Here is a 72,089-nt window from a genome sequence, read left to right on the forward strand (position 1 = left end):
GATCTTATGAACTTGCAAATAGCATGTAAGATGGAATAAGTTAACACTAGCTTTGGATGAGTTTCATTGACTACTTCGTAGCTAGGAGAATGTTGTGTATTGCGTAATCGTCATGCAAAAAATGACATTCATTAAGAGCTGCATTTAGGAGTCAAAGCATAAGATGCCAAAGTGTAGACAACAAGGTTGTAGGTATGACTATTGATGTAAGACCTAGTAGTCCTAGGAAAAGTTAGTACCCAGATTATCGTGCACCAGAGAAGGATAAAGTTATCATGGACCATGTGTTGCGTAAATACAATAAACCGCATGTTTACGCGAATTGGTGGAGTTATAACTATTGTCCTCCGTTAGATTTAGTTATTACTGTAGAAGGATCATCCTTGTCGCAAGACAAGCATAATTGAATTGACTAAACCACAAGGATTCATATGGGCATGATTGAGTCGATATGATAAGTATCCCAAGTGTTAACTAGGGTTAGTGCAATAATAATTCGACCTAGCATTACACTGGTTGCCAAGACAAAACCCGCGAATCTAAAGATCTTACCCACGTTCATGAAATGTCGAATCAATTGGATTTTCATACATGAAATGATCTAAGGTTTTATCCTAAGGATCATTCGTTCAAAGTGATGAAACTCCGACGGAGTTGCTTATCTTTAGTACCATGGGCCAACATAACTAGGAATGGTTTGGAGGATACCCTAAAACCCTGTTACTCGGCTGGAGGTAAATTCCGTGACCGGAAAATGCTAAGCAATGGGTGGAATGATCCCGTGAAATTAGATGCAATACATGTGCAAAAAGCTGCAACATTGTATAGACTTGAGATTTGTCCACAAGAGAGTTTTGTCATCTCTCGAAATGAGGTTGGCAAGTTATTGAAGGAATTTAACTTACAAGAGGATGAGTAATCATCCTGTTACTCACTTTCCTTGGGGAATAATTGCCCAGGGAAAGGAAAGTTAGGTATTTGCAAAGGACCAGACAATAAACTAAAGCGACATGGTCGTTGGATCCTGCCACAACAAAACCTTAAGCATTGGTAGGGTATGACCCTAACCCAAGAATGATAGGAATCTTGCCAAGTTGCAATTGATTCCGGATCGAATGCGGATTGCATTCGGAGAAAAGGAGTCACTCCTTAACAGTTTGCCAGCTAAACGACCATTGAAATTGATTGTGCTTGTAACAGTTTAGAAAGGACTGTTTGCATTGTTTGCTCAATGAACTAAAGGATGAAAAGATATCTAAATACTTCAGGTTGAAGCTTGAAGGGAGAGGCAGCTTCAGTTACCCCCGACTGCCTGCCTGACCCTAACCAAGGGGGTTGTTAACCGCGCCGGGAACGTGGACCGAAACCCGCCGTGAGAGGTCTCTTCGTTGAGTTCTGCTTGGAGCACGAGGACGCTTGGGTGCCAGGGGGGGCTCTGGCTGTAAATCCCTCGCCTTCCGGGCCCTGCACAAGAGACTAACGTGACTCGGGATTGGATCTCGAGGCCCGCATACTAGTCTACCGGCGGAAACTTGGATTAGTGATCCCTGGTGGATTACTGGATAGCCTTCGGGCGGATTATGAATACGCCTACGGGTGGGAACTCCTTGTATTTCAAAGATAAAAGGATAAAATGATAATAAAGAAGTTGTTTGGCATTGTTTTCTTTATGTCCTGTGATAAGATTACGTGAAGGAACCGGTGCATAAAAGGGTTAATCAAAGAAGCTGTTTGTATATGTCAAACTAATGTGGTAGGTAATTACATAACTAAAACAAACCGAGGAAAGTGCGGAGGATGGACCATGGGTCCGTCCTATGGATGGGTGGTCCCGGTTAGCCGGGAACTTTTCTCAAAGTCTTCAACGAACAGAGGATGACCGTCATCACCGAAACAAGTAACGAGAACGATGACTTAGAATTAACCATTACCCGATTCACGCTGTTTTAGGGGAACGGAATGGGACTATGCCTTATGGCAGAGAGGTCGAGCCTTGCATCCCTCTCGTTTCCCATTCTCCTTGAACCAAGTGCAGCGCGAATCCGCTTTGGTCCAGGCGCTTCTGCGTAAAGTAGTTCGCTCGGGTCCGACGCTAGTTGTTGATAGCTAATGACCAAACAGGGAAACCCAAATTCAGGTCGATCCTAAGTGGGAACGGCCAGGATACTTCCGCTACGTGGCAGACTCGGGAAGACCTAGATTGCTAAGCCCGTAACATTCCATGGGAGTGCCGGGCGGAGCTTTCTAGACATCCTTCCCGATGGACTGCTAAGACGTGTCCGGAATTATTCTAGCGGACACGTTACACTCTTCTTCTTGCTTGTGTGTGCTCTTGAGAGAGGGAGTGTGAGAGTGTGAGGGAGTGAGTGTGTGGGAATCAAGAGAGTGAAGCTCTTCACTATCTTCTCTTCTCTTCTTCTCTTCTCTTCTCTCCTCTTTTCTTGCGCGCACGGCTATGGAGGATGGAGCTTGGAAATGGAGGAGGCTTGAGGATGCTTGAGCTAGCATCAAGAATCGTGGAGCTACCGAGGTGTGCGAGGGAGGAGGCTACTCACATCGGCATCAAGGTAAGCTCACTACACTCGTAGGATCGACGGCGTGTCGGCGAGGTGAGAGATAGCCATTAGAGCTTGCTTGAAAGACTTGAAGCAATAAGCGGTCCGTGGGTCTTGGCGATTGAGCGTGAGCTCCCACTACACGTGGTGTGCGAGGAGTCAAGTTTGGTAATATTTTCGAGTGGGAATATTACAAATATGTACAATGGTGTGACAATGTCATAGTAGATTAATTCCCAAAGATTGAAGTTAAGACAACTCCAAGTTCTAAGTGCAGTATAGTGCATCCTTTGGTGAATATATCTGCAGTCATGTGATCACTTGGATAATTTTTAATCATGATCGTGCCTTTCTTTACTTCATATCAAACATAATGATAATAGACTGCAATAAGTTTAGACTTGTTATGTTGAACATAGTCTTTAGCGAGACTAATAGCACTTTGGTTATCACATCAAAGTGGTGAGCTAGTCATTTGATGATAGAACCTGTCAAAGTCATACTAACTCTCAAGATGCTAAAGCTGTAACTACATATTCATCTTCTGTAGTGGAAAAAACAACACAACATTGTTTCTTGCTAGTAAAGGAAATAAGAGAACCATTGATAAAGAAACAATTTTCACTTATAGAATGCATAGATAAATGAAAGCTTGCCCAATCTGCATCTATATAACCCAAAAGTTGACGTGAATGTAGAGAATCACAGTTTTGTTGGTGCCGATAAACCATCCCAAAATCTTTAGTACCTTTCAAATAATTGAAAACTTGTGTAACTGCAGTCCAATATTTAAGGCATGGAGAACTAAGATGTTATCCAATAAAATTTGTACTAAAAAGAATGTCAAGCAGAGAATTTAAGCCAAAAATTTGAAGGCATCCAACAAGATTAGCATAAGGTTAATGTAATGTTAATGTTCCATCATTTTGCAGAAATGAGTGTCTTTGGTAGAGCCTCACAAGACAAGGAGTACTAGTAGAATGAGTAAAACCCAAACCAAACTTCTGAATAATATCTTGAATAAACTTTGTTTGATATAGGAACAAAATACCCTTTTCTTGATAGTGTTGAATCTGAATACCAAGACATGAATCTATGTCTCCAAGATCCACTATGTCAAATGCAGAAGATTGATGGGACCTGAAATGGGCCGGCACTGGCTATAGCACTACCAGACCTCATGCTCATGACACACAAACACCCGCACGGCCTCGCGGACCAGGAGCATCAATATAAGGCTGAAGGACAAATCGCCCTAAAGCTTAATTCTTGCATTTATAGTTTATAGTCCAACATTTCCCTTAAACTCCTCAAAGGGAGATCCCAAAGTACTTAGGCATAATGCCTCCTCACGCACATATAGGAGGCACTCCACCAACTAATAGTCAGAGCCCCACTGCAGCTCTCCTACATCTCAGGGATTGGCCCTTTGATGCGCTGCTAGACATATAACACATACGAGCACAAACTCCTCTCTTTTATATTTCTCGTATTTCCAAGAGATATACCATGCTTCCTCACTTCACAGTCCCTTAGGAAACCGACCCTCTACCCTATGGCAAGAGATAACCTCACACTCTCAATCATGGGTCAAAGTCCTAAGAAAACAATTGCTATGCAGTCCAGGAGGTTTTCCTTTGATACCATGAACCATGCATAGTGCATAATGTGAATGGTTTAGTGCACAACCAATAGAAAATCAACATTGTGTGTCATGTGAAACCAATCTTTTCATGATTTCCATACTAACGTTTATGTATTGAAACGAGGAGAGACACCGAGCCTTACGCTCATGCTGCCTTTTCCTTTATTTTAAAACAACGTCCTATAGCCATGATGCAACACATAAATTAGATTTAAGATTTTACTTTAACGCTCAAACTCCCCTCTCGCTCTACCGTTTAATGTTTTGCAATCGTTGATAGATGTAAGAGTCGTTTTATGTGTATTTCTTTGTAGAGAAAGCAATAAACACGAATGGAAACATAGAAACGAGGGTAAACCGAGGCTAACCTCGTGCTCTACCTTCATTATACATTTCACAAACACTTATGTAATTTTTTGGAATTTTCCTTTTATCATTTCCTAATTTTCTCCCATTTAAAACCCATTTTCCACCATTTTTTGGTATTTTTGGTCTATTGTCTTCAATAAAAAGTGACTAGAAATTGAGATTAATTGTGGGTTGTGGCCCTTAGATTTCTTGATAGCAAAATTTCAGGTTTTATTGATGTTATATCTCATGTTTCCCCTTTATTTTGCAAAAAAAACCCCATTTTGCCTCTTAAACACGTGGTTTATGGGTTTTATACCATTAATTTCAGCCATAACACTTATGATTTTCTGATTTTTTGAGCATAAACTGATCAAAGTCATAGCAAACAACAACATAATGCATAATCAGCCCATGGGAACAATATTTCATCACCCAAATAGCATAAAAACTCATTTTTCCTTCACAAAAATTGAATTACCACTTAGGCTTTGTGTCTTGGGATCTCGGTTTTGCTATGGGACTGCGTGTCAGCCCTCATTCAATGTCAAGCATCTTCAAAATCAGCATTCTTCATGTCTTCATCCACCCGGGAGCAATCCGGTCGTCTCATCCGGACAAGCTTTCCTCCATCATTCTTCATTGTCTTCTTCCACACAGGATTAGCCCCTTAAGGGAGAGAGAGGGAGGAGAGAGAAAGACTGAAATCATAGATCTCCATGGAGGCCACCATCTGATGGGCGAGACACGGCAATAGAGTCAGCATCCAGAGGGGAATGAATGCCCATGATCATTGGGGGGGGGATTGTTTGTAGGCAGGAGGATGGATCATGGAGGGATGAGGTGCAAAAATCGGCGCATTCTTGGCGCCCTCTCTCTCCACACTTGCATCTCTCTTGTGCATGAAAAGTTTCATGCTACATCTAAAATTTGGGCTCTCAAGGGTCACTTGCCCATTTGACCAAAGTTTTGTCCACCTCTTCGCATCTTGACCGTTTCCTTGGCCATTTCCCCGTCTAGACTCCGAATCGAGCTTTGAAAAATCTTGGGCGTCCGGCTTGACATCCTGCATTGGATGGCAACTCCTGACAACCCGCACCACAGTCTGAAAAATTATAAAAAATCAACAAGTATCGCTCGGGCGCCTTTAAAGCACTTTGACCCTTAAAATCGTCCTAGGTCGAGCCGCCGCCTTCGACGTTGAATATTTTTCCCTTGATATTCGTAATTTTTAGCTATTTTTAAGCGCTTTTTAGCATCAAAACTCTGCTCTCATTGGCGACCACGGGATAGGGCGACTCAGCCAGTCAAATCCCAGAGTCCATCTGCAGAAAACAACCAAAGGAAGCATCAAGCTGATACAAAATAGATACGTATTAAACACATCACAATGCTCACCCTACCCCCTGACAGAACCAAGGCATGACATCCACAAGGAGTAGGCCTAGCATAATTTGATAAAATGTCCGAAGCTAGTGACTAACCAACTACTCCAACACGGCCAAACTAAAAAGAACTATCAAAGAGGTTGCCCTAAGTGCTGGTCTGAACTACCTACCTAACTAAGGTCAACACAATTAGGAGCTCCTACTAGGCGAGAACTCCTATAGCCTGATCAAGAAGTATTTTATTGTAGCACATTTCTTCTTTTAGGATTTTTATTTTCCATACTCGGGCATGTAAAAAGGAGGGAGCTGAACATAGTGACCCAAGGAGAACAGGGCATCGGCCTCAGGTCCTGTCTCGGTACCCAAGAACCTACCAAGCCCTCGCAAGGCGACACTTAATTCTTTTCTGACGCTCACTTTTATTTTCGCTCCAACCTTCCTTGATTTCTTCTTTTCCAGCAAGAAGCCACCCCTAGGAAGACAAGGCATCGGCCCCGGGTCTGACTCGTCCCCAGGAACCTGCCAGGCCTTCGAAAGGCGATGATCAACTACTTATAAATGTTTGTTTCTTTTCATTTCTTTGATAGGGGTTAGAACCCCTTTTTACACACCTTTGTATATTTTTATTATTTTAAGATATTCAAAGTTTATTTTCCTTTATCATCATTATTTTTCTTCTGGCAGGCTTCTCTAACGGCCTCACAACTAATCAAGAACTCCTAGAACGGCTGCCTAGCTAGCAGAACAGGGTCACTAGAACTCCCTTCTAAAACAGGTCTTTCAATGCTTGGCAATGTCTTTACAAGAGGCAACGACTACTCAGACCTCCCTCAAACATACTAAACCTAAACCTAGAACTTCATGCCTTGGACACCGATCCCCAACAAGAAACGGAAAAACCCCTTAACAAGTACACAACCACATAGAGCATAAAAACCACTGTACTCATAAAGGAGAGATATCACCTAGATAGGACCACGAGAAGCCTCCATGCAACAAAAGGCTCCTTCCAAGCTCTTCTTCAAACCTATCTAGCACAAGACTAAAACAATAAACCATTAACCGTACCTGCACTAAACAGACAACTGGCCCTCTTGGCCTAATGATATAAAGCACTTCACTATAAAACTTGATCGGCCCTCGTGGCCTAACGAAATAAAACAGAATAGCACCTACACATCCCTCCTTGGAATAGCACAGATATACAATAATAAGCTCCTTTCCAAGGAGGAAAAAGAGGCTTGCAGCCCTAAATTAAATGCATAAGGTTATGACCCATCCCTCCTGCATATACAGCAAGAGGCGTACGCATAACATGTTGTCTAATCAACCTATGGGTCCAAGATAATAACGGTATATTGGTCTCGGCTACTCTTTGCATCACTCATATCAACCATCATCTTCCATATATTGCATGCTCTGATAACAGACTCCACAAGCGACCGGGTCCTGTTTCATCATTAATAACAAAATCCAAACTAGGACCATAGTTGAAGAAGAGGTCTTTCTCATAAGCGAGATTTGCCAATGAGTCCGCAAACTGATTCCAGTAACGTGGAATCAGCTGAAAAGACACTCTCTCAAACTCTTCAAGCAGGGTCATCGCAGTTCAATGATACATACAAAGAATGGGATTCCGCACTGTGTATGTCCCATCTAGCTAATTCAAGATCAACTGGGAATCCCCTTTTACTAACAACTGACGAATATCACCTTTTTTGGCAATATGCAGTCCCATAATCAAGGCTTTATACTCTGCCATATTGTTAGTGAATCCTACCCCGAGATAAGCAGCTAGCTTCATCGTAACTCTACGTCGGGGATCTCAGATTACTACTCCAACACTCCCTTTTTTATTAGGGCACCTGGATGCTCTGTCAAAACATAATGTGTACGTCCACAATGGGTTTACACAGCCTGCCATCACGAACTCCTCTATTCGTAATTATGGTAATCAAAGTTTAGCATGTTGAGAGGATGAACTAATGGCTCCATCCCACCTTCTTCATTGAACTCAATAGGAATACTTGTCAACAGTGATGGCAGAAGACTTTGATCTCCCACACAAAGGTTCCGTCTTCTTTCTCAATCACTTTGTATCATTTTCTCCACCAGATAAGTTTTCCCTGATGGTATCTCTGCTCCAGATATGGGTGCTCCAAATAAGGGATTAACCGTCCCATCAGCCATCTTTTAAGCTGTTTTGCAAGTCTCAAATCATCCCTAGCATGGACCTGCAATGCATTTCTCCATATTAGCATACTTAGAAATAATAAGGTTTAATCTTATTAAGATTAACCTTATTTTTAAACTCTACTCCCTGTAGATCAGCTAATAGGGCCATAGACCTATTTTTTCCTAACCTGAAAATCTTGTAGGGACCATCCCATTTAGGTTCGAGCTTCCCTAGAAATAGCTCCCTACGCGCATCATAATAGAGGACTAATTGCCCTTTTTTAAAGGTATATTTCTTCGCTCTAAGGTCATGCAACTGCTTCATCTGACGCTTAGCTACCTCCTGGTGTAATAAGCTCTACAACTTCAGCTCATCTCGGTGGGCTATGGTCGTGAAACGTTCAAAAAGGGAATCCTCATCTCCCAAGGAGTGATTAATTGCAAACCGTATGGTTGGCAACTCAATCTCGAGGGGTAACATACACTCTTCCCCATAAACCAATTTAAATGGAGTATGGCCGGTAGCTTGCTTGAACATTGTATTGTACGCCCATACTGCCACATACAACTTCCTGTCCCAGTCTCGTTTCTTCTCACAGACTATTTTAGACAAGATACCCACAAGCTGCTTATTAGTACTTTCAACTTGCCCATTTGCTTGCGGATTATAAGGAGTCGTTTTATTATGCTTGATTTGCCAAGAAGGCTTTTGATCACTTTATTCAAAAAATGGGTTCCACGGTCCGACACTAATTCTTTCGGTGGACCAAAACAGCAGATAACCTGCTCTAAAAGGAAACTTGCAGTCTCTTTTGCATTGTCCTGCCTCGTCCCCTGCGCTTCTAATCATTTTGTAAAATAATCAGTGGCTACTATAATATACCTCTTCTTGGTAGTAGACGACGGGGTAATAGGACCCACAAAATCAATGCCCCACTTCTCAAATGGAAGGATAGCCATGATAGGTGTAAGTGGACATTTCCTATTCTCTCTACTGTCATGCCTTTGACAGGTATCACATCTCTTCACATACTCAAAGGAATCTTGGGATATGGACGGCCACCAATATCCAACTCGTAAAGCTTTCTGCGTCGTCAACCGTCCCGCGAAGTGCCCTCCACATGCAGAGTCATGACACTCCTCCAAGATGAAAGGAACCTCATCAGGCATCACACATCGGCGATAGATATCATGAACATCTTGCCGATATAGTGTCCCTGCGATCAAGGAAAACTTCAATGCCTATTGTTTGATTTTCCTCTTTTCAGACTTTGACAAACCAGCTCCCATCTCTCCTATTGATAGATAATGCGTAATAGCAGCATACCAAGATGGAATGGAAGCTGTATCAATTTTAAACATTTTCTCAATATCACTTCCTTCAACCAAAGTCTCTTTCGGCTCCCCGAAATCCACAAGGCATTCCACAATACCCTGCAACCTCATTGGCTTACTCTTAATCTCATAATCAAACTCCTGCAAAGTGATTAACCACTTTTCCAAATGATGAGGCGGTTGTAGCTTGTTCATAAGCAATTTAAGTCCTTCTGCCTTTGTATAGAACACTACCTTTTCATAGAGGATGTAGTGCCTGAATTTCTTAGTCCCAAAGACCATCGCAAGACACAACTTCTCCATGTAGGTATAGTTAATCTCTGAAATGCCCAATTTTCGACTAGCAAAAGCTATTGGATGATACCACTTTCCTCCCAAATTTGGGCTAAACAGCAGCTAATACTATGCATGGTGGCTGCTGAAAATATATAGAACACCTCGCCTCTTTTAGGTGCTTTTAAAACAGGTGCTTTTACTAGCTCTTGTTTCACATCCTCATAAGCTACCTTACAAGGGTCACTCCATTCAAATGAACAGCTAAAGGATAATAATTTTGTTAATGGCAACGTCCTTTCTGCCAAGGCATTCATAAACCTCCGATAGTACCCTATCGACGAACAGAAAGCTATGAACCTCTTTTGGAGTGTGTGGTGGACTCATACCAACTATGACCTTGATCTTTTCAGGGTCAGTTGATATCCCTACTGAATTGACCACATGGCCTAGCAATAGCCCATAAGGTACTCCAAAGACACACTTCCTGGGTTAAGAGCGATGCAAAATTGTCTGCAATGCTCAAAGCATTTTCTTAAAATAATCAACGTCCTTTCCCTTATAGTGGCTGCCCCCAGGTCATCAATAAATAATTTCAACTCATCTAGGGAGATGTCACCAAAGGTCTTGTTTGTTGTTCGTTGCCACGATCCAGGTGCATTGCATAAACCAAAGGCCATCACATGGTACACAAAAGTACCAAAGACAGTAATAAAAGTTATTTTCAACTTGTCCTCTTCTGCAATTGCCATCTAGTTGTATCCTGCAAAGCAATCCATAAACGAATATATCTCCCTACCCGCTAATTGATCCAAGATCTGGTCAATAAACGGCAACGGGTAGTAATCTTTAACCGTCTGTTTATTCAGCATATAAGAACAGCCCCTTAAGGGAGAGAGAGGGAGAAGAGAGAAAGACTGAAATCACAGATCTCCATTGAGGCCACCATTTGACGGGTGAGACACAGCGATAAGAGTCAGCATCCAGAGGGGAATGAATGCCCATGATCATTGGGGGGGGTTGTTTGCAGGCAGGAGGATGGATCATGGAGGGATGAGGTGCAAAAATCGGCGCATTCTTGGCGCCCTCTCTCTCCACGCTTGCATCTCTCTTGTGCATGAAAAGTTTCATGCTACATCTAAAATTTGGGCTCCCAAGGGTCACTTGCCCATTTGACCAAAGTTTTGTCCACCTCTTTGCATCTTGATCGTTTCCTTGGCCATTTCCCCGTCTGGACTCCGAATCGAGCTCTGAAAAATCCTGGGCATCTGGCTTGACATCCCACATTGGCTGGCAACTCCTCACAACCCGCACCATAGTCTGAAAAATTATCAAACATCAACAAGTGTCGCTCAAGCGCCTTTAAAGCACTTTGATGCTTAAAATCGTCCTAGGTCGAGCCGCCGCCTTCGACGTTGAATATTTTTCCCTTGATATTCGTAATTTTTAGCTATTTTTAAGCACTTCTCGGCATCAAAACTCCGCTCTCAAAGATAAAACCTTCCTTACTTGTTAAAGAAAGTTGGGATTGTTAGAAACAATTATAGTATCATCCATATATAGAGCAAGAATAACAAAATTATTATTGCAGTGCTTGACATATAAGTTAGGATCTGAAGAAGAAGAGATAAAACCTTATTTTGTAAGGAAGAGATCAATCTTTTGATACCAAGCTCATGAAGATTGTTTAAGACCATAGAGTGCCCGATGAAGTCTAGAAGAAAGATTTTCCTTATGTTTGACTATGAATCCCTTTGGTTACTCCATGTATATCTCTTTCTTTAAATGACCATTAAGAAAAGCAATTCTCACATCCATTTGATGAACCTCCAAATCAAACTCAACAACAAAAAACTAACAAGACCGAAATACTGGTAATACAAACAATAGGTGAGAAAGTTTCTTGATAATCCACCCCTCAATTTGTGAGAAACCATTGGCAACTACTCGTGCTTCGAAAAGAATATGCCAGTACTTTATAACTATGAGGCATTCCTTTACGAACTCACTTCCACATTTGGAGATGTCAATACTCCTTGAGTAGCAAAAAAAAGCTTTGGAAGCCATATCAAGATAGTTGCCCTACCTCTGCTTATGTATCCAAATCTAGGCAATTAATGTGTGATCTCACTTGGCATGAGGAGTATTTTATGAGTCAATTTAAATGGGGTCTTTGAGGTGACATTAATGCAAAATTACTCAATGATTACATTATGCAAGCCATCCAGTATGATAATAGATTGTTCAAGAGAAAGGAAGATGTAATGTACCCACCTTGATCTCTTGATAGATAACATTTTAGTAGTAACCCATAGTTTACATCCCAGTCGTCGCCATTTGTACTCAAACCAGAATGATCAGATTTTTTTCAGCTGGTTAACCCTAGGTCTACCTGCAAGGGAAGTGTCCTGTTGTTACCCATACACAGGACCAACCTGAAGGTTCCTAATTGATCTAACAATCACCTGTCAACAACTAGCTCACATTCGGAGGTATCCTTTGATAGGCTTCTTGTCCCGAAGGAGCCACTTCCATTACCCTTGGTTCATGGAGTACAACGCTTTTTCAAGTAGAAGACTAAGGATTTATGGAATCCCTCACAATGCTCTGGCACAACTGCCATACCTTTCCTCTAAGATAATCTACAGTCTAGGTTCTGAGACCAAAACTTAAGTTAGCGACTCGACCCTTCATAGATTTTCTTCCTAGTGTTTGTTTTTGGGGAAACCTCTCAGCTAACGGTGACCACCCTACCATAGGACTCGATTCGTTGGGAATCTATCCACTCACTTCCCTCTATGAAAGTTCTTAGTTATCTATTTACCTACCACATGATGTGAAACATATAAAAAGAACTTCATTAATTAAAATCCCTTTTTGCACAGTTTTTCATTTACATAATTTACTCACGGATATACAATTAGAATAAAACAAGTTCTTTGATTATATTCCATAATGTGTGTTCTCCCACCCATAAAGGAGAAAAATTACAATATCATGTGATGCCTCATCCGGCGCATCTACACGTCGCGTGCTACCTCATCCAGCGCATCTGCACATCACCAAGATCAAATCCACCTATAGCTAGCGTTCATAGGTGTCCCAAGTAGAACTTGAGCCCATACAAGGGACCAAGTAGTTCCTAGGTGCGAATAAGTATTTAGTAGCCAGAGCCCCCTTGGCACCTTTCCATCTCCTACTTAATACGATCCCTACTGGGAGACCTCTCGCCATCAGAGCCAGCAGTCCATGCTTCTCTGGCAGTAAAAACATCCCCTCTTGGTATGGGGATTTGGCACATATCCGTGGGGGACGTATAGGGCTCCTCAATTCATATATATTCCAATTCTTAATTCAATCAGGATCTAATCTAGAAGATCACAAACAGATTGATGTCTAGAAGCAATTATGACTTCAATCAATTATGCATCTTTCAAGTTATGCTTAATTCTAGTAGCAATCGACACTTGAGTTTCACATAATGAAATCTTTCCCTTGGAATTTAACCAGGGACACTAAATTTTGGGGTCTCTAACTTCCCAGATCTTGTAACCAAGTTTCTTGGCCTTAAGTCAGTATTTCTCAAGAGACTTATCTTATTTCTATTGAATCTGGATAGAACTTTATTTTAGAAAAACCTGTGATGTCACGGTTGGTAAAGGGTTGTTATCAACACCCGTGACTCCATTTGTGACTCTCGTGCCCGCAACTCGAATTGTTTCTTCCATGTTAGTAGGGTCATTCGTGACTTCTATCTTTGAATTCTTTTTCTTCGGGACCATGATAGAATAGAGATGAGAGTACAGGTATGATAGAATAGGATAGAGTTCTTCAGTGTCTTCTTTTCTTGGATCAGAGTAGAAGAGAATGAGAGACCTTCAGCGTATCCATTTCCTTGGGTTGAACGGGATGATGTCTCTTCGTCTTGTGGAACAATCTCTCCTTCTTGATCAACGTCTCATCCTCATCAAGATTGCAGGTTGTCACTCCTCCTTCTCGATTAGTGCCTCATCTCGTCAAGATTGCTCTTGTCCTTCCTCATCTCGTGGGAGCCATGGAAGAAGTCTAATGGGTTCGAGAAGTACTTTTGCGTAGGGCTGGCGAGAGAGAGAGAGAGAGAGAGAGAGAGAGAGAGAGAGAGAGAGAGAGAGAGAGAGAGAGAGAGAGAGAGAGAGAGAGAGAGAGAGAGAGAGAGAGGGAGAGAGAGGCTTGGTTCTTTACAACAGAGCTTCGTTGCGTTGTTACGCAAGCGGTGATCGAGAGCAAGCCTAACTCACAACTCGATAACAAGACGTTAAGGAGTGTCGGTTGGGGTGATTCACTTTGTGGAATGCTCAACACAACTTGAAAAATTCAAATATTCGATAATACACCACAAGCCACATATAAAAATAAGACAAAACACAGTGCCTTTTGAAGCTCAAAACAACTAAAAACCCAAATGTGGGTAGACCATCACACAACCACAACACAACGAAAATACCAACTCGAAAATAAACCAAGTGAAATATATTCTCGTACCTTAACAACCTTGAGCCGATGCTCGGCGCTTTGACACCCAAAAGTTCCAACTTCCAAATTGGCATGACAAGAGCTTTTCTAGCATGTGACCCTCCTCTCTCCTCTCTCATAAAATACAATTGTAATCAAGGGGGAAGGCCCTTAACTCTCCATTCACATCTCCTTATATAGTTTTCTATCCACACTCACACACATTAGGCTTTTTGCTTTCAACTTTTGGCTTTTGCTTTTCTATTGCTTTTCACTATTTTGGTTTTTTCTTGTCCTATGCCTATTTGCAACTTCTTTGGATCATAACTTCGTCATTTGAACTCCGAATATAGTTGTTCAAGTATTCAAAAAAATCAAACATATCTGGTCAACAAGCCAACATCGGCAGAATTATGAAAATCCATCAAAAATGGGTAAAAATATTGATTTTCGTAAATCGCATCATTTTTCTCCATCTTTTATCTTGGACAACTTATTCCCTTCCTTGGCCTATTGTTCTTATAATTGCACACACTTTCAGCACACATGTTCTCTTTTTCTTCAAGAAATACTCGTTGACGATGTAAAACATACGACATTTTTCCTTTGATCCTTGAGTCTTCAAAATAAATATTCGCTGGATATGAACCTGTTTCTTTTATGCAGTGTGCCCTAACAGAAATATGCTTTGGAATAGAACTCCGTGTACAACCATACATGATTTGAGAAAATATACAATTGATCTATGATATGCAATCAATCAATCCATGCTACACATAAAATAATGTATGCATTGAAGAATCGTGCCTAGCCTGTCTAGATGTGATCGTGCATCATGCAAAATGCAAACATAGTTCCTTGATTATTTAAAATCCTTATCCTCACCTCTCAACGCTCTTCAAAAAGATATAATATACTCCACTCCTCCCATCCAATTCTCACAATCTCTTAAGAAAATGATAGTCCTCAAGATGTTAACCAGATATGAACAACCCTTCTCACAATTTGTGGTGTCCTTCACGACCCTCTAACTCACCCAACCTCCTTACATACTCAATGAGAGGTTCCTAACTTTGTGATGAGCATTCCAAATATCATGTGTGCAAGAAATGTGCGTGCTCAATGACAGGTGCTCTCTCATGTGCGCGTGCATCTAAAACTTACTACATATAGCTATAGTGGACCTCATGCCGTGCTAGTGCTCAATGATGATGCAAAACGTATTTCATCCCAATCCATGGCATGGAAATATTTGATAAGAACAGGAGACAACCCTCGAGTGCAGTCCATCAACAAGTGTAACATGAAGTGCTCGTGAACCCATTATCCGCGTGATATGCAAGAGTCTTGACAAGAATACATACCTAGCTCCACAATATTCAGTAGCTATTGACAAACACGAGCTTCATCTTGTTCAAAAAAATACCAAGCTCGACCAAGGCTATCAAGTTTCACACTCAACAAATCAAACAAATTGACAGAAACAAATCCTATGCTAGTCAAACACAAAAAAACCAATTACAAAACAACAAAACAAACTGTCACACAAACAACTAAGCTAGCAAAAATCAAACCTAACTACAATTTGACTAGGGGTTTTTAGTTTTCACAAAAACGCTTGACATATTTAGCCCTTCCCCTAATCTGCAAACATTCATGTGTAGCAGTTGTTTTCATAAAAAGATGCAACATTTATGAGCCAATCAAAAAACAAATCCAATGATCTATCCACAATCTTCTCAACAAACACAAATGGCACATTTCTCTCAAACAACTCCTTTACAGGTAGACAAAACTCATCCATGAAATTCTCATCAAAATCCTTGAGACCATCCTCTCCATCTAAGGAAAATACATCATCCCCCAAATTCTTCAGATCCCTCAAGTCATAATCACACTCAAAAATGTTCAAATCCCACAAATCCCAACCATAATCCAAAATCTTCATATCCCACCCATCCTCCTTAGGAAAAACCATGTTATTTTTAGAGTATCTAAATAAAAATTTGACCCTTTCTTTGTTGCCAATGTCAAATTCATCCATCAATTCATCTACAACTTCTCCTAAAGATACTATGTAAGGATCTCCCAACTCAGTCTCCAAATCAAACACAACATCAAAAGGAGTCAACTCCGGACTCATAACACCACAAAAACTAACAACATCCACAAATGGGGTCACTCCAAGACACCCAGCCACATTACTCAACTCATCAAAAATACAAGACTCCATCGAGTCTTTCACACACAAAGAGTGGTAAACACCTTCCACAGTATCCTTACAAGAAACCTCACAAAAAACTGAAGAAACCTTTACCTCTACATCATCACGAATAACATCTTCACTATACAATAATTTTGGGTCTAAAACCTCAACCAAAGACTCCTTAACTACCAAATCCCCTACTAACTTCTCAAAAACCTCTTCCAACTCTATTTCCTTGGTTTTAAATCTCTCTTTCTTCAAATTCTCAATCCTTTTTAAAGCCTTACTTAAATTCTCTCTTGCATCCTCATCAACGTCACTCTCAAGATCCTCAAAACCCCAATCAAAATCATTACAAACAACATCAAAACCTTCAGGAGAACTAAAAGAAACTAAAAGACTATCAGATGAAGTTTTCTCTTCGACATTGTTGCCTAAAACAACCAAACAATCATCATCACAACTATCAAGGAGTAAGAGATTAGGTCTACTCAAAACCACATCATCAACATCACAACCATATAAAAAATCTCTTGACTCTCATCCTCACTCAAAGAACATAAAAACTCTTGGTCTTTAAAACAATCAGATCTCTTCTTTTCTTCCTTACAACTCAAATCCATCTCTAGCTCATCTCTAGAGTCGTCAAGCTCCAAAGTATCATAAGACCATCCCTCTTCTCTAGTTAAATCACTAATCATTGAACTAGACGTATCAGTGGTCAATGGGTATGAATTCACACTCCTAGACTCTTCACTGCAAGTATTTTTCTCCTCAACCACCCTAGGAAGTTTCTCCTCACATACTTCAATTGATTTCTCACAAGTCAACTCATCTCTTCTAAATAGAGAATATAGTATACCTCTCTCAGGATAGGCATAACTGACTCTCTTCTCCTCAAAAACTTTTCTCTCAACTAGCCTTGAACTCAACATTTCCCTTGGTTCATCAAACCCTAACTCTTTTTTTCTTTTGGTCTTCCTCTCTTGATATTGAGCTATCTTCATCGCTTCCTCAAAAGTCTTAGGGTTCTTTAACTCTAATATCATTCTCAAATCTTCTAATTTCAACCCATTTACAAAATACATTATTTTCAACATAATTGGGGCTATCTCACCTTCTAACAATGTTAGACTCCATCGATTCCACAATCTCTCAAACTCCCTAGCAAAGTCCTCAACACACTGATCATCTTTTTGAACACAAGTTTCTATTTTTGCCCATATCTCACATTGACTTTCTCTTTTTTTAAACCTAGATAGAAAAGCATCTTTAATGGTCTCATAGTCCAAATTTTGTCTCTTAAATTTCAAGCTTCTCTCAAAGTCAAGCAACCAATTCCGTGCTTCTCCCTGCAATTGACATCTAAAAATCTGGAGTTTATCCTTAGGGTCAGTCACTCTCTCTATCAAACAACAAAGCTTTATTTTTTCTAAAAATCTTTCGGGATCTTCAGTATGATTACCATGAAACTCAGGAAAATCATTAGCCATTTTCATCAATCATAAGAAATCAAAACAAACTCACATTCAAAAGAACAACAATGTCAATTTCGGCACTCCTCAGTTGGGGCTCCAAAAAAGAGATGTTACGTGAGTGGTGATCGAGAGCAAGCCTCACTCACAACCTGATAACGAGACGTTAAGGAGTGCCGGTTGGGGTTATTGACTTTGTCGAATGCTCAACACAACTTGAAAAATTTAAATATTCGATAACACACCACAAGTCACATATAAAAATAAGACAAAACACAATGCCTCTTGAATCTCAAAACAATTAAAAACCCAAATGTGGGTAGAGCATCACACAACCACAACACAACAAAAATACCAACAATTCGAAAATAAACCAAGTGAAATATATTCTCATACCTTAACAACCTTGAGCTGATGCTCGACACTTTGACACCCAAAAGCTCCAACTTCCAAATTGGCATGACAAGAGCTCACTCTAGCATGTGACTCTCCTCTCTCCTCCCGCATAAAATACAATTGTAATCAAGGGGGAAGGCCCTTAACTCTCCATTCACATCTCCTTATATAGTTTTCTATCCACACTCACACATATTATGGTGCGGAGATCAGATGTCGTACGCTCGCGTAGTGAATGCCAGAAGGTCCCCAAGAACAAAAGAACTCTACTTTTTGCACAAAACTCAAGGTAAAAAGCATGAACGACATGAACAAGAGACCAATTGGGTGCAATCTCCCCCCATGCCTTGTGTGAGCGCTCCACAAAGCATGTATTTTATGTATTAATCATCTTCAAGCTCAAATAATAGCCCAAATTACAAAATAGCAAGCTTTTAGCTTTTGAGTTTGCTTTAGCACAAAATAGGAATAAAGCTAATGAGCAGTGCCCAAAGGGTCTGGCATGCCCAATACAATGTCCAAGTACAAATAACATAATCGTGCGCCCATGCGCATACAAAATAATAAATAAATATCCAACGCCTCAATAAATAGGCGCAACAAAATATAGGCACCATGCCTAAGGTATGCGCCCATCAAAATATAAATGATAAATCGAATACTCGCTATCCTCCAATGCTTTTCTCCGCCACTGCTGTTATCTCTACACATCAATTGAAGCATTCACAATCGTTAGTAAAATAATACAATTAAACCGACAAAAGTGAATACCTAGCAGTCTTCAGCTACATAAATAAATCAACTGGTTAGAAATCAATCCTAACCTTAATTTATTACGAGTGCGCACTCTAAACTCATAAACGTTTATTAATTTAATATGCATTTTGCGGAATCACCCGCTATGGAATCACCCATGTACACACTAAATTAATGAAACGCTCGAAAAAGATAGGTGTCCCCATCAACTTCTCGCACAAAGAATCCACTTTGTGTATGAGCCCCGGTCATCAAAGTTTACGGAATCCACCGTAAAACCTCACGGAATCCACCATGGCACGAAATCCACCGTGAAATATGCCTCATGGCATCATACCCCTGGGGTGGGATAGCAATTGACCTCAATTGCTATTAGCTCAATGTGGAGCTAATAGAGTGGGGAAAGCATTTAAGTCTCTAACATACATCCATTGGGCTTCCTCTACAAGATTCTTAAATTTGACTGGATATCTAGAATATCTTCGGCCAATTCTAGTGGTCATAAAGTCAGTATCTATGATAGCTTCAGGTTCAAGTGTTTCAGTCTCTTCCTCTAACAAAGGTGGGTTTTCATAAACAGGGTGTAGAGGTAATTGACCTCTAAAGGGTCTTAATAAACTAATATGAAATGTGTTGTGAATTTTCCAGTGAGGTGGTAATTCTAACTTGAATGCATTGTCATTAATTTTGTGAATGATCTTAAATGGTCCATAGAATCTAGGTGCTAATTTCACAAGTGGGTATCTATCTACACTTTGTAATCTACGTTTTTCTATTCTCAACCAAACATAGTCATAAACTTTGAAATTCATTGCTTGTCTTTTCTTATTTGCTTGCTTGGTATATGATTGCTGGGCTTTGGCAATCATGTCTTTAACCTCATCAAAAATAGTATTGTGCATACTAGCAATATCATTAGCACTCTGAATTCTATTTGATAAAGATGCAACAGGTATAGATAATCTATAACCATAAATCACTTCAAACGGTGCTTTCTTTGTAGATGTGTGTGGTGTATTGTTGTATGCAAACTGTAATAAATGCAAATGTGTATCCCATGTCTGTGGTTTAGAAATAGTATAAGCACGTAAAAGATCTAGAATAGTATTGTTAGTGGCTTCTGTTTGTCCATTAGTTTCAGGATGAAATGCAGATGAGAAATCAATTTTTGTGCCTAGGTTAGCAAACAAAGTAATCCAAAAGTTGTTACAGAACCTAGAATCACGATCAGAAATAATAACTTTTGGTAATCCATGGTTAGTGAAAACAGTTTTCAAAAACAATTGTGCTGCTTGTGATGCTGTTAAAGTTTTCTTACATGGAATGAAATATGCTTGTTTACTAAACCTATCTACTACTGTCCAGATCATATCATGGTTAGATTTAGTATTAGGTAAACCAGTAATAAAATCCATATAAATTTGTTCCCATGGTCTTGACGGAATAGATAAAGGCATAAGTAATCCATACTCTTTACCATGATGTCTCTTAACTCTCTGACAAATCAAACATTCAGAAACAAAGTTAGATACATCAGTGTCCATATGCGGCCAATAAAAATCTTCAGTTAATGTACGTAAAGTAGATATGATACCTCTATGACCTTGATATGGAGGACAATGAATCTCATTCAAAATAAAAGATCTGAATGGAACTTTAACACATAATCTCTTTTCATAAAATATGAATCCATCATTATAAGATAGTGAATCAATAGGAATCAAGTTATTTTGAACTAATTTATTCCAATCAGCATGAAAAGTAATGTGTTGATGATAAGTATCTTTCTTAGCAATCAAAGAATCAAATGATATTACAGAAATATTATGAATGGCAGTTCTTCTACTTAATGCATCAGCCACTACATTTTCTTTACCGGGTTGATATTGAATGATAGGATGAAAACTCTGAATAAAGGCTGCCCATTTGATATGCCGGTCAGATATTTGAGGTTGGCTAAGTAAATGTCTAATACTTTGTTGATCGGTCTTAATCATAAATTTAGAACCCATTAAATAATGTTTCCACTATCTTAAGGCTTGTACCATAGCTAATAATTCTTTGTCATATGTGGAATATTTAAGTTCTAAGGGTTTCAGCTTACAACTAGAATAGGCTATAGGATGATTGTCTTGCATAAGTATGGCTCCTATTCCAGATCTGCTAGCATCGGTCACTACTAAAAATAATGGTTTATTAAAATCAGGCAATTGTAATATAGGAGCATGGGTTAATGCATGTTTCAATAAGTCAAAGGATTTCTATTGATTATCGGACCAATGATAAATAATACATTTCTTCAAAAGTTTAGTTAGAGGCAAAGCAAGTAATGAAAAATTACGCATGAACTTCCTGTAGAAACTAGCAAGACCTAGGAAAGATCATAACTCATGCACATTTTTAGGTATAGGCCAATTCAATATTGCTTCTATTTTCTTAGGGTCAACCTTAATTCCATCAGACGATACAATATGACCTAAATACTCAATTTCTATTTTAAAGAACTCGCTCTTTTTCGGATTTGCATATAGTTGATTATCTTTTAATAACTCGAAAACCAATGACAAATGCTCATAATGTTCTTTCTCATTTTGACTAAACACCAAAATATCATCAAAGAATACAATAACACAATACTGATATTTCAAAAATATACGGTTCATCATTCTACTAAATGTAGCAGGTGCATTAGTCAATCCAAAAGGCATCACTAAATATTCATAATGACCAAACTGTGTCCTAAATGCAGTCTTGAATATGTCAGACTTATCTAGTCTCACTTGATGATAACCAGATTTAAGGTCTATTTTACTAAATATGGTAGAATTTTGCAGTTTATCCATAAGGTCATCGACTCTACGAATTGGATACCTATTCTTTACAGTGATCTTATTTAAAGCTTGATAGTCAATGCACATACGATAGGTATTATTCTTTTTCTTTACTAACAGAACAGGTGCACCAAATGGAGAACTACTAGGTCTAATCAATCCTCTATTTAGTAATTCCTTAACTTGATTTTGAAATTCTTTTTGCTCTATCTAGTTATGCCTATATGGTGCTTTACAAGGTGGTTGGGTACCAGGAATCAAATCTATTTTATGGTCTTCTGGACGTGAAGGAGGTAAACCAGGTAGTAGATCTTCGGCAAAACAGTCTTTAAAGTGTGCAAGAAATTCTTTATGCCTAGGATGCATATGGTTTTCTTTAACTTGTAGTTCATTCACCCAAATGAGATAAGATTTACTACTTTTGCGTAATGCACATTTAGCTTGAGTATGTGAAAGCAGTGGAAAAGCATTAGATGCATGCATACCATACAATGTAATATGTTTTCCTTGAAATTTAATATTAATTGAATGTGTGGAATAATCTATATCAGGGTTATGCTGATGACGCCAAGGCATACCTAGAATAATATCACTGGACTGTAATGGTACAACTAGAAAATTTCTTCTTTCAGTGTATTGACCAATTTGAATTTCTAAGTCATGCACTTCCTGTGTACCATTATACCTAGTGCCTAAGAATGCTACTTTGATGCGATAATGCGTAGGTACAGTCTGTAACTTCAATTCTTTTACTAGCTTTGCAGAAATAAAATCATGAGTACTACCATCATCATGCAAAATAATCTTTTCCTTTCCATGCACTAAACATTTTATTATCAATAAAGAATGTGGAGTTGGCATACCTGGTAAAGTATCCGAAGGAGTAGTAATGTCGTCTTCATCTTCCGTGAAATCAGGCATTTCTTCATGTTCGTCATCTTCCATTGCTCTAAGGTAGTTGATATGGACAGGTGGCTTCTTCGAATGGCAATTTACTACTAGATGTCCAGGCTGGTGGCATTTATAACATACTATAGGTTTGGCTTTGGTTACATTGTTTGCAATAGTGGGAAGTCTAGGGACATTAGAATTTGGCTGTGGAATAGGCTTGGGGTTGTGATTGGTATTGGATGGTAAAGCAGGTGGTTTTGCCCAATTTTTACGGAAAGATGATGAAGGAAAATGACCTTGATTAAATCTTCTAAAATTTGAGTTGAATTGCTTAGATCCATAGTTACCATTAGCTTGGAATTGCTGTGGACACTTGTCTCTTCCTCGCAGCTTGTCTTCAGTGTCATGAGCTAATGAAATTGCGTCTTCAAGAGTTGCACGCTTGAACATATTAACTTCAGCGTAGTAATGCCCAAGTAATCCAGACATATACTTGCGCTTGTGTGTCGCTTCAGATATGTCTTCAAGCATGCGAAACTGGAGTAATGCATTCCAAAAACATTCGGTGTACTGAAGAATAGGCTCACGATCTCGTTTTGCTGAAGAAGGTCCCACTACTTTATGGCTTTTTCATGAAATTGTGGAGAAAGGAAATTCTGCATAAACGTCTTCTTGAAATTCTCCCAGGTAGTGGGACAATTTATACTTTTACGAACCACGGTCCACCAAAGAGATGCTTTATCCACTAAATGTTAGTGACACACTTGATTTTATCTTTTTCTGCATATGTTTCCTCATGGAAGTAGTCATCAAATTAACTAATGAATGCAAGAATAGTTTTTTCCTCTCGAGTGCCATTGAAAGTACGGAATTTGAAATTTTTTTTACTTATCTTTGTTTCCTTGCGGATGGATTGAGCTTTGAGAGATGCGTTGATGGTACATCGGATAAGGTCTTCAGATTGAGGTTCCTCTTTGTCGGTAGTTGATCTTTGTAAATTAGCCAATTGAACTTGCAATGCTTGCCTAGCTCGTCGTTCTTCATTCAACTGCATCATAATTAAGTCCAGCTTTTGCTCCATCATAGATTCAGGTAGGTCGCCTTCAGCCATTAAATCATCCATATGTGGTTCCGTCATCCTGCAAAACTCAAAAGACCTCTCACTCTCAAAATCAAGTTAGCGGGATGAGCGTAGCTCAAGATCGGGTATACAAGGCTTATATGTTTTTGTGTGTGGCTTTCACAATCTTCGTCTTTGGCTATTGTGGGATTTGTAATCTTTGTTAAAATCTGTGTTTTATCCTTTTGCATGTGCTGAAAATACTTCAGCAAACTTGCATATGCGAAGAGTACCTTCCAATGAACAACTTTGCAGTTCGGAGTTTCTACGCAGGAACATCCCTTCTATGAGTTTTGAACAGAAGTTAGTTTTGACTTCAGATGACTTGTCTGACTTGCAGAGTTGCAGACTTATGTGACTTGCAGAGTACCAAGACTTGCAAAACTTGATTGATTTATCTGACTTGCAGAACTTGAACTTGGAGAAGTTTGAAGACTTGAATAGTTGAGTGACCTTAGATGACTTAGAGGATTAAGAAGCTTTATGGTTCTTAATCAGTCGTCGTTTTTTAGGACATGAATATGTCCTCGGCGCAAATTTCGGCAATCAAAATGTCCTCTCCTCCCCGTGATCAATCGTTTTGAAGCTTTAGTGAAGCTTCTAATTAAACTAAGCTTTGAAACTTGAAGATTTAAGCTTTTAAGCTTGGCAAGAAATATGGCTTATATATGTTTCTTGACGACTTGAAGACGAGGATGTAGGAGTGGTCCTCCGTTATGCTGCAAGCTGGTCCTTCACGATCTGATGATGGAAACAGAGGTTCTTGATCGCCAGGAATCCACCCGTATCGACCGTTCGCGATGAGATTAACCGTAGAGCTTGATCGTTCCAGGAGCTCTGCCTTCGCACAAAATGGGTAGCGATTGGAAGCTCTTGATCTTAGCTTCGCTTTGATACCACTGATGTGCAGATCGGATGCTATACGCTCGCGTAGTGAATGCCGGAAGGGTTAGTATGGATTTTGGTCTATGATGCTATTTGTTTGGATTTTGACTATTGGTTTTCTCATCGAACAAAAGAACTCTACTTTTTGCACAAAACTCAAGGTAAAAAGCATGAACGACATGAACAAGAGACCAATTGGGTGCAATCTCCCCCCATGCCTTGTGTGAGCGCTCCACAAAGCATGTATTTTATGTATTAATCATCTTCAAGCTCAAATAATGGCCCAAATTACAAAATAGCAAGCTTTTATCTTTTGAGTTTGCTTTAGCACAAAATAGGAATAAAGCTAATGGGCGGTGCCCAAAGGGTTTGGCATGCCCAATACAATGTCCAAGTACAAATAACATAATCGTGTGCCCATGCGCATACAAAATCATAAATAAATATCCAACACCTCAATAAATAGGCGCGATAAAATATAGGCGCTATGCCTAAGATATGCGTCCAAAAAAATATAAATGATAAATCGAATACTCGCTATCCTGCAATGCGCTTCTCCGCCACTGCTGCTATCTCTACACATCAACTGAAGCATTCACAATCGTTAGTAAAATAATACAATTAAACCGACAAAAGTGAATACCTATCAGTCTTCAGCTACATAAATAAATCAACTGGTTAGAAATCAATCCTAACCTTAATTTATTATGAGTGTGCACTCTAAAATCATAAAAGTTTATTAATTTAATATGCATTTTGCGGAATCACCCGCTATGGAATCACCCATGTACACACTAAATTAATGAAACGCCCGAAAAGGACAAGCATCCCCATCAACTTCTCGCACAAAGAATCCACTTTGTGTATGAGCCCCAGTCATCAAAGTTTATGGAGTCCACCATAAAACCTCACGGAATCCACCGTGGCATGGAATTCACCGTGAAATATGCCTCCTGGCATCACATTAGGCTTTTTGCTTTCAACTTTTGGTCTTTGCTTTTCTATTGCTTTTAACTATTTTTGTTTTTTCCTGTCATATGCCTGTTTGCAACTTGTTTGAATCATAAATTCGTAATTTGAACTCCGAATATAGTTGTTCGGGTACTCAAAACAATCTGAACATTTCTGATCGACAAGCCAACGCGAGCAGAATTATGAAAATCCATCAAAAATGGGTAAAAATATCGATTTTCATAAATCGCATCATTTTTCTCCATCTTTTATCTTGGACGACTTATTCCCTTCCTTGGCCTATTATTCTTATAATTGCACACACTTTCAGCACACATATCCTCTTTTTCTTCAAGAAATACTCGCTGACGATGTAAAATGTACGATCTTTTTCCTTTGATCCTTGAGTCTTCAAAATAAATAATCGATGGATATGAACCTGTTTCTTTTATGAAATGTGCCCTAACAAAAATATGCTTTGGAATAGAACTTCGTGCACAACCATACATGATTTGAGAAAATATGCAATTGATCTATGATATGCAGTCAATCAATCTATCCTACACACAAAATAATGTATGCATTGAAGAATCGTGCATAGCCTATCTAGATGTGATCATGCATCATGCAAAATGCAAACATAGTTTCTTGATTATTTAAAATCCTTATCTATAATATATTAAATATAAAAAACGAAATCTTTTCCGCCCCACGGCGGCGTATGGTGCTGGCGTGTGTGAGGGAGGATGGAGGAGCCAGCAAGCTCCTCGCTGGAGCTTGCTTGGCTCCCTCGCCATGCAGCCTGACAGGTAAGGGGGGGAGGATTCCCTCCCCTCCCCCTATATAATTGAGGGTAAGAATCGAGGAGGGAGAGGCCGTTGTGCGCTACCGGCTGAAGAAGTAAGCTAAGCCTCTACTATCGCTGCCATTGACGAGGGGAGGAGGGACGAATTTGATACTACTGCCATCGACATGCTGTGAAAGGAGAGGGTTAGGATAAGGGTATAGTGCAGAGGGTCGCCATTGAATGAGAGGGGGAGGGAATCTTGAGACTAATGTGAAGGGGTGCCGTCACCCAGTGCACCAAGCTTGAGGGAAAGGTTGGACGTGAAAGAGAGGAGCCGCCTCCACCACAGCCAGTACCGCAGCCCTCAGTCGTCGCAGGCCCTCGTCGCCTCCCAGGACACGCTAGTTTGCAGACGCCATCACCACGCCAAATCCTTCCCCCCTGCCACATAGAAGCCGTGGAAGCTTCTAAATAGAAGCTTCTAAGGGGGGGCTAATCAAGCCCCCTTTCACCCCCCTTATAACCCTTTTAACCTTTTCACCCCCCCTCATAACTCTTTCTTTTTTTCACAACCTCCTAAGTTTTTTTTTTATCCCATGTGTCCCCATTACTTCTTTCTTTTCCCCCCCCTGGACCCCAAATCCAAACCATCATCATGGGTGTGGATGTTGTCCTGTGAGGAAAAGATAAGGAAGGAAAGTAGAGAGGAGTGAAGAAGAAAAGAGTGGAGTGAAAGAAGTAGAGGGGGAAAAAAGATAAAAGAAGAGTAAGAAAGGAGTAAAAGAGGAAGAGTAGAGAAGGAATAGAGGGAGATAGAAGGGTAAAAAGGGAGGGAAAAAGAGGAGTGAAGGAGGAGGAGTAGGGAAGGGGAAGGAAAAAAATAAAGTAGAGGAAGTGCAAGGGAAGAGAATAATTTCCTTCTATACTTTTGCCCCAAGCCAAAGTTCTCCCAAAGGTTCATGTGGCTGCAAAGCCACATTAACCCATAATCTCTTTGCCAAGTATATACCCTATAGGTTCTTCTTAGGTTTTATAAATCTTTCCGCTCTCCGAAGAAGCTAGGAACCTAAAAGTCTTGTTATTCCTTCTCGTGATCCACCATTCAAATGGCACCTTGCCTTGAAAGAGAGTCGATGGAAATCCGGAAGAAAGAGTAAAAGCTACCTTCACATTCGAACTGCGATGGCGCCTAAGAAAATCCAAGGTGTAGCTGCGGGAGGGTCATCTACCGGTATCCATGTGGATATCTCACCCCAAAACCAGGTTTTTCTTCTTGGCTTTAATTCGATTTTAAGTCAATCATGCAAAGAGAAATTGTTAGGAATAGGATATATTTGTCCGAGTTATTTGTAATGAAGGAGTTTAGCTTATTTGAATGAATGATAATGTATAGAACTTAGTTTCCTTCGAATAGCATCATGCATTATAAATTACGAACAAGATTATCTATTTACTATAGTAGTATATTTCAGTTAAATCCTGAAGGTATAGAAATTGTATCTTGCACCATTAGTCCTATTCCTTTTTGCAATGAATCATTGTAAATGATTAAATTCATGAAAGGTTCTTTTCGTTGCTCAAATTACTAGGAAGTCATCATTGCTAATTGCACATCTTAGCAAGGGAAATGATTGTTAATTGGCATGAGTTCGTCTGCAAGGAAAAAAGGAAGATTAAATTGAATTGTACGGACTGAAAAATCAATTAACAAAACTGTGATGAGGTGATCAATATTACCTTCCAAAAGATAACCAAACCAATCTAAACTTAGAAATACCATGCCCGCAAAAATATGCCTTGGAAATGATTTAAAGACCAAAGAAACATTCATACCTTAAGCACTTGACTACTTTCCTTATTGTAGGGTCAATAAATTCGTAAAGATAAAGAACTAGGGTTTGTCCCTAAGGTTCTTAAAAAGAAACCCTAGGTTCGACATACGTCAGCTTAAAGAAACCTAAACGGATTATTTCAACGTAGGACGTGCGCAGCAAGTTTGAAGTCATGTAGTCTTGTGACTGGTTCACAAGACAAAAGGGTAAATAACCTTAACAAGGATGGTAGATCCTTACGCAAGTTATCTTGCAAAAGGACTTATTCGTGAATATCCTTCTAAATAAGGAAAGCTATAAACCCGAAACTAAATTATCTAATGAGCTTTAGGGTTGACCAAGTTGGGTAAATAAGGTACGCCCTAATTCGGACTATAAAGGATCTCGCCAAGTTACAAGACACCTTGGGAACGAGTGCTGATACACTCAAAAGGAAAGAATAATTCCTTAGCAGTTTGCTAAACAACACGGTTTTTTACTGGAAATGTTTGTGTTTGCTAGAGATTTTAGGGCACTATTTGAATTATGAATTACAAATCAAATGAATACATATACTTCAGGTTAAAGGCTTGAAGGGAGAGGCAGTTTCAGTTACCCCTGACTGCTTGCCTAACCCTAACCAAGGGGGTTGTTGACCGTACCGGGAACGTGGACCAAACCCACTGAGAGGTCTCTCCGTTGAGCTCTACTTGGAGCAGGAGGACGCTTGGGTGCCAGGGGGCTCTGGCCGTAAATCCCTCACCTTCCGGGTCTTGCGCAAGAGGCTAACGTGACTCGGGATTGGATCTCGAGGCCCGCATACTAGTTTACGCGCAAAAGCTTGGAATAGTGATCCCTGCGGATTACTGGATAGCCTTCGGGCAGATTATGGACAAGCCTACGGGAAGAACTCATTGTATTTCAAAGATAAAATGATGAAATGTTAATAAAGAACTTTCTTGATATTGTTTTTCTATGTCATGTGATAATATTATGTGAAGGAACTAGTGCTTAATTGGTTTAATTAAAGAAGTTGATTGTTATATGTCAAATCAATGTGTTAGATAATTACATAACTAAAAACAAACCGAGGAAAGTGCGGAGGATGGGCCATGGATCCGTCCTATGGTGGGGTGGTCCCGGTTAGCAAGGAGTTTTTCTCAAAAATCTCAACGAACAGCGAGATGATCATCAAAATGAATAACGAAAGCGATGACCTAGAGTTATGTCTTACCCGATTTACGATGTTTTAGGGGAACAGAATGGGACTATGCCTTATTCGCAGAGAGGTTGAGTGTTGCATTCCTCTCGTTTCCCATTCTCCTTGAACCAAGTGCAGTGTGAATCCGCTTCGGACCTGGCGTTTCTGCGTAAAGTAGTTCGCTCGGGTTCGACGCTAGTTGCTGTTAGTTAATGACCAATCAGGAAAACCCTAATTTCGATCGATCCTAAGTGGAAATGGCCAGGATACTTCTGCTACGTGGCAAATGCGGGAAGATCTAGATCGCAAATTCCGTAACATTCCATGGGAGTGTCGGGTAGAGCTTTCTAGACATCCTTTCTGATGGACTGCTAAGACGTGTCCTGGATGACACTGAGAGGACACATTACAGTTGGGATCAGAGCCGACCAATAACGGAATTGCTTTTATAAAATATCAATTAAAAGAAGCAAAGAAATTGTTGCTGTCCAAAAGATTTCCTTACCTTCAATGTTGTCTTGCAAAATTATGAAGCGTGGAACAAGTTTTTGGTATTTCAGGTCATGTTTATGACTGCAATGCATTCTCTACTTTATAGACAAAGAATTGGGATGATGAACATCCTGGAGCAGATTTATAATCCATCACCTTTATACATAGAACGAAGATGGACGGGGTCTTCAGGAATATACTATATAGCCGCCCACCGGTTTGCTAACCTAAAGAGGATCAGGTGGTTGGAAGACTTGAAGGTCGTGAAGCTGTTCATTTTTGTGGAAGCTCATGTAAATTCAACTCTACATATCCGAGGTCGGAGGGTTGAGATGAACTCATATGTATATGAGGAAGTAACCCGTGTAATCCCAGCTGACAGGATTAAAGTGTTAGGCCGCCATGAGAAGTATGGATTCCAACGGAAAGGGTATCCTGAACTTCCAATGAATTATCGATTCCTAAAGATCCATGACCCAAAACCGTACTATTACACAGTTCCAGTAGACAAATGCAATACAACGTTGTTCTCCCCAAACTGAATGTAACGATTGACTTATCATTACATGAAACATTGTATTCAAAAAAGGCTATGCCCATGTAAATACAAATAAAGACTTCTTTTTATCAATATCTGGCTGTGCATAAGAGTTGTTAAAAAGTTAAGTAGCTATATTGTTTACGAGATAGCTGAAATAAAAATGAAAGATAAGCTAACATCGATTATCATTTAATAACGTTAAGAAAACCTTTATCCAGGAACAACCCCAGGTACAGGTTCCAAATTCGCCTCCTACATCAAGTACTGCCGTGATCCAGGAGAAGAGGTTCCTCCTCAAGCACATAAAGCCACCCGAGTTTGACGGGAGAGGCAGGTTTGTCTAGGCTAATGCTGAAATTTGGATTGAATCCATGGAGGATTACTTCGAAGTAGCCGGTACTGCACCTACCAATCAGGATATGCTCACTAAGTTAAAGCTCACCGACGAAGCCAAACTTTGGTGGAAGCAATGGTGCAGGGATCAAGGGATCGCAGAGGGATCCGTTACCTGGGAGAAGCTGAAGAAAGCCATGCAGGGCAGATACTTACCACTTGTATATCGCACGTAGAAAATGAACGAGTTCTACGAGCTAAAATATCTAGGACTCACTCTTGATGCATACTACTCTAAATTCGTCTCACTTTAAAGTATGTGCCATAGATGGACATGACGCAGCAGGTGTCCAAATTTTGTGCGGGCTTAAATCCACCAGTAAATATCCGTCTTGAATCTATGCATCCATCAGATCTTCAGGATGCACTCATTCGAGCGGCGCCTATAATTCAGGAGGTGCAAGCTAGACCAAGGGGTAACAAAACTTGGTCTTATAGTGACCCGAACAGAGGAGCATTTAGACCTCAAATGAAGAGAGTTCAAGGTCATAATCATGGACAAAGAAAGAAAGCATGAACAAATAATGTCAACAACTTTGTTCCTACTCAAAGTAATGGCCGAAACCTCCGTTGTTTCCACTGCAACGAACCCGGTCACTTCAAGAGGCAATGTCCCAAGCTCAGCGGAGGACATCACCAAACGCCTTTCCAAGGAGCAGGCCATGGTCAAGGAGCCACTACCCGTGGAAGAGGAAGAACCACCTGCATTGCCAATAGGCAAAGATGCAAAGAAGAAGAAGAGGAAAATCCAACTATGGAAGCAGAATTCGAAAGAGTGATAGTCCATGCCGCTTTACACAAGAAAGGGCCGAATCGCCAGTTCTCGGTGATTCAAACACCGTCGGACTATCAAGGTAAAGATTTCAAAACCTTGATTGATTGTGGCAGTACACATTCCTTTATCTCACCAGCATGTGCAAAAAGATTAGGAATAGCCACGGTAGAAGCACCTACCTGACTTGTGGAATTGGCAAATGGTCGTGAGGTAACTTGTACCAGGCAAACTGCTAAGGTGGAATTCTTTCAGGGAGGAAAGAAGACTTCAGTCAAATTTAGAGTCATGAATTTAGGTATCCATGAGTGTCTACTCGGGATGGATTGGCTTAAGCCCAACGATGCCCACATTCACTGTGGAAAGGGTCAAGTTTCCTTTCGAAACTCTGAAAGGGAATTTGTCACAACTCAAGGTGAGGCAGGAGTGCCAAGAATCCAATTGGCCAAAGTATCTCGAATCATAAAAGGAGTCAGAAAAGGATTACCCGTTTACCTAATCAAACTCAACAAGTTAGATCAAAAGCAAGAGCCTCATGAAGGACCTTCTTGGCTAAAGAAATACGCTGACGTATTGCCTGAAGAATTGATTGAACTTCCACCTCAAAGAGAAGTAGATCATGAGATTAGGTTAGTACATGGAGCTGCGCCAATTGCAAAGAGACCTTATAGAATGTCCATACCAGAAGCAATAGAGTTGAAGGAAGCAACTGTTAGATCATGGCTACATCCGGCCTAGCAATTCATTGTGGGGAGCTCCAGTACTATTCCAGAAAAAGAAAGATGGGACACTTCGACTATGTATTGATTACCGAGGGTTGAATCAATCAATAGTCAAGAACAAGTATCCTATTCCTAGAATAGATGAGCTTCTTGATCGTCTTTAGGGTGCAAAGATCTTCTCCAAGATTGATCTCAGGTCAGGTTACTATCAGATAAGGATCAAGGAAGAAGATATCCCAAAGACAGCTTTCAATACAAGATATGGGCACTTTGAGTTCCTGGTTATGTCATTCGGGCTTACGAATGCACCTGCTATCTTCAATAGATTAATGCAGGATATCTTTAGACCATATCTTGATGATTTCATGCTTGTCTTCGATGACACTTTAGTCTATTCTAAACAGGAAGAAGATCATGAACCTCAACTTCGGATTGTCCTTGAGACAATGAGGTCACATAAGCTGTATGCAAAAATGAAGAAGTGTGCATTCTTCAAGCGTCAGATTGAATATTTGGGATTCATAGTATCATCAGAAGGAATATCAGTAGACCCAGCCAAGGTCAGAGATGTGCTTGAATGGCCAACACCAGTATCTGTCAAAGAAATACGCAGCTTTCTTGGATTGACAGGATGGTATAGGGTCTTCATAAAAAACTATGCTTTGATTGCAACACCTCTGATGGATTTACTAAAGAAGCAGACTTCCATTACATGGTCGACTTTGGAACAAAATAGCTTCGACAAATTGAAGCAAAGTTTGGTATGAGCACCTATTCTAAAACTTCTAGACCTCCATAAAGAGTTCGAGGTAGTAACAGATGCTAGCATTCTTGCCTTGGGATGTGTACTTATGCAGGAAGGTCATCCAGTAGCATACTCTTCAAGGAAATTGAAGAGTCATGAAAAGAATTATGCCACGTATGATCTAGAATTACTAGCTGTCATCCATGCTCTAAAGCTTTGGAGACACTACATGTTGGGTAACAAGTTTACTCTAGTAACCGATCATAAGAGTCTCAAATGGATTTTTACCCAGAACGAGCTCAACATGAGGCAACATCGGTGGATTGAAGTGTTGGAGGAATATGATTTTGAAATCAAGTATCGACCAGGGAAAGAGAATGTAGTTGCCGATGCACTTAGTCGCAAGGCATTCCTAAATTCCCTAATCTTGTAGAATCCATCAATGGCCAGATCTCTGGCTACAAAAGTATCTATGCCAAACAACCCTATACTTGAACTAGCTAGAGAGGAAGCATGCCATGATTTGGCCTACCAAACAATGCTAAAGGAAATATCTACCAAGGAGCAGAATCAAAAGTTGCAAGCTAAGTATCGGGAATTTTCCATTGATAATGGACTTGTCTACTACAGAACAAGGTTGTGTATACCAGCAAGCCAGTCACTTAAGCAGAAGATAATATGGGAAGCTCATGATTCCCCTTTCGCAGGACATCCTGGCTATGCTAAGACTCTTAATGTAGTTAGGAAGAGCTACCATTGGGAGAGGCTCAAAGGTGACGTTCTCAAATCTATCACTGAGTGTTTGTCTTGCCAACGTATCAAAGCCGAACATGTCATGATGCTAGGGAAACTGCAACCGCTTGACATTCCCCAAATGAAATGGGAATTCATCAGTATGGATTTTGTTGTGGGCTTACCCCAAGTCCAAGGAGGATACAATTCCATTATGGTTGTGGTTGACATGCTTACCAAGGTTGCACACTTGATTCCAGTAAAGACAAACTATAAAGCCTCCGACATTGCAAGATTGTTTATCAAAGAGATATTCAAGCTACATGGTTTACCCAGAAGAATCATCAGTCACATCGAGATTCTCTCTTCACATCACACTTGTGGAGAGCTATCTTTGAAGCTATTGGGACTCAACTCTGTTTTAGCATCGCCTACCATCCCCAAACGGATGGCCAAACAGAGCGACTAAATCAAGTCATCGAGGATATGCTTAGGGCATACTGCTCTCGAGAACCTAGGAAGTGGATTCAATACTTGCCTTTGGTAGAGTTTGCCTACAATGCTTCTTACCAGCAGAGTATTAAGATGACTCCTTTCCAAGCATTGTATGGTCATGATTGTCGAAGTCCTCTAAACTTTTGTGATCCAACTCTAAGGGTTGAAGCATCAAGGCAGATGTTGGAAGACATGGATGACCAAATAAAGTCAATAAGACAAGACATACAAGCGGCCAAGAATAGACAAAAGGCATACGCAGATTTGAAACACCAAGAAAGAGTCTTGGAAGAATGAGACATGGTCTTCATTCGTGTATGCCCTAAAAAGAGTTCTCTATCCCTAGGAGAGTGCAAGAAGCTAAGTCCAAGGTATTGTGGGCCATACAAAATCCTCAAATGCCTAGGACCCAATGCTTATAGATTGCAACTCCCTGAGAACCTAAAGGTTCACAATGTATTCCATATCAGCCTATTGAAAAAATATATACCCAACCCTAACCATGTACTCGATGACCAACAAATTGTAATGCCTAGTCAAGGAGTCCTTGAACTAAGGCCGGATAGGATCTTAGATGTTAGGGAGAGACAGTTAAGATCTAGAACCTTGAGAGAATGCCTCGTCCAGTGGAAAGATTATCCCAAAGAGGATGCCACCTGGGTAGATGAAGGCGCTCTCAACCATCAATATCCCCAGTTTATCTCGAGATGAGGACATCTCGATTCTTCTAAGGGGGAGAGAATGTAATATATTAAATATAAAAAACGAAATTTTCTCCACCCCACGGCGGCGTATGGTGCTGGAGTGTGTGAGGGAGGATGGAGGAGCCAGCAAGCTCCTCATTGGAGCTTCCTTGGCTCCCTCGCCATGCAGCCTGACAAGTAAGGGGGGAGGATTCCCTCCCCTCCCTCTATATAATTGAGGGTAAGAATCGAGGAGGGAGAGGCCGTTGTGCGCTACCGGCTGAAGAAGTAAGCTAAACCTCTGCTATCGCTGCCATTGACGAGGGGAGGAGGGATGAATTTGATACTACTACCGTCGACATGCTATGAAAGGAGAGGGTTTGGCTAAGGGTATAGTGCAGAGGGTCGCCATTGAATGAGAGGGGGAGGGAATCCTGAGACCGCCGTGAAGGGGTGCCATCACCCAGTGTGCCAAGCTTGAGGGAAAGGTTGGACGTGAAAGGGAGGAACCGCCTCCACCACAGCCAGTACCGCAGCCTTCAGTCTCGCAGACCCTCATCGCCTCCTAGGACACGCCAGTTCGCAGACGCCATCACCACGCCAAATCCTTCCCCCCTGCCACATAGAAGTCGTGGAAGCTTCTAAATAGAAGCTTCTAAGGGGGGGCTAATCAAGCCCCCTTTCACCCCCCTTATAACCCTTATAACCTTTTCACCCCCCCCCCCTCATAACTCTTTTTTTTTTTCACAACCTCCTAAGTTTTTTATCCCCCATGTCCCCATTACTTCTTTCTTTTCCCCCCCCCTGGACCCCAAATCCAAACCATCATCATGGGCCCGGATGTTGTCTTTTGAGGAAAAGATAAGGAAGGAAAGTAGAGAGGAGTGACGAAGAAAAGAGTAGTGTGAAAGAAGTAGAGGGAGGAAAAAGATAAAAGAAGAGTAAGAAAGGAGTAAAAGAGGAAGAGTAGAGAAGGAATAGAGGGAGATAGAAGGGTAAAAAGGGAGGGAAAAAGAGGAGTGAAGGAGGAGGAGCAGGGAAGGGGAAGGAAAAAAATAAAGTAGAGAAAGTGCAAGGGAAGAGAATAATTTCCTTCTATACTTTTGCCCCAAGCCAAAGTTCTCCCTAAGGTTCATGTGGCTGCAAAGCCACATTCACCCATAATCTCTTTGCCAAGTATATACCCTATACGTTCTTCTTAGGTTTTATAAATCTTTCCTCTCTCCGAAGAAGCTAAGAACCTAAAAGTCTTGTTATTCCTTCTCGTGATCAACCATTCAAACGGCACCTTGCCTCAAAAGAGAGTCGGTGGAAATCCGGAAGAAAGAGTAAAAGCTACCTTCACATTCGAACTGCGATGCCGCCTAAGAAAGTCCAAGGTGTAGCTGCGGGAGGGTTATCTCCCGGTATCCATGTGGATATCTCACCCCAAAACCAGGTTTTTCTTCTTGGCTTTAATTCGATTTTAAGTCAATCATGCAAAGAGAAATTGTTAGGGATAGGATATATTTGTCCGAGTTATTTGTAATGAAGGAGTTTAGCTTATTTGAATGAATGATAATGTATAGAACTTAGTTTCCTTCAAATAGCATCATGCATTATAAATTATGAGCAAGATTATCTATTTACTATAGTAGCATATTTCAGTTAAATCCTGAAGGTATAGAAATTGTATCTTGCACCATTAGTCCTATTCCTTTTTGCAACGAATCATTGTAAATGATTAAATTCATGAAAGGTTCTTTTCGTTGCTCAAATTACTAGGAAGTCATCATTGCTAATTTCACATCTTAGCAAGGGAAATTATTGTTAATTGGCATGAGTTCGTCTGCAAGGAAAAAAGGAAGATTAAATTGAATTGTACGGACTGAAAAATCAATTAACAAAACTGTGATGAGGTGATCAATATTACCTTCCAAAAGATAATCAAACCAATCTAAACTTAGAAATACCATGCCCGCAAAAATATGCCTTGGAAATGATTTAAAGACCAAAGAAACATTCATACCTTAAGCACTTGACTACTTTCCTTATTGTAGGGTCAATAAATTTGTAAAGATAAAGAACTAGGGTTTGTCCCTGAGGTTCTTAAAAAGAAACCCTAGGTTTGACATACGTCAGCTTAAAGAAACCTAAACGGATTATTTCAACGTAGGACGTGCGCAGCAAGTTTGAAGTCATGTAGTCTTGTGACTGGTTCACAAGACAAAAGGGTAAATAACCTCAACAAGGATGGTAGATCCTTTTGCAAGTTATCTTGCAAAAGGATGTATTCGTGAATATCCTACTAAATAAGGAAAGTTATAAACCCGAAACTAAAGTATCTAATGAACTTTAGGGTTGACCAAGTTGGGTTAATAAGGTACGCCCTAATCCGGACTATAAAGGATCTCGCCAAGTTACAAGACACCTTGGGAACGAGTGCTAATACACGCAAAAGGAAAGAATAATTCCTTAGCAGTTTGCCAAACAACACGGTTGTTTACTGGAAATGTTTGTGTTTGCTAGAGATTTTAGGGCACTATTTGAATTATGAATTACAAATTAAATGAATACCTATACTTCAGGTTAAAGGCCTGAAGGGAGAGGCAGTTTTAGTTACCCCCGACTGGCTGCCTTACCCTAACCAAGGGGGTTGTTGACCGCACCGGGAACGTGGACCGAACCCGCCGCGAGAGGTCTCTTCGTTGAGCTCTACTTGGACCAGCAGGACGCTTGGGTGCCAGGGGGGGCTCTAGCCATAAATCCCTCGCCTTCCGGTCCTGCGCAAGAGGCTAACGTGACTCGGGATTGGATCTCGAGGCTCGCATACTAGTTTATGGGCGGAAGCTTGGAATAGTGATCCCTACGGTTTACTAGATAGCCTTCGAGCGGATTATGGACAAGCCTACGGGCGGAACTCATTGTATTTCAAAGATAAAATGATGAAATGTTAATAAAGAACTTGCTTGATATTGTTTTTCTATGTCACGTGATAAGATTACGTGAAGGAACCAGTGCTTAATTGGTTTAATTAAAGAAGATGATTGTTATATGTCAAATCAATATGTTAGATAATTACATAACTAAAAACAAACTGAGGAAAGTACGGAGGATGGGCCATGGGTTCGTCCTACGGTGGGGTGGTCCCGGTTAGCTGGGAACTTTTCTCAAAAATCTCAAAGAACTGCGGGATGATCATCAAAATGAATAACGAAAGCGATGACCTAGAGTTATGTCTTACCCGATTTACGCTGTTTTAGGGGAACGGAATGGGACTATGCCTTATGGCAGAGAGGTTGAGCTTTGCATCCCTCTCGTTTCCCATTCTCCTTGAACCAAGTGCAGTGTGAATCCTCTTCGGACCTGGCGTTTCTGCGTAAAGTAGTTGGCTCGGGTTCGACGCTAGTTGCTGTTAGTTAATGACCAATTAGGAAAACCCTAATTCCGATCGATCCTAAGTGGGAATGGCCAAGATACTTCCGCTACGTGGCAGACGCGGGAAGACCTAGATCGCAAATTCTGTAACATTCTATGGGAGTGTCGGGCGGAGCTTTCAAGACATCCTTTCCGATGGACTGCTAAGACGTGTCTTGGATGACACTAAGAGGACACGTTACATTATCCTCACCTCTCAACGCTCTTCAAGAAGATATGATACACTCCACTCCTCCCATCCAATTCTCACAATCTCTTAAGAAAATGATGGTCCTCAAGATGTTGACCAGATATGAACAACCCTTCTCATAATTGGTAGCGTCCTTCAAGACCCTCTAACTCACCCAACCTCCTTACACACTCAACTAGAGGTTCCTAACTTTGTGATGAGCATCCTAAATATCGTGTGTGTAAGAAATGTGCGTGCTCAATGACACGTGCTCTCTCATGTGCGCGTGTATCTAAAACTAACTACATATAGCTGCAGTGGACCTCATGCCCTGCTAGTGCTCAATGATGGTGCAAAACGCACTTCATCCCAACCCATGGCATGGAAATATTTGATAAGAACAGGAGACGACCCTCGACTGCAGTGTATCAACAAGTGCAACGTGAAGTGCTTGTGAACCCATTATCCCCGTGATGTGCAAGAGTCTCAACAAGAATACATACCTAGCTCCACAATGTTCAGTAGCTATTGACAAACACAAGCTTCATCCTATTTAAAAAAATACCAAGCTCGACGAAGGCTATCAAGTTTCACACTCAACAAATCAAACAAATTGACAGAAACAAATCCTATGCTAGTCAAACACAAGAAATCCAATTACTAAACAACAAAACAAACTGTCACGCAAACAACTAAGCTAGCAAAATCAAACCTAACTACAATTTGACTAGGGGTTTTCAGTTTTCACAAAAATGCTTGACAGCGTCAATAGTAGTAGAGATACTTCTACATGGATCATTGTGTGTCTATGTGTGATGCCCTACCCCTATTTATATAGTAGTGAGAGGAGGGAGGGAGGTTAAGAGAGGGCACCTGCTTTTTGGAGTTTTTGATGACATCATCAAAGACAAATATTTTGTTTTTTCTACTCTACAACTTGTTTGGATCATAACTTTGTCGTATGAACTCCAAATATAGACATTCGAGTACTTAAAATGATCAGAACTCACTTGATGGACAAGATCTCGCAAATAGAATTGCGAAAATTCATCAAAAATACGCAAAAATGATGATTTTTGTAAATCGTGTTATTTTTATCCATTTTTTGTCTTGGACGACTTATTTCCTTCAAAATCTAAAGTTAGAATTAAGTCATCTAAACATGATATTAGAGATTTTAGACTATTCTAGTAAACTAGTCCTACTTCGTGTAAATTGTGTAGAGATTCTACAGTTTTTGTTTTTCATGTGTGGACATGCAACACCACGTATAAACTAAGTAATGGGGACATTACATCCTTCCCTCCTTAGAGAAATTGAGATGTCCTAGTCTCGATTGAGACTGAGGGTATTCTTTCATAAGGGTTATCTCAACGACCCAAGTGGCATCCTCTTTATGATAATCCTTCCATTGGATAAGATATTCTCTAAGGGTCCTATTCCTAAGGATTCTTCTTTTTTACATCCAAGATTCTGTCAAGTTGAAGTTCAAGTAAACCTCGGCTTGGCATTACAACTTGTTAATCATCAATAATATGATTATGATTAGGTACATAGGGTTTCATGAACTTTTAGCATTTCAAGAAGTTGTAGCTTATAATCATTAGGTCCAAGAGCCTTTATGAATTTGTAAAGTCCATAGTATCTTGGGCTTAGCTTCTTGAATTTTCCCAAGGATAAATAACTCCTCTTTGGGTGTACACGGATAAAAACCTTGTCCCCTTCTTGGAAGATTCACTCTTTTCTCCCTAGGTCAGCATCGGCTTTTTGCCAATCCTTGGCAGCTTGTATATCTTTCTTGATGGTTTTGACTTGTTCTTCAATCTCTTCAAGCATATTTTTAGAAGCTTCAACCTTCAAGGTAGGATCGGAGAAGTTTAGTGGGGTTAGGCATTCTTGCCCATATAGAGCTTGAAATGGATCATTTAAATGCTCTGATGATAGGATGCATTGTAAGCAAATTCCGCCAAAGGTAGATGTTATATCCACCATCTAGGTTATTTACAACAATATGCCCTAAGTATGTCTTCAATGACTTGATTTACACGCTCTATCTGCCCATCAATTTGAGAGTGATAAGTTGTACTAAAATAAAGTTGTGTACTGAGAGCCTCAAATAATCCCTTTAAAAAATATGAAGTGAATAGAGAATCATGATCGTCGATAATTCTCTTTGGTAGTCCATGAAGTCTAAAGATTTCTTTGACAAATAACCTCACAATATCTTAGGTTTTAGTATCTTCTTCTTAAGATCTTGACTTGAACAAATGCATAGACAATCTCTTCATCAACAAAGAAGTTAAGACACTTTGTCTTAAGCTTAGAATTTTGTTCTTTATTCTGAATTTCCTTCAGCATTTGTTGATATTTGTTGATATTTTGAATTTCGTTCTCCTTGGCTAGCTGGATGATAGGATTGGTAGGCATTGATATCATTGTAGTTAGTGTTTGAGCTCTAAGAGGTTCTTCTGAGATAAGTGCATTGAGAAATGATTTGCGACTTAAAGTATCTGCAATTACATTCTCTTTGCACGGTCTATATTTGATCTCAAAATCATACTCTTACAAGACTTCCATCCCCTAACATTGCCTCACATTTAGATCTGGTTGAGTGAAGATCCATTTAGGACTTTTATGGTTGGTTACTAGTGAACATTTCTTCCCAAGTAGATAATGTCTCCATAACTTAAGAGCGTGGATAATTGCAAGTAATTCCAAGTCATGAGTAGCATAATTTCTCTCACGAGTCTTCAATTTTTTGGAGGAATATGCTATTGGATGTCCTTCCTGCATGAGTCACATCCCAGAGCAAGAGAGCTCGCATCAGTCACCACTTCGAATTCTTTGCTAAGATCGGGTAGTTTGAGGATCGAGGCTATGACTAAACTTAGCTGAACTTAGCTAGAGCCTATTAAAGCTAGACTATTCAACTTGGGTCTATTTAATGGAAACCTCCTTCTTGAGTAGATCGGTGAGGGGTGTAGTAAGCAAGGCATAATTCTTGAAAAAGAACCAATACCAGCTCATTAAGACCAAAAAGCTACGAACTTTGCTTACAGTGATTGGAGGCGGCCAGTCTTGTACATCCTTGACCTTGGCTGGATCTATTGAAATTTCCTCTTTTGAAACTATAAACCCTAAATACTTGATTTGGTTCTTGAAGAATTCACACTTATTCTTATTAGCATACAGCTTGTGAGACCACATTGTCTCAAGAAGTGTTTGGAGTTGTAACTCATGACTTCCTTCATCCTTGTAATATGTTAAGATGTTGTGAAAGAATACAAGGATGAAATCATAAAGATAAGGTCTAAATATATCTTGTATTAATATGTTGACGGTAGTAGGGGTGTTGGTTAGTCCAAATGACATTACGATAAAATCATAATGACTGTATCTTATGCTAAAAGCGGTTTTTGGGATATCTTCTTGCTTGATTCTGATCCGGTAATACCCTGATCTGAGATTAACCTTGGAGAAAATCTTTTCTCCTTGTAGTTGATCAAGTAGTTCGTCAAACCTTGGAATCGGATACTTATTTTTTATTGTTACCTAATTTAGCCCTCGATAATCAATGCAGAGATAGAGAGTCCCATCCTTATTTTTCTGAAATAATACTAGAGCTCCCCAGCGTGAGTTACTGGGTCTAATGTATTCTTGATCTAAGAGCTGTTTGAGTTGTTCCTTTAGCTCTATCGCTTCCGGGATGGACATTCGATATGGTCATTTTGCAATTGGTGCAGCTCTTGGTACTACCTTGATTTTGTGGTCGACTTCTCTTTGTGGTGGAAGTTTAGTTAATTCTTCAAGAAAAAAGTCAGCATATTCCTTAAGCCATGACGGTTCATTTTCAGCTTCTTTATCATATTCAGTCTTATTTAATTTGACTAGGTATACAAGTGAGCCTTTTCTTAAACCTTTAGCAATTCGAGAAGCTTTTGCTAATTGAATCTTTGATTTTCCTACTTCTCCTTGTGTGATTACTTGTTGTCCTATAAGATTCAAGAATGTGACTTGGCCCTTTTCACAATGAATATGAGAATCATTGGGAATTAACCAATCCATTCCTAATAGACACTCATAGGTTCCTAGATTCATCACTCTGAATTTCATGTTGGTTTGATTTCCACCCAGACTAAACTCCACCTTACTTGTTTGTTGTGTTGAGGAAACTTCTTTTCCATAAGCTAACTCAACTATCAGCCCGGGTGCATGCATTGTCTCTATGCCTAGTTTTTTAGCACACCTTGGTGATATGAATGAATGTGTGCTTCCACAATCAATCAAAATTTTAAAGGGTTTATCGTTATAGGTTGATGGTGTTTGAATCACTGAAAATTATCAATTTGGTCCCTTGTTGTTGAGAGAGGCGTGAATTATCACTCTCTCCATATTGCTTTCCAAGGTGGGAACTTCATCATCTTCTACTTCCTTGAGGGTTATGCTGGCAACTCTTCCTCTAGTTGTGGTTGTCCAGCTCTGGTTGTTACGGAACTTACTTTGGCATTCATTCTGTTTGAGTTTTGGGCATCACCTTTGGATGTGGCCAGGTTTGTTACAATAATAGCACCTGAAAGTATCCTTATTATTTATGTTTTGAAACTTATTATTTCAAGGCTTATCATTTCTTAGTTTGGACTAGAGTTCCTGTATGATCAGTCTTGCTCTTATCAATGCATCTTGGAGGTCGGATGGACATGTAATCTACTGTTATTGTAAATTTACATAATTTACTCATGAACCTTTGGATGTGGCCACAGTCGTTACAATAATGGCTAGGTTTGTTACAATAACAGCACCTTTGGATGTGGCCAGTTATATTTCTGTTTTGAAACTTATTATTCCAAAGCTTATCGTTTATTAGTTTGGACTAGAGTTCGTATACCATCAGTCTTGCTCTTATCAATGCATCTTGGAGGTCGAATGGATACATTGTTTCAAGTCATGTGTTTAGGGGATCATCCAATCTGTGGCCAAACTTGGATACTTGCTACACAATGTCCATAGAAAGTGCATACTTGAGAAGTGTTACAAACTTCGAGTAATAGGCTTCCAGTGTCATTCCAAGTTGCTTTAAACCAAAGAATTCATTTATCTTTTATGTGCGGTATGCTGGCCGAAGATACCGGCCTCACACTGCATCCTTTAATATGTCCCAACTAACAGACACTTCAGAGATTCCTTGGTCTTTCCACTAAATTTGGGCTTCCCTTGTTAGCTTTAACTTGCCGATCATTGCTTGATTAGCTGGGGTAATTCTAGTAGCAATGAAATAATCTTTCATGGACTCAATCCATACTTCTGCTTCAACCTCAACATTTTTGCCTTGGCCAAGAAAAAAAACAACTCATATCTTAGGCTATAATACCAATTTTTTAAATATTTCTTTTTACTCTGATACTACTTGTAATGTACCCACCTTGATCTCTTGATGGATAGCATTTTAGTATTCGCGCAGAGTTTACATCTCGCTCGTCGCCATCCGTACTCTAACCAAAATGATTGGATTTTTTCTGGCTGGTTAACCCTAGGTCTACCCACAAGGGAAGCATCCTACCATTGCCCATGGAGGACTGACTTGAAGGTTTCTAATTGATATAATAGTCACCTATCAACAACTAGCTCGCATCCCGAGGTGTCCTTCGAGAGGCTTCTTGTCCCGAAGGAGTGACTGCCATTACCCTTGGTTCATGGAGTACAACGCTTTTTTCCAGTAGCAAACTAAGGATTTATGGAATCCCTCCCAGTGCTCTGGCACAATCGCCATACCTTTCCCTTTAGATAATTTACAGTTCACGTTTTGAGACCAAACCTTAAGTAAGTCAGTGAATCGGACCTTCTTAGAGTTTCTTCCCGGTGTTTGTTTTTGGGAAAACCTCTCGGCTAACCGAGACCACCTTGCCATAGGACTAGATTCTTCGGGGTTCCATCCACCCACTTCCCTCTATGGAATTTCTTAGTTATCTATTTACCTACCACATTACGTGAAACATATAAAAATAGTTTCATTAATTAAAATACCTTTTTGCACAGTTGTTCATTTACGCAATTTACTCACGGACATACAATCAGACTAAAACAAGTTCATTGATTATATTCCATAATGTGTATTCTCCCGCCCATATAAGAGAAAAATTACAATTTCACGTGGTGCCTCATCTAACACATCTGCATGTCATGTGCTGCCTCATCCGGCGCATCTGCACATCACCAATATCAAATCCACCTATAGCTAGCATTCATAGGTGTCCCAAGTAGAACTGGAGCCCATACAAGGGACCAAGTAGTTTCTAGGTGCAAAAAAGGATTTACCAGCTAGAGCTCCCCTGGCACCTTTCCACCTCCTACTTAATATGATCCATGTTGGGAGACCTCTCGCCATTGGAGCCAGCGGTTTGTGCTTCCACGGTGGTAAAAACATCTCCTCTTTGTATAGGGATTCGGCACCTATCCTTGGGGGAGGTATAGGCCTCCTCAATTCTTATCTCTTCCGACTCTTAATTCAATCAAGATCTAATCTAGAAGATCACAAACAAATTGATGTCTACAAGCAATTATGACTTTAATCAATCATGCAACTTTCAAGTGATGATTAATTCTAGTAGCAATCAACACTTGAGTTTCACATAATGAAATCTTTCCCTTGGAATTTAACGAGGGACATCTAAATTTTGGGGTCTCTAACTTCCTAGTTCTTGTAACCAAGTTTCTTGGCCTTAAGTCAGTATTTCTCAAGAGACTTATCTTATTTTTTTGAATTTAGATAGAACTTTATTTTAGAAAAACTTGTGATGTCGCGCTTGGTAAAGGGTTGTTATCAATGCCCATGACTCCATTTGTGACTCCCATGCCCGCAAGTCCAACTGTTGCTTCCATGTTAGTAGGGTCATTCACGACTTTTGCCTTTGAATTCTTTTTCTTCAAAGCCATGATAGAAGAGAGATGAGAGTAGGGGTATGATAGAATAGGATAGAGTTCTTCAATGTCTTCTCTTCTCCGATCAGAGTAGAAGAGGATGAGAGACCTTCAGTGTATCCCTTTCCTTGGGTTGAATGGGATGATGTCTCTTCTTCTTGTGGAACAATCTCTCCTCCTTCTTGATCAACATCTCGTCATTGTCAAGATTGCAGGTTGTCACTCCTCCTTCTGGATCAGCGCCTTGTCTCGTCAAGATTGCTCTTGTCCTTCCTCGTCTCGTGGGAGCTATGAAAGAAACCTGATGGGTTCGGGCAGCGCTTCCGTATAGGTCTAGAGAGACAGGGAAAGAGAGAGAGAGAGAGGCTTGGCTGATTACAGTAGAGCTTCGTCGCGTCAATAGCAGTAGAGATACTTCTACATGAGTCGTTGTGTGTCTTTGTGTGATGCTCTACCCTGTTTATATAATAGTGAGAGGAGGGAGGGAGGTTAAGAGAGGGCGTCTGCTTTTTGGAATTTTTTATGACATCACCGATGACAAAGATTTTATTTTTTTCTACCCTACAACTTGTTTGGATCATAACTTTGTTGTATGAACTCCAAATATAACAATCGCAACTCACTTGGTGGATAAGCATACATGGACAGAATTGTGAAAATTCATCAAAAATATGTAAAAATGAGGATTTTTGTAAATTGCATTATTTTTATCCATCTTTTGTCTTGAACAACTTATTCCCTTCAAAATCTAAAATTAGAATTAAGTCATCTAAACATGATATTAGAGATTTCAGACTATTCTAGTAAACCAAACCTGTTTCCTGTAAATCCTGTAGAGATTCTATAGTTTGTTTTTTTCCATGTGTGGACGTGTAACACCACGTATAAACTAAGTAATGGGGACATTACAGAAGAAAAGAAAGAAGAATTAAGGTCTCAGTAATGGAACCCAACCCCGATCATAGACCCAATCAGAGAAAAAGACAAGACTAAATCAATGCAAATAGATAATACCGAATTCCAGCCCTTGACCCTCGAGCAAAAAAATGAGAAGTCTGGTTGTGAATGAGACCGTACAACCAAACCTTCATAAGAAAGGTCTCTTGATTAAAGCCACACCCATGGAAACTTTTCTTGTCACAGTCCAGATGATCTTGCAAGAAAGATCCTTCCCTTTGAAGCCATGGTCAACTCTCGAACCTTCCTATATTTCATTAACGATGGCTTTGTAAGTAGATACTAGATTCCAGCACTCTAGAATATCAATCTTGCAATAGCTGAAGCCATTGGAAGACCTCTAATATCTCAATATATTACTAAGGAAATCGAACCACTCATGGTAACCCTTGCTAATGACAAATCTCGTGTATGCTTTAATGTCATACCTAGTTCCACAAACTCAATCATCACCAGGATGCCTTGGCTAAAGAAACACAATGGAGAAACTAACTGGGTTAAGCAAAAGATTACATATCGTGAAAATCAAGGAAAGTGGGTATATGTAGGATCCAAAGCCTTTATGCACACAACAAGGCAAGAACCAATCTACATGATATATCATATATCAGCTCAAGAATCTAGTAAGGGTGAGTCAGTCAAGCTACCAAGCCAGTATGAAGAATTCCAAGATGACTTTGAAAAAAGGAATGTAGATCTGTTGCCCAAGCAAAAACATATGATTGTGCTATAGAACTCCATGAGGGGGACTCAACAACCTTTTGAACCCATCTATAAGCTATCCCTAGATGAACTAGTTGAACTACACAAGAACTTGATGAGAACTTAGCCAAGGGATTCATTAGGCACTTGAAGTCTCTTACTAGAGCCCCAATTCTATTCATGAAGAAGAAAAATGGGTCACTTCAAATGTGTGTATTATTGAGGACTCAACAAGGTAGCAGTCAAAAATCAATAACCTTTGCCTTTGATACCAGAGCTCTTGAAATACCTTGGAAAAGCCAAGATCTTCACAAAGATTGATCTACAAGGGGCTTACAATCTTGTACGAATCAGAGAAGGAGATGAATGGAAGACATGCCTCCACACAAGATATGGGCACTTTGAGTATGTTGTTATGCCCTTTGGTCTCACCAGTGCTTCTGCACTATTTGAACATATGATGAATGATATCTTCCCAAAGCATCTAGATGATTTTTTAGTTATATACTTGAATGATATCTTGATATTCTCAAAAGATCCAAAGGAGAATGAGCACCATATAAAATTAGTTTTGGAAAATCTTAGAGAAAAATGACTATATCAAAAACTTGAGAAGTATTTTTTCCATCAGACAGAAGTGGAATTCTAAGGGTACAATGTCTCTTGGAGAGGAATCTTCATGGATCCCAAGAAGATCAAGACTATTCTTGATCGCGATAGACACCCACATTTGTCCACGATGTCCAATGTTTCCTTAGCTTTGCCAACCTCTATAGGATATTTAGCAAGGATTACTCAAGGATAGTCACACCACTCACCAAACTCACAGGAAACTCAAAGTCTCACGGATCCCAAAATTTGAGAAGGCCTTCCGAACCATGAAGATACCTTTCACCAATGTCCCAATCCTACTCCACCCAGATCCTACCAAGTCCTTTTTCTTGGAGACTGATGCATCAGACTATGCCTTAGGAGCCATCTTGGCCCACCATGGAGATGATGGTCATATTCTTTTAGTAACATTCCATCCAATGAAGTTCCCCCCTCTAGAGATAAACTATGAGATCCATGACAAAGAACTTGCCATTGAATATGCCTTTGATTCTTGATGTCGTCACCTAGGGTGTGCAACCCATAAAGTTATTGTCTATGCAGATCACAAAAATCTAGAATATTTTATGAAAACTTGCATCTTCAATTGAAAACAATCCTACAAGTAACTTCTTATCTAGGTTTGAATTTATCATCACCTATCACCCAACACACCAACAATGCCAATTAGGTGCTTTATCAAGAAGATTCTACTTGGCACTTAAGAAGGGAGAATAATCTTTTTATAAAAAATGAGCAATACTATTCAAGTGAGAGCACCTCTAGCTAGCAACTAACTCTGGTTGTCACCAAGGCAACTCTACCTTGATCCAGTTAATCCATGAGGCCTTGTCACATGGCCAACAATGTCAAGAGAAGAATCAAGAGGGAAAAGGAAATGAAGTTTGCGACTCTCAGAAAACTAATGGATTATTATACTATAAGGATCTACTTTACATCCACCCAAGAAAGTTGAGACTCTAGGTACTCCAACAAGGCCATGACACCAAAATGCACGACACTTTGGAGTTAATAAGACCTTAGAGTTTATTTCAAGAGATTTCTAGTGGTCGTAGATGTGGAAAGAAGTTAAGGAACATATAAAATCATGTGATACCTGCAACATGGCCAAGGTACCTCGTCACAAATCACATGGCCTCTTGCAACCCTTGCCCATTCTAATTTGACCCTAGTTTTCTCTTTCCATGGATTTTGTAATAGATCTTCCCAAATCAGAAAAATATGTCTCTATTCTTATTGTGGTGTATAGGTTTACAAAAATGGCACATTTCATCCCTACCACCAAAACCATCATAGATGTAGCTATTGCTAGACTCTTTCTTAGATACATTTTCAAATTATGTGGACTCCCAGATGACATCATTAGCGATCAAGGTCCCCAATTCATATCTAGTTTTTGGAAGAGTCTTTGCAACCTCCTTGGAGTCCAATTTAAGTTATCCACAACCAATCATCCACAGAGTGATGATCAAATAGAACGGTTAAATCAAGTCTTGGAAGTGTTGAGAATAGCAAATGATACTTGCCCATAGAGGCTAGATCTATGCCCTAAAGTGGCTAGAAGATAGACAAATGATATATGCTCTAGCAAGATATGTTCAGAATCCCATTTGCATAGTGAGAAGAGTGGTACTATCCAAAAAGCTATAAAGGCATGTATTTGGTTGACACTCATTACAAGAGAATGGTACTGTTAGTTTGAGTCATTGTCACTGTCATTGTCCATCTTACACAAGAATGTTTTTATGAGTCCAAGCTTCCATCTTGGAACCTAATTTACTTGTGTAACAGTTAGTCTATCTAAGTCTATGCCATCATGAGTTGTGTATTCATCTTCCATCCTCCATAGCTCCTGCCATGCTCTAGATCCGTGTTTGTCAACATGGTATTAGAGCTCAATTGAGCTCTCTTTTCACTTCTCTTAGCTCCTCTTCATCTAAATCCAGCTTAGTTTGAGTGTATGACCCCCATTGTTCACTTAAATCTCACAACTACCTTGTAGCAACCATAGCCAAGACTGTACCTACCTCCATTAGAGCTCTTAGATCTCCCTCTACAAGCCATATCTCCACAAAATTCCTTCTAGACATATCTTCCTCAACTTCCTATGATCCTCTTTAGCACTTCATTAGATAACATCGCTCCTCCTTGGTTTCGGCATTGATTAAATTTGTCACACTACCCTAAACTATGACTACTGGTTCTCCGTACACTTGTACTCCCTGCAGGCAACACAATCTTTGCTATCACCATAGTAGTTTGGTAGCCCCCCAAGTGGGCTAACCTCATCCAAGAGGGTTTCCCAAAATTCTTCCTCTGATGCTCACATAGAGCAAAACCGTAACTGTCATTTCTATGGGAAGCCATAGCCAAAGCTTCAAAGCTTGACATGTTCACTATCTCTTCTCACTAAAGCCTCTAACACTTAGATTGGATCAGTTTCCAGCAAGTTAAACCTAAGGAAGAATATTTGGGGCAAGCCTCTGAATTCAAGTAGTCCTTCTGAATATCAAGAAGACCACCTGAAATTAGGTAATATCAAGTCTGATATCAAGCTGGTATCTCTTGATATTATTTTGCATGTGTCTCTTGACACATTGAAGTATAACTCTTTTTGTTCGATATTCTCAGTTATTTGAAGATGATTTTCGTCATGAAAATGACCAAAATCAAGTCTTTTATGAAGATGCTTCTCATCAAAAGTGACACAATCATTGTTCCTCACTTCAACTGTAACGTGTCCCCTAGTATCATCCAGGACACGTCTTAGCAGTCCATCGGAAATGATGTCTAGAAAGCTCCGCCCGGCACTCCCATGGAATGTTACGGGTTTTGCGATCTAGTTCTTCCCGCGTCTGCCATGTAGCGGAAGTATCCTGGCCATTCCCACTTAGGATCGACCGGAATTAGGGTTTTCCTAATGGGTCATTACCTAACAGCAACTAGCGTCAGACCCGAGCGAAATACTTTACGCAGAAACGCCAGGTCCGAAGCGGATTCACGCTGCACTTGGTTCAAGGAGAATGGGAAACGAGAGGGATGCAAAGCTCAACCTCTCTGCCAAAAGGCATAGTCCCATTCCGTTCCCCTAAAACAGCGTAAATCGGGTAAGACGTAACTTTAGGTCGTTGTTCTCGTTATTCGTTTTGATGATGATGATCATTCCGCTGTTCTTCGAGGTTTTTGAGAAAAGTTCCTGGCTAACCGGGACCACCCAACCGTAGGACGGACCCATGGTCCATCCTCCGCACTTTCCTCGATTTGTTTTAGTTATGTAATTATCTAACACATTAATTTGACATATAACAATCAGCTTCTTTAATTAACCCTGTTAAGCGCTGGTTTCTTCACGTAATCTTATCATGTGACATAGAAAAACAACATCAATCAAGTTCTTTTAACATTTCTTCATTTTATCTTTGAAATACAAGGAGTTCCGCCCATAGGCTTGTCCATAATCTGCCCGAAGGCTATTTAGTAATCTCCAGGGATCACTATTCCAAGCTTTCGCCCGTCAACTAGTATGTGGGCCTCGAGATCCAATCCCGAGTCACGTTAGCCTCTTGTGCATGACCCGGGAGGCAAGGGATTTACGGCCAGAGCCCCCCTGGCACCCAAGCGTCCTCCTGCTCCAAGTAGAACTCAACGGAGAGACCTCTTGCGACGAGTTCGGTCCACGTTCCCGGTGCGGTCAACAACCCCCTTGGTTAGGGTCAGGCAGGCAGTCAGGGGTAACTGAAGCTGCCTCTCCCTTCAGGCCTTTAACCTGAAGTATAGGTACTCATTTAATTTGTAATTTATATTTCAAACAGAGCTCTAAAATCTCTAGCAAGCACAAACATTTCCGTTAATCAACTGAGTTGTTTGGCAAACTGCTAAGGAAGTGTTCTTTCCTTTTTGAGTGTATCCGCACTCGTTCCCAAGGTGTCTTGTAACTTGGCAAGATCTCTTACACTCCGGTGTAGGGCATACCCAATTTGGTTAATCCCTAAAGAGCCTTAGATATGCTAGTTTCTGGTTTACAACTCTCTTTATTTAGAAGGATATCCAAAAATACGTCTTTTTGCAAGATAACTTGCGTAGGGATCTGCCGTCCTTGATAAGGGTTTTTACCCTTTTTCCCTTGTGAATCAATCACAAGACTAAATGATTTCATACATGTCGCGCAAGTCTGCGATGGAATAATCTATTTAGATTCTTTAAGCTGACGTATGTCAAGCCTAGGGTTTCTTCTTTTAAGAACCTTAGGGACAAACCCTAGTTTCTTATCTTTATGAATTTATTGTCCCTACGGTAAGGAAAGCAATCAAGTGTTTGGGGTATGAATGTTTCTATGTTTAGATTGGTTCAGTTATCTTTTGGAAGGTAATATTAATCGTCTTGTCACGGTTTTACTATCCTTGTGAAAATTTACTCTCCCAACCAATACAGTTTAATTTGGCATATAGCCTAATGCCAAGGTGATACAAAGAGCGACAATACTCGAAAAAAAAAAAGAAAAAGCCTAGCTATGAAATTGGTGTATACACACTTTATTAGTCCCCAAGTCCTCAAATAGCAAGGGAAAAGTATTAATAGAGTGTCATCCAGCAATTCCCCATTACATTTTCTTTCCAAACTCATGCCAAATAACAACAATTGCCTTGCTAAGATGTGCAACTAGCAAAGATAACTCCCTAGTAATTTTGAGCATCGAAAGAAACCTTTCATGAATTTAGCCATTTACCATGATTCGTTGCGAAAGGAATAAGACTAATGGTGCAAGATATAATTTCTACACCTTAGGAATATATTACTACAGTAAATGGTTAAGCTTGCTCATAATTTTATAATGCTTGATGCAATTTGAAGAAAGCTAAGTTGTATACATTGTCATTCATAAGTTAAACTCTTTCGTTACAAATAACTCGAACAAATATATTCTATCCTTAACAATTTTTCTTTGCATGATCGACTTAAAACCGAATTAATGCCAAGAAGAAAAACCTGGCTTTGAGGTGAGATATCCACATGGATACCGGGGGATGACCCTCCCACAGCTACACCTTGGACTTTCTTCGGTGGCATCGTAGTTCGAATGTGAGATAGCCTTTTCCTCTTTCTTCTGGAATTCCATCGTCTTCTCCTTCTTTCCTTTTCTTTTGTCTTTTTCCCACTCTTCCTCCTTCACTCCTTCTTTTCACTCCCTTTACTTTCCCACCCTATCTTTTATCTCACAGCTATTTTTCCCTTACGGGATACCATCCGAGTCCATGATGATGGTTAGGTTCGGGGGGAAAATAATAATGGGGATACGGGGGGATTAGGAAGAAAGCTTAGGGGGTTGTGGAAAAATGAGAGTTATGGGGGGTTTGAAGAAGGGTGAAAAGGGTTATAAGGGGGTGAAAAAGGGTTTAGGGGAATAAAACACGGGGTTTAGGTTCCCAAAGTCTAAAGGAGGGCTTAAGGGAAAAAGGGAAAAAAATAACCTAGGGGGTGTGTGGTTCCAAAAACCATGGGGAGGGCTAAGGGAATTTTTGAAACCCGGGGGGGGGGAACAAGGGTCTTATGGGGATTATAAAGGCTTAAAGACCTCTTAAGGCCTTCTAAGGATAATTTGGGGGGGAAACAAGGGGCTTAGGGGGGGATTAAACCCGAGAGGGGGAGGGAAACAAAGGGGGTTTTTAAAAAAAACATAAGGGGGGTGAAAGGGGGCTAAGAAGGTTCTTTAGAAGCTTCCCCCCACGAAGCTTCTAAAGCTTCCACATGGGAGGGGGAGGGAAGCTTATTAGGCAGACTACGGTGGCGTGTTGACAGAATGGGCAGATTGCGATGTGATGGAGGCCAAATGGTGATGCCTGCGGCACTGGAGGATAATTCGCGGTGTCTCGAGACGGTGTATGCATGGCAGACAGACTGAAGTGGCTCACGGCCCTCTCCTAGCGGCGCCCCACTTCCTGCTCCACAGCTCAGCGACGATGGCCTCAGGATGCACAGGTGGGAAAGAAAATCACATCATCCTTATTGCAGGGCGGATGAGCATGTGGTGATCTCTCTCCTACACAGCGACAGCAGACGGTGTTTTTTTTTTTCCCCCTCCGATCTCAAGCGGCCCCCTTGTTTAAATAATGGAGGGGAGGGGGATCTTCCCTCCTTGCGTGTCGACACGCATGTCCCCCCCCCCCTGCCTCATAAGGCTCCACCAAGGAGCTTAAATGGCTCCTTCTATTCCCCTCCCCCTCCAGCTCGTCAGTCCGCTGGAGGGATAAGGGGGGGAATTTTTTTAAAAAAAAATTTCTCCCATTTTATTTCTTCCGCGGAATATTACATTCTCTCCCCCTTGGAGGAATCGAGATGTCTTCATCTCGAGATAAACTGGGGATATTGATGGTTGAGAGAGCTTTCATCTATCCAAGTGGCATCCTCTTCGGGATAGTCTTTCCACTGGACAAGGCATTCTTTCAAGGTTCTAGATCTTAACTGTCTTTCCCTAACATCTAAGATCCTTTTCGGCCTTAGTTCAAGGACTCCTTGACTAGGCATTACAATTTGTTGGTCATCAAGTATATGATTAGGATTGGGTACATATTTTTTTAATAGGCTGATATGGAATACATTGTAAACCTTTAGGTTCTTATGGAGTTGCAATCTATAAGCATTGGGTCCTAGGCATTTGAGGATTTTATATGGCCCACAATACCTTGGACTTAGCTTCTTGCATTCTCCTAGGGATAGAGAACTCTTTTTAGCACGTACCCGAATGAAGACCATGTCTCCTTCTTCGAAGACTCTTTCTTGACGTTTCAAATCTGCATATGCCTTTTGTCTATCCTTGGCCACTTGTATGTCTTGTCTTATTGACCTTATCTGATCATCCATGTCCTCCAACATTTGTCTTGAAGCTTCAACTCTTAGGGTTGGATCAGAAAAGTTTAGGGGACTTCGACAATCATGACCATATAATGCCTGGAAAGGAGTCATTTGAATGCTCTGCTGGTAAGAAGCATTGTAGGCAAATTCAACAAATGGCAAGTATTGAATCCACCTCTTCGACTCTCGACAGCAGTATGCCCTAAGCATATCCTCAATGATTTGATTTACTCGCTCTGTTTGGCCATCCATTTGGGGATGGTAGGCGGTGCTAAAACAGAGTTGAGTCCCAATAGCTTCAAAGATAGCTCTCCAGAAGTGTGATGTGAAGAGAGAATCTTGATCACTAATGATTCTTCTAGGTAACCCATGTAGCTTGAATATCTCCTTGATAAACAATCTTGCAATGTCAGAGGCTTTATAGTTTGTCTTTACTGGAATCAGGTGTGCAACCTTGGTAAGCATGTCAACCACAACCATAATGGAATTGTATCCTCCTTGGACTTGAGGTAAGCCCACAACAAAATCCATACTGATGAATTCCCATTTCATTTGGGGAATGTCAAGCGGTTGCAGTTTCCCTGGCATCATGACATGTTCGGCCTTGATACGTTGGCAAGACAAACACTCAGTGACATACTTGAGAACGTCACCTTTAAGCCTCTCCCAATGGTAGCTTTTCCTAACTGCATTAAGAGTTTTAGCATAGCCAGGATGTCTTGCGAAAGGAGAATCATGAGCTTCCCATAATTTCTTCTACTTAAGTGACTGGCTTGCTGGTATACATAGCCTTGTTCTGTAGTAGACAAGTCCATTATCAATGGAAAATTCCTGATACTTAGCTTGCAACTTCTGATTTTGCTCCTTGGTAGATATCTCCTTTATCATTGTTTGGTAGGCCAAATCATGGCATGCTTCCTCTCTAGCTAGTTCAAGTATAGGGTTGTTTGGCATAGATACCTTTGTAGCCAGAGATCTGGCCATTGATGGATTTTGCAAGATTAGGGAATTTAGGAATGCCTTGCGACTGAGTGCATCGGCAACTACATTCTCTTTCCCTGGTCGGTACTTGATTTCAAAATCATATTCCTCCAATACTTCAATCCACCGAGGTTGCCTCATGTTGAGCTCGTTCTGGGTAAAATTCCATTTGAGACTCTTATGATCGGTTACTAGAGTAAACTTGTTACCCAATAGGTAGTGTCTCCAAAGCTTTAGAGCATGGATGACAGCTAGTAATTCCAGATCATGCGTAGAATAATTCTTTTCATGACTCTTCAATTTCCTTGAAGAGTATGCTACTGGATGACCTTCCTGCATAAGTACACATCCCAAGGCAAGAATGCTAGCATCAGTTACTACCTCAAACTCCTTATTGAGGTCAGGAAGTTTTAGAATAGGTGCTGATACCAAACTTTGCTTCAGTTTGTCGAAGCTATTTTGTTCGAAAGTTGACCATGTAATAGAAGTCTGCTTCTTTAGTAGATTTGTAAGGGGTGCTGCAATCAAAGCATAGTTTTTGATAAAGACCCTATACCATCCTATCAATCCAAGAAAGCTACGTATTTCTTTGATGGATATTGGTATTGGCCATTCAAAAACATCTCTTACTTTGGCTGGGTCTACTGATATTCCCTCTGATGATACTATGAATCCCAGATATTCAATCTGACGCTTGAAGAATGCACACTTCTTCATTTTTGCATACAGCTTATGAGACCTCATTGTCTCAAGGACAATCCGAAGTTGAGGTTCATGATCTTCTTCCTGTTTAGAATAGACTAAAGTATCATCGAAGAAGACAATCACGAAATCATCAAGATATGGTCTAAAAATATCATGCATTAATCTATTGAAGGTGGCAGGTGCATTGGTAAGCCCGAATGACATAACCAGGAACTCGAAGTGCCCATATCTTGTATTGAAGGCCGTCTTTGGAATATCTTCCTCCTTGATCCTTATCTGATAATAATGTGACCTGAGATCAATCTTGGAGAAGATCTTTGCACCTTGAAGACGATCAAGAAGCTCATCAATTCTAGGAATAGGATACTTGTTCTTGACTGTTGATTGATTCAACCCTCGGTAATCAATACATAGTCGAAGTGTCCCATCTTTCTTTTTCTGGAATAGTACTGGAGCTCCCCACGGTGAGTTGCTAGGCCGGATGTAACCCTGATCCAATAGTTGCTTGAGCTGTTCCTTCAACTCAATTGCTTCTGGTATGGACATTCTATAAGGTCTCTTTGCAATTGGTGCAGCTCCAGGCACTAGCCTAATCTCATGATCTACTTCTCTTGGAGGTGGAAGTTCAATCAATTCCTCAGGGAATACGTCAGCGTATTCCTTTAGCCAAGAAGGTTCTTCATGAGACTCTTGCTTTTGATCTAACTTGTTGAGTTTGATCAGGTAAACGGGTAATCCTTTTCTGACTCCTTTGATAATCCAAGATACTTTGGCTAATTGGATTCTTGGCACTCCCGCCTCACCTTGAGTTGTGACAAGTTCGCTTTCAGAGTTTCGAAAGGAAACTTGATCCTTTCCACAGTGGATGTGGGCGTCATCAGGCTTAAGCCAATCCATCCCGAGTAGACACTCATGGATACCTAAATTCATGACTTTGAATTTGACTGAGGTTTTCTTTCCTCCCAGAAAGAATTCCACCTTAGCAGTTTTCCTGGTACAAGTTACCTCACGACCGTTTGCCAATTCCACAAGTAGGGTAGGTGCTTCTACTGTGGCTATTCCTAATCTTTTTGCACATGTTGGTGAGATAAAGGAATGTGTACTGCCACAATCAATCAAGGTTTTGAAACCTTTACCTTGATAGTTTGACGGCATCTGAATCACCGAGAACTGGCGATTCGACCCTTTCTTGTGTAAAGCGGCATGGACTGTCGCTCTTTCAAATTCTGCTTCCATAGTCGGATCTTTCTCATCTTCTTCTTCGCATCTTTGCCTATTGGCAATGCAAGCAGTTCTTCCTCTTCCACGGGTGGCAGCTCCTTGACCGCGGCCTACACCTTGGAAAGGCGTTTGACGATGTCCCCCGCTGAGCTTTGGACATTGCCTCTTGAAGTGACCGGGTTCATTGCAGTGGAAACATCGGAGGTTTCGACCATTACTTTGAGTAGGAACAAAGTTGTTGACGTTATTTGTCCTTGCTTTCTTCCTTTGTCCCTGATTGTGACCTTGAACTCTCTTCACTTGAGGTTTGAATGCTCCTCTGTTCGGGTCACTATAGGACTAAGTTTTATTACCTCTTGGTCTAGCTTGCACCTCCTGAATTATAGGTGCCGCTCGAATGAGTGCATCCTGAAGATTTGATGGACGCATAGATTCGAGACGGGTATTTACGGGTGGATTTAAGCCCGCGCAAAATTTGGACACCTGCTGCGTCATGTCCATCTATGGCGCATACTTTAAAAGTGAGACGAATTTAGAGTAGTATACGTCAAGAGTGAGTCCTAGCTATTTTAGCTCGTAGAACTCATTCATTTTCTGTGTACGATATGCAGGTGGCAAATATCTTCCTTGCACGGCTTTCTTCAACTTCTCCTAGGTAACGGACCCCTCTGAAGTCCCTTTATCCCTACACCATTGCTTCCACCAAAGTCTGGCTTCGCCGGTGAGTTTTAACTTGGCGAGCATGGCATGATTGGTAGGTGCAGTACCAGCTGCTTCAAAGTAATCCTCCATGGATTCAATCCAAATTTCAATATCAGCCTGGATGAATCTGCCTCTCCCGTCAAACTTGGGTGGCTTTATCTGCTTGAGGAGGAACTTCTTCTCTTGGGTCACAGCAGTACTTGATGTAGGGGGCGAATTTGGAACCTGTACCTGGGGTTGTGCCTGGATAAAAGTTTTCTTAACGTTATTATATGATAATTGGCGTTAGCTTATCTTTAGTTCAGCTATCTCGTAAATAATGAAGCTACTTAACTTTTTAACAACTCTGATGCACAGCCAGATATTGACAAAAGAAGTCTTTATTTATATTTACATGGTCGTAGCCTTATACAAAGTCTCGTGTGATGATAATCCAATCATTACATTCAGTTTGGGGAGAACAACGTTGTATTGCATTTGTCTACAGGAACTGTGTAATAGTAGGGTTTTTGGTCATGGATCTTTAGGAATCGATAATTCATTGGAAGTTCAGGATACCCTTTTCGTTGGAATCCATACCTCTCATGGCGGCCCAACACTTTAATCCTGTCGGCTGGGATAACACGGGTTACTTCCTCATATACATATGAGTTCATTTCAACCTTCCGACCTTGAATATGTAAAGTCGAATTTACGTGAGCTTCCACAAAAATGAACAGCTTCACGACTTTCAAGTCTTCCAACCACTTGATCCTCTTTAGGTTGGTCTGTAGATAAGCAAACCGGTGGGTGGCTATATAGTAGATTCCTGAAGACCCCATCCATCTTCGTTCTATGTATAAAGGTGATGGATTATAAATTTGCTCCAGGATGTTCATCATCCCAATTCTTTGTCTATAAAGGGGAGAATGCATTGCAGTCATAAACATGACCCGAAACACCAAAAACTTGTTCCACGCTTCATAGTTCTGCAAGACAGCATTGAAGATGAGGAAATGTTTGGATAGCAACCATTTCTTTACTTCATTTTTTTAAGATCTCATAAAACAATTCCGTTGTTGGTCGGCTGTGATACCAACTGTAACGTGTCCCTAGTATCATCCAGGACACGTCTTAGCAGTCCATCAGAAAGGATGTCTAGAAAGCTCCGCCCGGCACTCCCATGGAATGTTACGGGTTTTGCGATCTAGTTGCGATCTAGTTCTTCATGTGTCTGCCACGTAGCGGAAGTATCCTGGCCGTTCCCACTTAGGATCGACCGGAATTAGGGTTTTTCTAATGGGTCATTAGCTAACAGCAACTAGCGTCAGACCCGAGCGAAGTACTTTACGCAGAAACGCCAGGTCCGAAGCGGATTCACGCTGCACTTGGTTCAAGGAGAATGGGAAACGAGAGGGATGCAAAGCACAACCTCTCTGCCAAAAGGGATAGTCCCATTCCATTCCCCTAAAACAGCGTAAGTCGGGTAAGACATAACTTTAGGTCATTAATCTCGTTATTCGTTTTGATGATGATGATCATTCCGCTGTTCTTCGAGGTTTTTGAGAAAAGTTCCTGGCTAACCGGGACCACCCAACCGTAGGACGTACCCATGGTCCATCCTCCGCACTTTCCTCGGTTTGTTTTAGTTATGTAATTATCTAACACATTAATTTGACATATAACAATCAGCTTCTTTAATTAACCCTGTTAAGCGCTGGTTCCTTCACGTAATCTTATCATGTGACATAGAAAAACAACATCAAGCAAGTTCTTTTAACATTTCTTCATTTTATCTTTGAAATACAAGGAGTTCCGCCCGTAGGCTTGTCCATAATCTGCCCGAAGGCTATTCAGTAATCTCCAAGGATCACTATTCCAAGCTTTCACCCGTCAACTAGTATGCGGGCCTCGAGATCCAATCCCGAGTCACGTTAGCCTCTTGTGCAGGACTCGGAAGGCGAGGGATTTACGGCCAGAGCCCCCCTGGCACCCAAGCATCCTCCTACTCCAAGTAGAACTCAACGGAGAGACCTCTCGCGGCGGGTTCGGTCCACGTTCTCGGCGCGGTCAACAACCCCCTTGGTTAGGGTCAGGCAGGCAGTCGGGGGTAACTAAAGCTGCCTCTCCCTTCAAGCCTTTAACTTGAAGTATAGGTACTCATTTAATTTGTAATTTATATTTCAAACAGAGCTCTAAAATCTCTAGCAAGCACAAGCATTTCTGTTAATCAACTGAGTTGTTTGGCAAACTGCTAAGGAATTGTTCTTTCCTTTTTGAGTGTATCAGCACTCGTTCCCAAGGTGTCTTGTAACTTGGCAAGATCTCTTACACTCCGGTGTAGAGCATACCCAATTTGGTTAATCCCTAATGTGCCTTAGATATGCTAGTTTCTGGTTTACAACTCTCTTTATTTAGAAGGATATCCAAAAATACGTCTTTTTGCAAGATAACTTGCGTAGGGATCTGCCGTCCTTGATGAGGGTTTTTACCCTTTTCTCTTGTGAATCAATCACAAGACTAAATGATTTCATACATGTCCCGCAAGTCCTGCGATGGAATAATCTGTTTAGATTCTTTAAGCTGACGTATGTCAGGCCTAGGGTTTCTTCTTTTAAGAACCTTAGGGACAAACCCTAGTTTCTTATCTTTATGAATTTATTGTCCCTACGATAAGGAAAGTAATCAAGTGTTTAGGGTATGAATGTTTCTATGTTTAGATTGGTTCAGTTATCTTTTGGAAGGTAATATTAATCGTCTTGTCATGGTTTTACTATCCTTGTGACAATTTACTCTCCCAACCAATACAGTTTAATTTGGCATATAGCCTAATGCCAAGGTGATACAAAGAGCGACAATACTCCTTGGAAGAAAAAAAAAAAATCCTAGCTGTGAAATTGGTGTATACACACTTTATTAGTACCCAAGTCCTCAAATAGCAAGAGAAAAGTATTAATAGAGTGTCATCCAGCAATTCCCCATTACATTATCTTTCCAAATGAGTTCGTATATCTAATTTTTATACTTGTTAATTCCTAACATTTAACTTCCATTTTCTTTAAAGATGAACTCATGCCAAATAACAACAATTGCCTTGCTAAGATGTGCAACTAGCAAAGATAACTCCCTAGTAATTTTGAGCATCGAAAGAAACCTTTCATGAATTTAGCCATTTACCATGATTCGTTGCGAAAGGAATAAGACTAATGGTGCAAGATATAATTTCTACACCTTAGGAATATATTACTACAGTAAATGGTTAAGCTTGCTCGTAATTTTATAATGCTTGATGCAATTTGAAGAAAGCTAAGTTGTATACATTGTCATTCATAAGTTAAACTCTTTCGTTACAAATAACTCGAACAAATATATCCTATCCTTAACAATTTTTCTTTGCATGATCGACTTAAAACCGAATTAATGCCAAGAAGAAAAACCTGGCTTTGAGGTGAGATATCCACATGGATACCGGGGGATGACCCTCCCACAGCTACACCTTGGACTTTCTTCGGTGGCATCGTAGTTCGAATGTGAGATAGCCTTTTCCTCTTTCTTCTGGAATTCCACTGTCTTCTCCTTCTTTCCCTTTCTTTTGTCTTTTTCCCACTCTTCCTCCTTCACTCCTTCTTTTCAATCCCTTTACTTTCCCTCCCTATCTTTTATCTCACGGCTATTTTTCCCTTACGGGATACCATCCGAGTCCATGATGATGGTTAGGTTCGAGGGGAAAATAATAATGGGGATACAGGGGGATTAGGAAGAAATCTTAGGGAGTTGTGGGAAAATGAGAGTTCTGGGGGGTTTGAAGAAGGGTTAAAAGGGTTATAAGGGGGTGAAAAAGGGTTTAGGGGAATAAAACACGGGGTTTAGGTTCCCAAAGTCTAAAGGAGGGCTTAAGGGAAAAAGGGAAAAAAATAACCTAGGGGGTGTGTGGTTCCAAAAACCATGGGGAGGGCTAAGGGAATTTTTGAAACCCGGGGGGGTGGAAAACAAGGGCCTTATGGGGATTAGAAAGGCTTAAAGACCTCTTAAGTCCTTCTAAGGATAATTTGGGGGGGAAACAAGGGGCTTAGGGGGGGATTAAACCCGGGAGGGGGAGGGAAACAAAGGGGGTTTTAAAAAAAAACATAAGGGGGGTGAAAGGGGGCTAAGAAGGTTCTTTAGAAGCTTCCCCCCAGGAAGCTTCTAAAGCTTCCACGTGGGAGGGGGGGAAGCTTATTAGGCAGACTACGGTGGCATGTTGACGGAATGGGCAGATTGCGATGTGATGGAGGCCAAATGGCGATGCCTGCGGCACTGGAGGATAATTCGCGGTGTCTCGAGACGGTGTATGCATGGCAGACAGACTGAAGTGGCTCACGGCCCTCTCCCAGCGGCGCCCCACTTCCTGCTCCACAGCTCAACGACGTTGGCCTCAGGATGCATAGGTGGGAAAGGTAATCACATCATCCTTATTGCAGGGCGGATGAGCATGTGGCGACCTCTCTCCTACACAGTGACAGCAGACGGTGTTTTTTTTTCCCCCTCCGATCTCAGGCGGCCCCCTTGTTTAAATAATGGAGGGGAGGGGGATCTTCCCTCCTTGCGTGTCGACACGCATGTCCCCCCCTTGCCTCATAAGGCTCCACCAAGGAGCTTAAATGGCTCCTTCTATTCCCCTCCCCCTCCAGCTCGTCAGTCGGATGGAGGGATAAGGGGGGGAATAAATTTATCTTTTTTCTCCCATTTTATTTCTTCCGTGGAATATTACATCAAGTACATGCAAGACTTGGTTGACCCACTTGTAGGAAGACATGGAGCTGTCTACATAAAAGAGCAATCAATGATCTTATTTCAAGACCTTAAAGACATTTCTGCTGCCTAAAAAATGATGATACCTTTGCTTGAGGGGAACAAGAAGAGGAATGTGAAAGTTAAAGAAGCTGCAAGTAAGGTGAAGAGTGACAAAGCAAGCAAAATAAAGGACAAGATGTTGTATGATCTCAAAAGAAAATCCAATGTAATGTTAAGCCATGAGTGAAAGACATATGAAATTCCAAAATTTATGTATCCCAAGATTTATGTCATGGTTCAACAAGCCATGTCAAGTCACAGCAATGTACTTATTTATACCCATCTCAAACTCACTGAGAAAGAAGACCAAAAGGACCTCACAAAGAAGAATAGAGCAGAAGATAATGAAGAAAAAGTCAAAGATGAAGAGCATGAAAACCAAGAAGACCAAGAAGATCAAGAAAAACAAAGGAGGCCAAAGGTGCATCAAGAAGACAAAGAAATTTCCATTGCTAACAACAAAGAAGTTTTCCCAGAATGGATCTTTATTTTCCATAGTGGATCTTGTTTTCCCATAGTGGATCTTTATTTCCCATAGTGGATCGTGTTTCCAATAGTGGATGGAAAAACCCTTACCAAAATGTAATGTTTCAAGCCTTAACTTGACTAGGTTGCCAAATAGCTAATCTCCTAGCCCATGTAGGAAGGCAAAAGCCAGAAAGGGCAGAGAATCATCATTTAAGGGGGGGCGTTGAGAATAGAAAATGATGCTTGCCCATAGAGGCTAGATGTATTCCCTGAAGAGGCTAGAAGATAGACGAATGATGTATGCTCTAGGAAGAGATGTCCAAAATCCGATATGCACAATGAGGAGAGTGGTACTATTCAAAACACTATAAGGGCATGTACTTGGTTGACACTCATTATAGGAGAATGGTAATGTTAGTTTGAGTCATTGTCAGTGGCATTGTCCATCTTACACAAGAATGTGTTTACGAGTCCAATCTTCCATCTTGGAACCTAATTCACTTGTGTAGCAATTAGTCTATCTAAGTCTATGTCATCATGAGTTGTGTATTTATCTTCCATCCTCCATAGCTCTTGCCATGCTCTAGATCCATGTTTGTCAATAAAATCGATATCTCCATTGCACCATAAACTACTATTAGAATGATTGGTTTGAGATTTTGTCATTTGCAAAATTTTCTTATAAAAATAGTATCCAAGAATCTATCAAACAAACTCCTTTCTTTGCAAATTATGGATACTATCTAAGGATGGACGTACATTTCTCTAATCAAGTAAAGAACCCTACCACCTGAAATAAATCTCAACACCTTGCAGATATACACCAAGAATGCAAGTAACAAATCCAAAAGATTCAAAATCAGTAGAAGCACTATGCGAACCAACATGGTCTCTAACATCTAGTATACAAAGTTGATGATAATGTATGGTTACTCAGGTATAACCTCTAGATAACAAGGCTCTCCACCAAGCTAGACCACTAGAGATTTGGACCCTTCACTATCATAGCCCAGATCAACCCAATTGCTTATCGACTCCAACTCCCCAACACCATAAAGATCCAACTAGTCTTGTAGGTTTACTTGCTTGAGCAATAACATATCTCACCTCTGAGGGGGGAGAGATCTAACCTCCTGTCACTTGTCCAAATTAAAGATTATGAAGAATTTGAGGTCAAGCATGTCGTCTTAGACTTGAGGATCTCCCAAGATGGATTGGAATAACTTCTTCACTGGAAAGGATATGACATCAATGATCACACTTGGGAGCCTATACAATATGTCCAAAGAGCACATCTCAAAGCTAAATAACTTTACAAGAGAAATAAAAAAAATATTGGACCAAACCACCAAGCATCTCCTCATGGAACTCGTCACTAGAGGAGCTAATGTCACAAACATGCCATGATCAAGTGTACAGATTAATTCTTGCTCATGGCACATGAATCAACACCCCATGTGAATGTGCCCTTAATAGGGCATCCTCGAGCCAACCATCCAAAAACTAAGTCGTGCCATGTCATCATAGTACCTTCTAGAAGATATGCCATGTCATCACCTGTATCATTGATGAAATCATCTTAGAACCTTCTAGAAGATATCCCATGTCATTGCTTGCATCATCGATGATGGCATTGATGATGTCATCATGGAGCATTCTAGAATATCTTTAGCTATCGTCCAACACCTATAAAAGGAGGGACTCACCGTATAGCTCCTCAACCTTGGTGATGCTAGTTTTGGGAGCTCAAGGTGTTGAGACCTCCAAATAAGTAACTTTGAGTTTCAATTCTAGTTCTTGTCTAGTCACAATACCTAGTATTGTCTTGTCTCATGTTATCTTGTCACCTCGTGATCTTCGTAGAATGAGATCTTGTCTACTACTATCTTGTATCTTATTCATTCCCGTTTAGGGAGATCTTGTAATTTGAATATCTTATATCCATACCCATGGTCTCGCTTTATGGGATCCTTCATATCTTATCAAGTCCTATTGTCTATACCTACGGTCCCGGGTTATGGGATTTTTCGTATCTTGTTAAGTTATCATTGTACCTTGTGCCCCTATGTGGGATCATCTTGTAATCAGAATTCTTGTAAAAAATCTTGCATCTAGTCTAGTCTCTCAGGTACAATATAATGCTTCCATAATAGAGGGTGGTCCCTTTGTTTGTGTTACGAGATGTTAGACACTCTTATGTTTGGGTGCTTCTTTTGTTTGGAGTTGAAAAGGGCATTACATTGGATTACGATCTAGAGATAGTATCTACAAATACTTTCTTTGGATAAATCAATCTACAATGTCTATACTCTCATGGCTACGAGGTTGCAGGGTTATTTAGGTGAGTTTAGGAGGCTTGGCTAGAGCCCTAGAGCTAGTGTCGGACCCATTTTTTATCAAAGCATCCTACCTTTTCCCTTTTTTCTTTTTCTAGTATTTTATCATGAAGGAACCTTAAAGGAGAGAGAAAGAGAAGAGTGAAGATTGTAGGAAAGAGAAAAGAATAGTTCAAAGGAGAGAAATACTAGAAATGGAGAGAGAAAGAAAGAAAAGAAGGAAAGAGATGGCTAATAGCCATGAAATGACAATAAGAGCTTCAGAAGTAAAGGATTGGAGCCCCAAAAGGAACACCAAGAAGATAGGGATTCTATTGCAAGATGATCTAACTTGTATCATCAACAACCATCTTTTTCACATTTGATATGACCACAACAAGAAAAATAACACCAACAAATAAGAAAGCTTTATGCAGCTTCATAGAAACAATTCTTCCATTGCTTTGACTTAAATAAAAATTCATTATGTTGTTCATATTCTTCATAAAATTCATTGATAGACCAGAAAAACATAAGAGAATACACCACTTTGAATGCAGCAGTACGACATCCACCCCCTCTGATCCTGCGCATCCTCCAGATGGGCCAACTACCCATGATCATTGTCGTCAAGATCCACGAACAGACCAATCTCTTCATTGACTATTTCCAGTATATTAGGAAGATTATCTGTCATATCATCTGTCTCTTCTACTAGAGTTTCTTCTTGTTGCTCTTCTTTTGCAAATTCTTCCAATGCATAATCCTCATCATCTCTTTTCTTGAAAATCTTGATTCTTGTTCCTGCAATAGGCACTCTAAGCACTGTCCCATCTGGCCTAGAGCCGGAAGAAAAAGCAATGAATAGGCTTTTTTCTACTCATCTCAACAGGCTGTTCGAATGATGTGTGCTTGGGGGATGACTCTCTTCTTTAGCCCAGAAATAAATAAAATCATAGCTATGTTAGAACGCAGGAAAAAGAAGGTGATTGATCTACAAAGTCACAAAAACCTTGAAAAGGGAGCGTTAAAGTGGCATATTATCAATTGCCATCACCTTTGCCTATCAATTTGGGTCTGGACGAGCCGCCATTAATAGTGGTAAGCAAAAAAACTGGTTGTTACCATTGGAGGGAAGCTAATTCATGTATGAGGCAGGCATTGATTGGAAATAATGGCAGGAATATCATCTATTCTAATGAGCCAGGACAAGATCTCAGAAAATATAGAGACTGGGACTGAGTAAGGATGCTGTAGCATCTATTTTCCCAAGGTGGACATTCTCTCTGAGACCTATCCAGTCATCGATTTGTGATAGCAAACAAGGTGGCTGATTCCGAAGGTGAATCAGAGAAGGAGTGCTGATTTTGGGAAGGAAAGCATCGGGGAGGAGTCCCTCTTGTGGTTTGGACTCGCATAAGGTCGCCTCTGATCTGCAGCAGCTTAGAGGAACAAACATTGAAGAGCACAAAAGGAACGTATAATAAGGAGTAATCGACATCTGCTGCGGATATTGAAGATATCAACCTATCGTAGGGAGGCCTACCGACGCTAATACCGATGGAAATAGCGACGGCTACAAAGAATTTTCGACGCTAATACCGACGATTGCAGAATACTTTTCCGACGCTGATACTGACGGTTGTAGAGAATAAATTTTTTTTGTGGCAGGGCTGCAGATACAGCCCTGCCACAGTTAGAACCACATAGGGCTAAGAGACAATTCCTGCTGTCAAAGAAATTAGACAATCGATCCCAAATAATTACAAGACTTTGCAAACAAGTACTTTCATGACATTAATTAACAGAAATGTGTACTACATTGATAAAGAAAATAACAGAACTTAAATTGAGAAGTGCTACTGTGACAAAGCAAATATGGAGTCATGCTACAATATAGAAGTCCAAATCATATATACTTTGCTATTACATATGGAAGTTAGAGGCCATAATGCCATACATAATACAAGATGGGGAGTAATCCTATGTAGCCTAATCTGCCCTCTACGACTCATTCACATCATAAAACTCCTCTCGCTGTAGTGGCATATCGAAGGAAGTCTGCAACAGCAAATGCATATATAATTGTGACTACCAAATACAAACTGACATATGATGATAGATTTCTCAAATTAGAAATGATATTTATTACTACTTACCGGTCCTTCGCGAGCATAGAGCTTCTCGATCAGGGCACTCAAACCATGCTTCTCCCCGTATGTCACCTCTAGTGCAGTCGGGTCGTGATTCGTAAAAACTTGCTGTGGCACACAAACATTGAAAAACAACATACTTGAGATTCATGTTCGAAATACATACATCAACATGGATGTCATTAAATTAGAGTACTCTACCCTATTAATACTTACAAAATCTGCACGAATGTTGTGTTGCCGCCGCTACCAAGGTGATGCACCGATCCTGCATCCAAGCGCGCCTTTGCTGCTTCCACTTGTCTGGAGTGGATGTCGCCTCATCCTCGAGATTACTCCAGTCCTCTGTATCGAGCCACTCTGGCTTCGATTTGCCGTGCTTGACTGCTTCGCGTTAATAAGCTTAGCTTAAGCTTAAAAAGCTTAAATCTTCCAATTCGTAAAAAAACGTGCATTACGCAAAAGTAGTAAATCTTATCTCATTTGGGTGAATGAACTGCAAGTTAAAGAAACTCATATGCACCCTAGGCATAAAGAATTTCTTGCACACTTTAAAGATTGTTTTGCCAAAGATCTACCACCTGGTTTATCTCCTTCACGTCCATAAGACCATAAAATAGATTTGATTCCTGGGTACACAACCACCTTGTAAAGCACCATATAGGCATAACCAGATAGAGAAAAAAGAAATTCTAAGTCAAGTTGAGGAATTACTAAATAGAGGATTGATTAGACCTAGTAGTTCTCCATTTGATGCACCTGTTCTGTTAGTAAAGAAAATGAATAATACCTATCGTATGTGCATTGACTATCGTGCTTTAAATAAGATTATTGTAAAGAATAGGTATCCAATTCCTAGAGTCGATGACCTTATGGATAAACTGCAAGGTTCTGCCATATTTAGTAAAATAGGCCTTAAATCTGGTTATCATTAGGTGAGACTAGATAAGTCTGACATATTCAAGACTGCATTTAGGACACAGTTTGATCATTATGAATTTTTAGTGATGCCTTTCGGACTAACTAATGCACCTGCTACATTTAGTAGAATGATGAATCGTATATTTTTGAAATATTCGTATTGTGTTATTGTCTTCTTTGATGATATTTTGGTGTTTAGTCAAAATGAGAAAGAACATTATGAACATTTGTCATTGGTTTTCCAGTTATTAAAAGATAATCAACTGTATGCAAATCCGGAAAAGAGTGAGTTCTTTAAAACATAAATTAAATATTTAGGTCATATTGTATCATCTAATGGAATTAAGGTTGACCCTAAGAAAATAGATGCAATATTGAATTGGCCTATACCTAAAAATGTGCATGAGTTACGATCATTCCTAGGTCTTGCTAGTTTCTATAGGAAGTTTGTGCATAATTTTTCATTACTTGCTTTGCCTTTGACCAAACTTTTGAAGAAAGATATTGTTTATCATTGGTCCGATAATCAATAGAAATCCTTTGACATATTGAAACGTGCATTAACCCATACTCCTGTACTACAGTTGCCTGATTTTAATAGACCATTCTTTTTAGTAGTGACCGATGTTAGCACATTTGGAATAGGAGCCATACTTATGTAGGACAATCATCCCATAGCCTATTCTAGTTGTAAGCTGAAACCCTCTGAACTGAAATATTCCACATATGACAAAGAATTATTAGCTATGGTACAAGCCTTAAGACAGTGGAAACACTACTTAATGGGCTCTGAATTTATGATTAAGACCGATCAACAAAGTATTAGACATTTACTCAGCCAACCTCAAATATCTGACCGACATATCAAATGGGCAGCCTTTATTCAGAGTTTTCATCCTATCATTCAATATCAACCCGGTAAAGAAAATGTAATGGCTGATGCATTAAGTAGAAGACCTGCCATTCATAATATTTTTGTTATATCATTTGATTATTTGACTCCTATGAAATATACTTATCATCAGGACATTACTTTTCATGTTGATTGGAATAAATTAGTTCAAAATAACTTGATTCCTATTGATTCACTATCTTATAATGATGGATTCATGTTTTATGAAAAGAGATTATGTGTTACAGTTCCAGTCAGATCTTTTGTTTTGAATGAGATTCATTGTCCTCCATATCAAGGTCATAGAGGTATTATAACTACTTTACATACATTAACTGAAGATTTTTATTGACCGCATATGGACACTGATGTATCTAACTTTGTTTCTGAATGTTTGATTTGTCAAAGAGTTAAGAGACATCATGGTAAACAGTATGGATTACTTATGCCTTTGTCTATTCCATCAAGACCATGGGAACAAATTTCTATGGATTTTACTACTGGTTTACCTAATACTAAAGCTAACCATGATATGATTTGGACAGTAGTAGACAGGTTTAGTAAACAAGCATATTTCATTCCATGTAAGAAAACTTTAACAGCATCACAGGCAGCACAATTGTTTTTGAAAACTATTTTCACTAACCATGGATTACCAAAAGTTATTATTTCAGATCGTGATTCTAGATTTTGTAACAACTTTTGGATTACTTTGTTTGTTAACCTAGGCACAAACATCGATTTCTCATCTGCATTTCATCCTGAAACTAATGGACAAACAGAAGCTACTAATAGTACCATTCTAGATCTTTTACGTGCTTATACTATTTCTAAACCACAGACATGGGATACACATTTGCATTTATTACAGTTTGCATATAACAATACACCACACACATCTACAAAGAAAGCACCGTTTGAAGTGATTTCTGGTTATAGATTGTCTACACCTGTTGCATCTTTGTCAAATAGAATTCACAGTGCTGATGATATTGCTAGTATGCACAATACTATTTTTGATGAGGTTAAAGCCATGATTGCCAAAGCCCAGCAATCATATACCAAACAAGCCAATAAGAAAAGACAAGCAATGAATTTCAAAGTTGATGACTATGTTTGGTTGAGAATAGAAAAATGTAGATTACAAAGTGTAGATAGACACCTAATTGTGAGATTAGCATCTAGATTCTATGGACAATTTAGGATCATTCATAAAATTAATGACAATGCATTCAAGTTAGAATTACCACCTCACTGGAAAATTCACAACACATTTCACATTAGTTTATTAAGACCCTTTAGAGGCCAATTACCTGTACACCCTGATTATGAAAACCCACCTTTGTTAGAGGAAGAGATTGAAATACTTGAACCTGAAGCTATCATAGACACTGACTTTATGACCACTAGAACTGGTCGAAGATATTCTAGATATTTAGTCAAGTTTAAGAACCATTCTATAGAGGAAGCTCAATGGATGCACGCTAGAGACTTAAATGCTTTCCCCACTCTGTTAGCTCCACATTGAGATAATAGCAATGGAGATCAATTGCTATCCCACCCCGGGGGTATGATGCCAGGAGGCATATTTCACGGTAAAATTCCATGCCAGGGTGGATTCCGTGAGGTTTTACGGTGGATTCCGTAAACTTTGATGACCGGGGCTCATACACAAAGTGGATTCTTTGTGCGAGAAGTTGATGGGGACGCCTATCCTTTTTAGGCGTTCATTAATTTAGTGTGTATATGGGTGATTTCATCGCGGGTGATTCCGCAAAATGCATATTAAATTAATAAACATTTATGAGTTTAGAGTGTGCACTCGTAATAAATTAAGGTTAGGATTGATTTCTAACTAGTTGATTTATTTATGTAGCTGAAGACTGCTAGGTATTCACTTTTGTCGATTTAATTGTATTGTTTTACTAACGATTGTGAATGCTTCAGTTGATGTATAGAGATAGCAGCAGTGGCGGAGGAAAGCATTGGAGGATAGCGAGTATTCGATTTATCATTTATATTTTGATAGGCGCATACCTTAGGCATGGCGCCTACATTTTGTCGCGCCTCTTTATTGAGGCATTGGATATTTATTTATTATTTTGTATGCATATGGGCGCACGATTATGTTATTTGTACTTGGACATTGTATTGGGTATGCCAGACTCTTTGCGCACTACCCATTAGCTTTATTCCTATTTTG

The sequence above is a fragment of the Lygodium microphyllum genome, chromosome 13, assembly GCF_053477565.2.
Source record: "Lygodium microphyllum isolate KBCC chromosome 13, Lygodium_microphyllum_v1.1.10, whole genome shotgun sequence".
Classification (NCBI taxonomy): Eukaryota; Viridiplantae; Streptophyta; class Polypodiopsida; order Schizaeales; family Lygodiaceae; genus Lygodium; species Lygodium microphyllum.